The following is a 72,089-nucleotide window of genomic DNA, read 5'->3' as shown; positions in this document are numbered from 1 at the left end:
GTTACGAAGTATTGGAGGTCTCGATGCTAGCTCTTCACTCTAAATTGGCCACCATATAGATAATGGTGCCATTTCTTAATAGCATGCACCATGCCATGCTCTTGTAGCAAGACAACACTAATACCTCTACCATTAGCATCACACTGAATGGTAAACTCTTTCAAGGAGTTAGGGCATATAAGGATGGGGAGCTAAAGTAAGTAGTTCCTTACCACTAGCATCACACTTAATGGTACTCCTTCAACAAGTCAAGGCATATGAGGATGGGGACTAAAATAAACAATTATTTCAACTAATGAAAGTTGGGATCAGCAATAGCTTCCAGAAAAATGATTCTTTCTTTAACCAATTTGTAAAAGGTGTAACAATCGTAACATAATGCTTGATGAAACATCTAAAAATGAAGACTGAGAAAACCACATAATGAGGTGGTGCTAGATGGTGTGGGCCAATCATTAACACATTGCACCTTTTTTGGGGTTAGTTTGTATGCCATTTTCACTAACAATGTGCCCCAAATACTCCATTGAGGTCTACATGAAGATGCACTTACTTGCCTTAGTAGATAGCCTATGGCTCTCTAGATATTAAACACCCATTTGACATGTGTTAAGTGTTCCTCTTGTGACTTGTTGTAAATAAGAATGTCATTATATAATACAAGCATAAACTTGAAAAGGAAGGGGTGTAAGATTTTATTCATGAGGCTCTGACATGTGATGGGGACATTTATCAATCCAAAAGGTATCACTAAGAAATGATAAAGCTCACGATCGACCTTGAAAGCCGTTTTGACCTCATCACCCTTCCACATGTGTATCTGATGATAGCCAAAGTGCAAATCAATCTTACTAAAATATCGTGCCTCTTTCAACTCATCCAACAAGTCATCAATCCTTGGGATAGGATATTGATTCTTGACTATGATCTTATTCAAGTCTCTATAGTCAATGCATATGCAAAAAGGGCAATCTTACTTCTTGACTAGTAGGATTAGAGATGCATAAGGTAAGTAACTCAATTCAATGAGCCCCATCTCAAGTAATTCTTTGACTTGCTTTGCAACTTATTCATGCTTACACTCAAAGAGTTTTATAAGGTGGCTTGCTTACTAGCTTAAATTGGGGTTCAATCATTGGCTTTAATTGGGGTTCAATGGGATTCTAGATCAATTAGGTGGTCTACTTACCTCTTAGAGGAGGAGGGCTATAGGCATTTGAAATAAACCATCATACTCCTCTAGTAATGCTATCAATGTTGAATTCTTGAATAATTTTGAGAACTAATCTGAATTTTCCTTATTCAAGTATAAGACACAAATTCGTGAGCAGTTCTTAAACTCCCATTTGAGTTACTTTGTTGTAATTAGCTAAAAGTCAAAGCTCCCTCAAGGCGGGTAAGTTGTCCATGCATAGAAAACTTCATGTAGAGCTAAGAGAAGTCCAAAGTAATTTTGCCCAATTGTTTTGATAACATCAATGGGGCTCATGTCTAATGCAGATAGATCAACTGATGCCATATAGTTTTCAGCCAAGCATAGGGAAACTTTAAAGCATACATGATGTGTGTTGATTTTTTATTCATCATTTTCTACTTGAACTTTCAGGGGGTGTTGTAATTTTGTAGGGATGCATTGCAACCAAACAAGAGCTAATTTATTGACAAAATCATGTGTACTACCACTATCCACTAAGATTAATACATGCTTTCCATTAATGCTTCCTTAAATGTGCAGGGTGCGAGAGCTTCTGAAGCTAGTCCGTGCATCCATGGAGATGAAGCAATGGGAAGTGGTAGCTAGAGGCAGTGTAGTAGAAGTAATCAAATCAATATCATGAGATAGGTAGCCACATGAGTCAAACAAAGCCCATCCTTTGAATCATAGAACTATTATTGGTCCAAATCTTCTACATAATCCTTATTTTCAACATGTGCAAGGGTATTTGCAGCATTCAATACATGTAATTTCTCCTCATCATTTTGCCAATCCTCCATAACATATACACTATGAACTTTGACATTTGTTATCTTGTAAGGGCATTTTGAGGCATGGTCTACCATGTGACTATCTCCACACTTAAAACATGAGCCCTTTTCTTTTCAATCTTTCACATTTGAAAAAATGAATTTTTGGTCACTTTGACCACTCAAGGTTGATGCATTTTGAGGCCTATTTTTACCATATTTACCCTCACCATTAGAGCTAAGTGCTGTCCCAAAAGTGTCCTATTTTCTTTCAGCATGGAAGGGAGGGGTAATTGGGGATTTGAGACTACTACTAGGCATGGGGCCACCTCTAAAAACACCATGGTATTGGCTTGGCCTTACAAGGGTACATGGCTACCCTAAATGTTGCTAAAAGCCCTCATTTTTATAATACTTTCTTACATATCTTTCAGCCAATTCAATTGCATCAAATAAGGTTGAAGGATTTTGAGCCATTACATCAACTAATAAGCTAGGCTCTAACCCATAGATGTACTTGTGCAAATTTGTATCATCACTAGCACTCTCAATATATATGGTCAAGTTCGTGAACTAATTTGTGTATTCCCTTACTCTGAGATTGCGTTGGTCAAGTTGGTATCATCATCTTGCCAAGCACTCTTTTTCCACTAGGGATACAAAGACTCAAACCATATGCATATTAAAGTCTTCCCAATCAATAAAATGATGATTCTCAAACAGCTTATGTAGCGCCACGTGTGGGAAAATCCCTCTGAATGGAGAGAGACAAAGAGAATTTCATGATCATCAGTGCATGGGTAAATATTAAAGTATGACTCCAATTTAGAGGTCCATTCTTCTAAGTTCGATATGGGTGGTGATTACCCATTGTACTTGGTAAGAATAATCTTGTCAGTCAACATGGAGATCATTGGGGCCTTGCTATCCATAGATACCATGTTGTCCATACATACCAATATAAAAGCCATGTTGTGCATTGACCCTATGTTGCCCATTAAAACCATGTTGTCCATGGGTGCCATATTGTCCATATTTTGGCGTGTTGGCCATTAATATCATGATATCCATTATTGGGTTGGGCCATATAAGTCCCATTGGGGCTCCTAGAGAGAGTGAGGGAGCTTTTGCCAATGGTGGGTAGGGATCTCACAAGGGAGTTGGCTACATGGATGATAGGAGAGCTTAAGAGAGGCTCATTGTTTAACATGAGAGGGCTTGCCAACCTCATATGTGGTAGTAGGGAGAATGCCCTCAACTCTAATGATACCATGTAAGCCATGAAGTGGCTCCAATGATGGTGGAGGTCATTGTGATTTGGGCTTGGACCTCATTTTCCCTATCTTGTGCCGAGGTAGTAGCTAACTGGGCTACAAGACTAGTGAGGTGCTCTAAGGCCTGTTGACTCCAAGAGTTGGAGAGGACCATTTTCTTGATCAAAATATGAATTTTTGATAGCATCTAATTATGATTAGCAACCATGTCATTGTGCCTTTTCATGTGATGGAGCTCATGGGGACAAAGGGTGCAATTGAGCATACTATAGGGTCCCATATCATGCATGTCACCATTATAATATTGTGCCGAGCTAGGTTTCTTATTCCTTGAGGCTTTGGAGTCTCTAATCTCCCTCTGGACCTCATCATGGGACTTGCTTTTACCTTTTTTCCTGACTATCTTAGTGCAATCCACAAGACCCACTTTCAGTACTCGAGCATGACTTCTAGTAGGGAACTTTGATTAATGATTGTTTTGATATAAATTGAAGGGGACAAAGCCCTTTTTGAGATGAGCTATTTATTTTTGTCACAAAAAATTATTAGAGAATTTTATAATTGAATATATGTGGCTATCCTAGAGCCATAGTCAGTTCAATGCACAAAAATGGCCATATCTTTTACACCATAACTCCAATCAGGGAGATTTTTAATTCAAATTGAAGAGGGAAATGCCCTCTTTGTGACAAGATATAGGATTCCTTCCTAGAATCAATACAAAATTTACTATAATAAGCGACTGTCCCTGAATTGCTACAACTAATACATTGTCTGTGTCAGTTCAACTTCACATTGTATGAGTGGCTCAAGGGTTGAGGAGCCTAAACATCATGGTAACTAGTGTACATAGCATATTGAGCATGATCCCAAGCATATTTAGGCATCAATTTACTCTGCCAACATTGCATGTGGACACCTTAGTGCCATACATCCTGCATTGACTGCATACATGTCAAGTGCCATACATGGATATTTTGATCAATGAATGTGCCTCATGTTAGGGGGTATATCATTGAGAATGGGGTGATCATGGAGTGTACTTGCACTTGCATACAAGTGACAGGCTCTAGATCACCAGGAGGTGGGCAAAGTCCCCCCTAGGCCGAGTTGTGCACCCCCTTCAAGGTCTTAAGTGGTAAGGGAGGGTCACCTCTCCTTTAGCTTACCACCTTGCCTAGCATTGACATTTTTCCTTAGTCGGAGTATACATGGCAGGCATTTCTAATGACTAAGCTAGCATGAGATGCATGAGGAAATTGAACATTGGGCCTTTGCATGAGATACAAGCAATTGACAAGAGCTTGGGTGTAGGGCTTACCTTGGCAATCCAATGACTTACTGGCTCCCACTTACCTCATTTACAATGGCTTATTACTCTCTTGGGATTAAACTAATACACACATGACAAGGGAAGTGTTAGGGTCAACATCATCCAATTGGGTAGAGTTGTCATTGTTAATTGGAATTCTAATGTAGCAGGGAAAGCAAGCAAGCTACTGATTCAATTGGACAGCATGCATTCTATGAAGAACTCTAAGTGCAAGGCAATATGCAACCTTGAAATCTCTCCAACAAAAGGACTTAGCTCGACAATTGGATTGAAATGAGAGATTAAGGTTCAATTAGCATACCTCTTCAGTGCTTAGAGTAGATGAATGAATCCAACAATGGACCTTGAATCCTCCACTAATTTAGCTCAGGGGAGTAAAACACCTTCAATGGGGTATGATGTTCAAGTAATTGATGCTTGCTTTGATGGTGGAGGTTCTCATGCTTGATCATGTGCTTGCTCTTCAAGAGTTGAAAGCTTTATGTGGAGCTTTCATAGTTGTCCATGAGAGACCTGCATATTGGCTTCCGTGTCTTCAATCCTGGTCAATGTAGCCAAGAATGGTTAAAGAAGCTCCTGGGAGATGAGATTGAAGAGGTTTGGAATGATATGAGAGCTTGGGTTGAGCTTTAATAGCTATTCAAAATTATCCACTACTGTGCACTAGGGCTCTCAAGGTATGGAGCTCAAATGTTGGATGAGATCAAGATCTTGGGCAAGGTTTCCCAATCAGCTACTTGAAGGTCAAAATCGCTAAAAAAGTGGGGGGGGGGGGATACTTGGAGGCCACACATCACCAAAAGTACTCTATCCACTGCTCAATGGGAAGCTCAAAATGCTTCTCTTGTTTTCTCCACTATCTTAGAGGAGTAGGGGTAAAGATCTTAGAGATTCTTAGGCATGGCAGCCGTGGTAGTTTTCAAACAAAGCTTGGAAAGAGAAGAAGGACACTCACTTTGCAAAAGTAACCATAGACAAAATCCTCACTAAGTCTTGGGAGTCTTTCTTGGAAATTTACCTCTTTAAATTTGACTGAGAGTTAAAAACGACCTATTGTTTTCACCCCTTTGCCTCCAGATTTATCCAAGCCTCCATCCATAGCATGTGTGGTCTTTAAGAAAGCTGCCATTAATTGTAGTACTCCTTGCTATACTTGTACATACTGGCTAAGTAACTAGGGTTTTTAGATTTGCAAAAGAAACTAGATTGTGAAAGGGAAAGAGAATGAGTAGAAGAGAGAGAAACAGAGGAAAAAGAGAGAGAAAGACTAGAAGAGAAGAAAGGAAGATAGGAAAGGAGAGAAACAAAGGGAGAAAAGCCATGGAAGCTAAAGGAGAAGATGAAGAGTTAGTTCTTGATTATAGATGGATACCCTAAATTGGGTCACTTACACCTTTTATACCTCAGTCAATGTGAATGGGTATCTAACCCCTAGTTCCTATGTGTCTCGCTTGTTACAAGATATTGTCTCTATCAAGTTCCATGGTAAGACCATACACACCACTTTTTGCAATGGTGTATTGGACCATGTCAAGCCAAAAAATAGCTTCAAGGAGTTATTTTACTTGCTTAATCAACCTCTACCTCCAAATCTCTTTGATAACCTCATCCTTGAATGGAAGTTCTTGCCATCCCTGAAAGAATATCTCTATAGGACCATGGCTACTTTTTGTAATACCCCTGCTCCTGCATGGATCTAGGGCATGGCAATGTGGAAGCTATGGAGGTTGAAAGATGAAGACCAAACTCATGAAGACATAGACACTGACAAGACCAACTGTCACATAAGTGAATTAGGTTCCAAGATTGAGACTTCAAATCATAAACATAATCTTATGTGTGGACAATGAGACCAACACACTTTACTGGAAAGAAAAGAGTACTATCATTGCATTAGAAAAGAGTGAAAGTACAATGCTTTATAGGAAATTGAATGGTAGCACTTCTCCTATTGTGCATATGGGATTTTAGTCCTGAGCCCTCACTGCTCCTTACAAAGAGACTAAAGTAGGTGTGATTGCAAACATCTCAACAACCCTCCTTAATCACAACCAGAAGTACAAAGTGTATAGAGGCTTTAGTGAAAGCAACACCTATAAAGTGTGGGCACACCATAGACATGGCAAAACACCAAAGGCTGTCGTAAAAAAGGCTAAGTGTGGGTACCACAACCATGATGGACATCCAAAGGTTGTAGCAAGGGCCTCACAAAGTGTACAGAGGCTGTACTACAAGGCTACATGAGGAGTTTACAAGTTTATGTTTGAAGCATTAGGGCTAGGCAATACAAGGCTAAAAGAGTATATCTGAATATAAGGACTGATGAGGCTTGTCCTTCTTCTTCTTCTTCTTCTTCTTCTTCTTCTTCTTTTGCTAGATTTTCTTCTTCTTCTCTAACAGCAACTAGATAGGCCTTTCAAGACCTCTTTCTGGCATAGCAAAACTTCTCAGTGTAACCGGTCCTTTTGCAAAGTCATGGAAGAGCTGATTCTTCTTGCCTTTGTACCTGTTACCAATATATAATGCTTGTTCATCTCTAGAGTTGCTTGGTTCTTCCTTAGTTTTTAGCTTCTTTTCCTCCTCTAACAGTGATGCTTGGATATCAACAAGCTCAGGGTTTGGCATATTGATTAGAGTTGTTGATATGTTATTATATTCAGGAGGCAAACTTTTAAGTAGAACACCAATGAAAACATCTTCTTCCATTTGAATGTTGATTCCTACAAGTTGGGTTAGAACTCCTTCCATGTAATTTAGATGTGTGGCAAGTGATGTGCTGGACTTCATTTCAAGCCTGAAAATTTCAATCAAGAGACCATACTTTGATGACTTCGACTGTGCACCAAACAAGGTGTCAAGTCTCTTCCATGTATCCTATGAAGTATCGCAGTTATCCACATGGTGGATATAGCTGTCATCTAGCTCCAGTTTAATAATGGCTTCTGCTTTATCATCAGCTTTCTGTAGTTGCTAGGGCAGCATCCCGGGGCTTCTTCTCTTGTCCATCGCGGCGATGGCCCAGACACGGGGGATTCACTAGTAGTAATAAGGAGATGTCACTTGCGTACAAGAAATATATGAAAATACCCCTTATCTACCCCCTATTTATGGGACCTTACCTTATAAAATGTACATTCCTTCCCTTAAATAACCCCCTCCCTTACACTGATGTGGTACCATATGGTAAACCCTAGTGGACCCCTGGGGGCCCAGAGACCCTTCTTTATTAGGATGAGCTCAATGTGAGTCTGCCAGGTGTGAAACCCGACTACTTTGAAGCAAGCAATTGGAGAGTCTTTTCCCATGTTGGATGGCTAGAGCAACAACAAATCAGCACCAAAATTCTCAAATTTCAATAGCAGAAGAGTTGAGCACAAGTGCCAAGAAGCACGAGGTGAGTGTCAATGGACATTATGTTTGTAGCTTCTTCCTTGAGTCTTCAAACCTTCAAAATCCTTCAAGATCTTTCAAATCTAAGTCTTCCCCTCCTTGATTTGATGTTGGGAACTTCAAGTTTAGTAGGCAAGAGTGAGAAATGAGAGAAGAATGAGCTTGAAGCTTGAGTGGCTATGGAGTCCAAAATAGGGTTTTAGACAAGGGTCTGATTTTTCTGATGTAGCAGCTCATAGAAGCCATCATTTCAAGAGATCTCTGAGTTGAAGAAGGCTTACATATAGAGCTTCCAAAGCCCCAAAACCAGCACGTGGATTGTGGACTGCAAACATGGCGGTAGCAGCACGATAATCTGAGGTCCAAATCTAGACAAAGATAGTGAAAATTCATAATGATGAGCCGTATGATGACCAATGTCAAGCTTTGAGGTGATATAGAGAAGCGCCTTCAACAGATGAACAAAATCCTAGAAGAGAGATCCTAATGATATGGCCTGTAAAGAGAGATATGGAAGCTCCAAGGAGGCAAGGTCCTACAAGCTATGGCTGCCATGAAGGTCAAAGTGAGATGGAAGTGGAATTGGAGCTGGAGATGAGGCCATGAACTCAAGCTGAGCTGGGAAAATATAAAAAGAAGCTGGAAGAGCACAGAGGTAACTAGGCCATGCCCGATCAGGCTCTGATACCATGTCAAAACATGGATCTAGGACATGGCAATGTGGAAGCTATGGAGGTTGAAAGATGAAGACCAAACTCATGAAGAAATATACATTGACAAGACCGATTGTCACACAAGTGAATTAGATTCCAAGATTAAGACTTGGACTCATAAACACAATCTTGTGTGTGGACAATGACACAGGCACTTTACTGGAAAGAAAAGAGTACTATCATTGCATGAGAAAAGAGTGCAAATACAATGCTTTATAGGAAACTGAATGGTAGCACTTCTCCTACTATGCATATGGGATTCTAGTCCTAAGCCCTCACTGCTCCTTACAAAGAGACTGAAGTAGGTGTGATTGCAAACATCTCAATAGCTCCTAGTTGATTTTTGTCTCCATAGTAGTAACTTTTATTTTAAGAACACACATCATGTGGGTGCATTCAATTTGAGCATTATTGAGGACAAAAACTCAAACTCCTTGTTTCTAAGGGATTAAATATCATGCCATTGAAGAGTAGTTATGATGTATAGAAAGCTCATGATACTATACTTGCTAGATTCAATGAAATTCTCCAAGTTCTCCATATTGATAATACAGATTACCAAGAAATGTTCTCATGCTATATAATCCAAAAATTGGAATCAATAATCTCCACCATGGGAATCACACATAATCATGAATTTGATCCCAAAGAATTTTCTAGATTACTCAAATATTTTTATATAGTAGGGATAAACAAATCTCTGAATGGCTCTAGTCTTTTGCAAATAACTGATTATTTCCCTCGCATTAGATAGGTTCAAGGGAATCAAATTTCATCAATGTGACTTGGAGACACATAAGATTAGTGAAATACTATTAACATTGACTATATTAACACTAAAATTATGCAACATCAAGGATTACCCTTCTTGATGGGCATATATAACGCTCACAAGGGTGATTTCAGATGGATGGATCACCAATGCATCCAACGGTATGTATTCAGAAAGCACTACAATCCTAGTGGTAGTACTCTCCTCATGCAAAATTGAAGTAATGAGGCTTTGTGTAGAATTAAATAAAAAATAGCATTATTGGCTCATATTAACATCCAATCATATTGGGTCACTAACTCCAACTAGTAGGTGTTTGTAAATCTACTAGATAAAATATTTACTACATTCTTTGCTAACATAAAGAAATGCTATCAAAACATCCCACATAATGGGGAATTTGGCCTCGTCATTATTATCAACACTATCATAAAATGGGCCCTCTATCGAAAAAAAAAAGTTTATCTCAATACACAAGGATAATGGGATATGGACAAACAAAAGATCTCATAAGGACATATCCCTCTCTCTTGAGGAGTGCCTACATCTTAACACTTGGATTATTGGCAATGCCTTTATAACATTACGGGGAATTATCAAATGACAAGGAAAAGGGATCCCCATGGAATTCAGTTGCTCACCAATGTGGTGCAACATCTTCTTAGCATTTTTTAGTATAATTTTTGCAAAAATGTAGCCTTCCTCTGACAATATGACATCCCTGAACACTTTACACATACCTTTGGGTACTACAATGACTTGCTTATGGTTAATGTGCCTAATCCCTCCATTTTTCTTAGATGTATCTTAGACTCCATCTTTACCATCTACAAAGGGGTAAATGTGGAATTTTACTTTTTATAAAAATCACTTCACTTTTTTGAAAAATGCCATTTTATCTTTGTTAGTAGTACATCCTTCAACTCAGAAATCTTGTTTGAGAATGGCTATAGTACTATCAGAACCCATGATAAAACAAAAAATCTCTCTTTTTAATGTAACAAGTATCAACATAGGGCAAGCAATTGACTTCATATTGTCACACAATGTGATCATCTCCTTGATTGGGCCAATATTTGACTCCAATAACCATGGGGATACCTTGTATGATAACCTATGCAAACTTGTGCATAAATTCACAAATAATGGCTTTATTAGGAATTGCCTTGGCAACTTGTCTATAAGGCAATCTAAAAGAATACTCTCTCGTTAAACTTGACAAACAAAAACTCCTTGCCATGGTAGGCTGACTTTGGTGTGCTCTATGAACCTAAGCTCGGATACCTAGTTGGTCCATAATTACCACCCACTTGGTCTTTGATCCCAAAGGTATAGGGAAATGATGGGGGGCATTTGCTAAGCAGATGGCATACATGCTTGGAGCTCATCTACAATACCTTATAAGGTCCTCCCTCTTGCAAGGCATGCACTTATTCCTACTATGATGGTTATTTCCATAAGAATGATATAATATGCATATACGCAATTGTGGAATGGTGGTAACAAACCCCTTAACAGGATTATCACATATAGCTCATAGTAATTTAAAACAAAATAATGGTTTGACCTTCCAACAAACTTACAACATGTACAAATGTTAGGGCTACCCAAAAGAACATATATGACCATATTCATCAAGATCTCACATGGTCCTTAGTGGTACTATTTGTCAAGGAGTGGACTGGAGAGGAAGAAAGAGAAGAGAGAGAATATGAGGTGAAGAAGAGAGAGAAAGAGAGTGACGAGGTGAGAGAAATACTAGGAAAGGAGAGAGAAAGACAAAAAGGGAGAGAAGGCAGCCATGAAAGCTGAGAAAGAGAGAAGATGAAGGAGACTTGTATTATAATAATGATCCTCCAAAAATCAAGTCCCTTACACCTTTTATACTAGCTAGTGTAGTTGGTATTTTGCCCTCATTATTTTATTTCCCCTCTCTTATATTCTATCCCCATCTAAAGGTGTTTTCCCTCAAAAACAAGCTGGGCACTCATTACAAAAAGATAGAGTAGGAGCAAACTAGAGTGCTACTCTGCTTGCTGCAGACATTACAAGGGTTATCTGATGGAATGATGGGTAATTGTTGATGTATAAAGGATCGTTGATCAAGTATGATATATAGGTATGATTGGAGAATGATAAAATTTAAATCTTGACCCATATTCTCTAAGAAAATGAAGGTTATAGACAATGGACAACATGCTGTCTACTACAGAACCCTGTTGTGGTAGATCTGAGATAACTTTTTGAAGGGAACTCCGATTAAGGTGTCTAATTTATAGAAACAGAGTTGTTTCCGAGTACTTTCAGCGCATTTATGGCACTCAATGATATCTATAGTTTAGAATAAAATCTAGTTCAAAATAGTGAGTTGTTTGCAATCTTCCATGCACTAAAATATAGCCATAGATAACCAATCTTCAGCCAAAAGAGCCTACCAAAAAGAAGAATTTGGCCACAAGATGTATGCTAGTCTAAATGAGATCCTCAAGCAATCCATCAACCTCTTAGATCAAAAGGCATCATAATGATTGTCCAAGAGAAGAGAATGGCCATCAACCACATACTCCAATCCACCCGGATCAAATGGATACAATGAAGTATTCCCATAATCAAGTCCATAATCACATCCATAATCTCTTGGATCACAGGGAAGCATAATGCCATTTTCATATTCATGTATGCCCAAATAATGTATTACATCATCATCAAACATATACCACAACCATGATCAAAGGTACTCATTATCAAATGCGTTCAATGGCTATTGTAAACCTTGATTAAGTGTAAATTGATACTCAATAAGTTCATCATGAGGTTGCCATCTTTCTCTTCATTGTTCCCTCGTCACTAGGAAAGGAGAGAGAACAGTGAAGAGAAAGAGAGTGACGAGGAGAGAGAAATACTAGGAAAGGAGAGAGAAATACAAAAAGGGAGAGAAGGCAGCCATGAAAGTTGAGAAAGAGAGAAGATGAAGGAGACTTGTATTATTATATGATCCTCCAAAAATCAAGTCCCTTACATCTTTTGTATCGGCTAGTGTAGTTGGTTTTTTACCCTCGTTATTTTATTTTCCCTCTCTTACACCATTGTAGAGTAGAGATGACCTTTTTTAAAATAATAGAGGGGAGGGCATGACCCTCACCTACAACCAAATAATAATTAGAAGGAACCAAACCATAGCACCCCACAAATAGCCTTTAACATAACTTTTGAAAGAGACTTGGTAGCTAGTTGGCCACTCATAAGTGAGTTGGTTGCCAACTTTATGACTTATACATGTGTTGAAAACTAACAAGGAGATGTTTGGTCTCCCATGAGATGCATGTTTCTCCTCCCTACTAATAGATTATACATTCCCCCACTCACGATAGGCTATTGCTTTCCTTAGTTTTGCCTTACTATTCCTCTCACTCCCTTTGCTTATAGAGGCTCCTCCATAGTGGACCACCTCTCAATTCACTCTCAACCATAGCTAGTAGCAACTCACTACTTTGTAGCGTATCACCCTACACATGGCCACTTAGAAGTGCCTTAGTATATCTCACGGCTCACCTCCATCATGTAGCCCCACCCTTGTCAATGTCCAAAGCTACCCATAACAACAATCTATACAAAAGATCAACCTCTAGCTTGCAATAAGACAAGGATTGATGCTTGATCTCCAAGACCAGTTGTGGAGGCGCCACAGTTTTCTCTAGCTAGCAAATACAAGGAAATAGTAATGATGTTAAAGTACTTGTGTAGCTCTCATGTAAAATATTAAGGTTACGGATATATTAATGCTTGCAAATATTTGTCCAACCAATGAACTAAACTGTGCAGAGGAAGGCATCATCGAATGATGGGTAGTTGTACCCTTCCTACGCCATCAACTCCTATGATATTCACTACATTTATGCAAATAGGTATTAGATAATATATGTGTCCTTTATATGTACCACCATATATAGGTTTATGGGGGAACATTCTCACTTGCAAGATTTGAGGCTAAAGCTAGATTTTCGATTGTTTTTAAAGGTTTGCAGGACGACTCAAGGAGTGATGTTAATACATCAATAACATTATGATTATTAGCTATTTGATTAACACATTAAAAACATAATAAATGGTTATTAAAAATAGATATTACTAGCTTTCATATTCTCACATTTAACCTCATTATGCAGTGTCCAATCCACACATCTCTTGTGTCCTGCTTTATTCTCTTTTCCCATAACTCCATCCTCGACATCATCTTGCATAGATTAACATGTCTTGTATAAGAAGCCTTATAAGGCAACCCGTACTCCAAAAAAGCACAACGTGCCACTCTCAATTTGCTTGGTGATTGCAACACTCTAGCTGCTCAAAGAATAGTTTACACACCATGAATGCCAACAAGGTAAAATCGTTGTAAAAGTGGACATGAAATATCCGGGCGAGTTTTTGATACTTGCAATACGCATTGGAAGTGTTGGTCCTTACCTACTTTGTTTGTATGGATACAGGTACTAGACTCTACTCTTACTCATACTTCGAGTAATTTTGTTGGTGTTGCAAATTTCAGAAAGTTGTAAACTCATCATATAAACACAAATATTTCCTTTATTTTATGCAACAAGTCTCCTTGTTGAAATAATTGAACTAAATGTGTTAGCAAAAGTATTCCTTTGTACGTTTTGAATCAGTTTGGGATTTAAAGATAATGCTCATTCTTAATGTTATGTTTAGCATCTTCACTTTAATTCTTTATTATAACACACATACAAAGCATAGGAAAAATAAAAATAGACAAAAAATAAAAAAAACAAGTGTGTATGTATGTGTATCACACACACCCCCCTCCTTACACACATACTGATTTCATATCAATTATTAACCATTAACTGTTATTATGTAAGTTATACTTATCATATAATCAATACATATATGTATAGTTATTATGTACACTTATCATTAATATTTTATCTAAATTAATTACCATCACTACACACACACACACAGGCGCGCGCGTATGTATGTATATATATTTATATAACTATATTTAATATACAATAATAACAATAAATAATAATAATACATATAATATAATTTTACATTAATTCAATAATATATAAATATTAATTAGGTTATTAATAGTTTATTATTACGTAGTAATTATTAATTAATTAATTATTAATCAAAGTTATATTATATATACATATATAATAATTAATAAATAGGCACATATATATTATGTTATGCAAATATATTAATATATGATTATATCTATAATATTAATTATCATACTATGATTTTAACTAATAATTATTATATATACTTATCTTTCATGTATTATTTGTATTAATAATAATTACAATATATGCACTATAATAATTTCATGTAATTGATTAAATATTAATAATTAACTATTAATACATCAATTAATTGTTAATTAAATATGTATAATTGTATTTCAATTAATGTATTATACACATATAATTATGTATACATGCTTATATGTATAGATGCACAAAAAGAAGAATAAGAAATGAATTCTCAATATAATTTATGGGTTGTCAAATTAATGTGATATTATTGGCTTAGTATGTGGGGACAATATGCATACCATGATAGACTCAATGTGAATAGAAATCATCATTAAATGTGTTTGTATTTGAGAAACTTTGAGAAATGGTCATAATGTTTTAGTTGGAGATATATTTTAGGCTTGATCCCATTAATATTGGCCTTTCGCTACATTCATGTGAGTGCCACATCCCCATATATTGCATTTTAATGCATTTAACATTGTAGTACTCTAAATTATCAACGCTTTCAAAGTTCACATTATGTTTCTTATAGTAACCTTCCACAAATATTAAATATGCAATGGCCAAATATGCATGTGTACATGTGTATGTATACATATATGAGCACATGAAGAACAAGAGTAAGCAAAAATAAATAGTTAATGATTAATATATAATAATGTATACATATATGATACAGATACACATTTTTTTTCTTTTTGCTTCTTGTTTTTCTAATGTTTTTTGTGTATGCATGTGTATACATGCCCATATATATGTGTATATGTGTGTGTATGTATGTATATGTGTGTATCCATATTGTGTGGTCTTGTGAATATGTGTGTGTCTATGTTACGTGGTTTTGTAAATATGCATCTTCTCTCTCCCTACATAATAAAGTATTACTATGCAATATAAATATGAATTATACATATACATATTGATTATAAGTTAAGTATAATTTACATATTAACAATTAATAGTTAATGATTAATATATACTAATATGTGTATGTGTATACGTGCTTTTTAAATTGCTTTTTATGTGTGTGCATATGTGTGTGTATGTATGTATATATTTGTATGCATGTGTGTTTAATATATGTGTGCCTATTTGTATGGTCTTGTAAATGTGTGTCCTTTCTCTCCCTCTCATCATTTTTATTTTTTTCTCTTTCTTTTTCTCCTTTTTGTCTCTTAACTTTCTTCACCTCACATGTGTACACCTTTACACATGTATATGCACATGTGTACATGTATTACATGTATATATTTGTGTGTGAATGTATGTGTTTTTTTATGAGTATGGACTTATATGTTTGTAAGTGTATGTTTTATAATTGTATATCCATTCTATCTCCTCTGCTTTTGCTCATGTGTTTTTATAATCTATGTGCATTTGTGTGTGGTTTTATTATCTTATCCCACATTTTCAATTAAAAAAGCTATTTTTAATAGTATATGTGCATTGTGAATGTTGTTAAAGTCTAGAATATCATATCATTTTATGATATATATATCTATATATATATATAGAGGTGCAATTCATGTTTCAAGATAAAACGCTCTTTATTTCTTGAATATCAAACTTCTCTTTCTTGTGCCTTGTAAGGATGGAGCCTTGCAATTAGTTTGTTAGGGATCCCTCAAGTAAGTATTTAAGTGACATATCTTTACTATTAGTTAAGGGGAGGTTAGGGGCGGGTGCCACATGGCAGCCTCCAACCTCCCCACAAAGAAATGCGGGGGCGGGTGCCACACATCCAGCACCCGCCCTTGCCGCGAAAATCGCGCCTCCCCCCCCCCGCCGCCGGGGCTGAGTCTAGACGCGGAGTGCCTAGTTTATAAATATAAACGAGAATATAGAATAGAAGATATGGCTGAATTAGACTTGGAATAGAAGATGGGGTTGAATCAGACTTTTGTTCAGGAACTGGGACTTGTCAGGTCAAAACGATGGTCCACCAAGAAACTATGGTCCTGCTTTTAGAGAGCACGCCGAAAAGATTTGTTCCTTTCAATGGACGATTCTCATGAGTGATGGTGGCCCACCTTTTTCACAAAATGATATACACAAGAAGCTGTCACCCATTCCCCTGTCAAACGGGATTAAAGGAGTGGGATACTCCGATTCTGCGCTGTCGATCGTACTCTAAGACCGGGAACAACGCAGGAGCCTCAGTGCCATCGAAGGAAGCCTCTGAGAGACCAGCAACAAGCCAATGCAGTCAAGCCCTCGGCAACATTGAAGCCAGAGAGAGAGAGAGAGAGAGAGAGAGAGAGAGAGAGAAGTTTTACGAAAAAAAAAGAGAGAAAGAGAGAAGCAACACCCAACCAGCCGCGTCTCAGGAACATCATGTGCATCGCTTTCATCCTGTGGCACTGCCACCCTCGCTATCGGCTCTTCATCGCCCTTAACCGGGACGAGTACTATGCCAGGTATCTCTAACAGCTCAATCAAATCATTCCCATTTATGCATCAGCAGCTCAATCAAATTCACCAGTTTGGATGCAGCCACACGCTTTGCAAAGTGATCTTTCTGGGGGCATGCCTGAGCCGATTATTGCCATTGATTATAGATATGTTTGTGCATGCTGGCGTGTTGGGGTATCTGATTGTTTCCATCCATTATTGATATGCATAAGCCTGATGTTATTCTGCACATCTTTCTTTGCACACTTTTTTTTTTTTGGGGGTTTTGGAAAAGGGTGTGGCTAATCATATCACTCAGAAGAATTTGATAAAGAAGTACATGAGCTCAACAGTCTAGCGGGAGCTGTACAGATGCTTGCATGTAACTAAGTACAGATATGAATATAGTTGATATTATGCCACACTCTTTGGGCATTCACCCTTTCTTATGATCACAAAGAAAGACACGATGAATCTTTTAAAGATGTACACACTTTCTTGCCGCTGATCGTCAGACTTGATGTTACACCCCATGCATTTCTTACATATTTAAAAGGCTGCAAATTAGAGATGGAAGGGCTTAGCATTTTCATTCTTGCTGGTACTCTGTCTGAGATAAAGGTGTGCTTATGCTACATGTTTTCAAAGGACACTTTGCCTTCATATATGTTCGAGGCTAGTTTCGCTGCAAAAGTGAAGTGACATGGAGAACTCATTGTGATATCATTGTTTCTCACCTCTACACGATAAGGGAAATGCACAATTAAGATGGAAACATAGTAACAAATAGAATAAACCTCAATTAGGGTGATGCAATGTAGTACAAGGGGTGATGCCAAGTGCCATAGAAGTTGCAAAGGGGTGAAGGCGTGAAGAGAAGGTGGTAATAGTGTTACGTGGGGGTTAGGGATGCTCAAAGAGGTGGTATGTGTTTTGTAGTATTGAAGGTAGAGGTGGATGACATGACATGATGAATAGTAGGGTTGGAGTGTATCACCACTCATGGATTTTGAATGTGAGCAACTTGTCAAAGTGCAATGAACGCAGAAGCGTATAGACAAGATTGAAAGAAAAGTGAACATGAGAGAGAGGGAGAGAGAAAAGAGACAAAAGAACCCAAAAATCTGCAGCCAATGAGTGCTGAAATGAAAAGGGCAGATATACAAGGCTGTAGATGTATCTCCTCGAGCCATATCTCTCTCATCAACACCTATAAAGCAAGTGAGGAGGGCAGGCTACCAATTGGGCCTAAATAGGAGGAAATAATGCAATAGGATAATGCACTCGGCCAGCGGAAAACGAGTTGACTTGATCAAAAACCTACCAACTACTCCTCAAATGAATAAAATATTCAGCGATTAGTCCTCTAGCTCCCATGTGGCATCATCGGTTGCCCAATAAACTGCTTGTATATTGTGATTGTTGGATATGCCCACAAACTGACATGAATAATGAATAATGCCCTTCGAGTGTACCTTCGAGAGAATTGACTGTACCAATGGTAACTTGAGAAATACTAGTCCAAGGGGTGACTAATCTCTCCTCTTAGATCTTGGATGCGGCATAAGGCTTAAGGATTTGGATTGCTGTCGGAGAAGAAGTTGAGGAAGCGCCTTCGTAAACAAATCTACGAGATTATGCTCTATCTCGTAGTAAACCACATCAGTGGTCTCATCCAAGATCTTCTCCCGAATGAAATGGTATTGAATCTCAATGTGCTTTGACCTAGCATGAAACACTGGGTTTATACCAACAACGGCTGAAGTGGGGGATCCATCAAGGATGTGGATTGCAATAGCCATAGCCTCGATCCAAAGACCTAAGGTGTTTGTCTATGCTCTATTACGGTGTGAGCCATCTCAATAACACTTCGGTTCTTCCGCTTCAATATGCGGTTTTCTTGAGGTGTATTGGTGTTTGCAAACTCCTGGTGGACACGTGATTTGCACAAAATCTAGCAAGCTCATTAGAAACAAGTTCTTCTCCCTTATTCGATTGTAATGTCTTCAGTTTCCGGCCTGATCTGTTCTCCTAAAAGAGTAACCAATCCTTGAAGTAGAAGAAAGCTTTGAACTTTACCTGCAAAAATAAGCCCGTGTCATCTTGCTAAAATTGTCAAGGCTTGGATTGTGTCTAAGAGGTAAAAAGAAGAGAGGTCAAGGCAGAAGGAGACTATAGCTTGTAGACTCCATTCTCCTTATCACCGGAAGTAAGGATTTGTCTCTATCCAGGATCAAGTATCTGAAAGGGATCCTCGTCAAACTCAACCAACAGGTCGAGGGCACAAATCTTGTGTACTGAAAGCAAATGGTAATCCAAGCTTGGCACATAAAGCACCTCTGAAGAAGTATGAGCACCACGTTGCCCATCTGGAATAAGCTACATACTACCCCTTCCTTGAATAGGGACAGAAGAGCTATCGCCGATGAGAATTTGTCCTTGCGAAGGCCATAAATGTGCAACACCTGTTGTAGGAGTAGTCATGTGCCAAGAGGCACCGCTGTCAACAATCCACTCATGAGGGCATGGGATGGTCAACGCAGCATTAGAAGCCCTAAGGTCGAGGCCTCAATCACCTCCAAGTGGAAGAAGGCAATTGATGAGGGAGTAGCCACTGCTTATGAATCCTTTGAAGACTTCTCCCTCTTCTCCTTATCCTTCTTCTCCTTGTTGTTGGGGCAATCTTGCTTTCAGTGACCTCTTACCATAGATGTGACAAGTGGAATCCTTCTCTTTGTCCTTTGATTTTTCCTTCTTCTTTTGGTCCTTCCCCTTATTCTAGGAGGATTGACCTGTCAATGTTTCTAATTTGAAAGCATTCTGCCCTTTTAATTGCTCCTCCCAATCCAAAACCATAGGAACCAACTCTTCCCATCAAAGAGTCTTTGACCCCCCTGAAACAATTAGGGTGGAATAAAATGCATTGAATGGAGGCGGTAACTGAGAAAGAAGAGTTATCACCATGCCCTTCGAGGTAATCACCTTCCTTGTGTTCTGAATGTGCATTTGCAATTGTTGAAGTTTATTGATGTGCTCCTACATAGAAGAAGACTTACATAGAAGAAGACTTATTAGGACTCAAAGTCCTCATTTGAACCTCCAGAGACACCCGCTTCATCACGGTCATCCAATTGTATATTTGATCAAAGCTCGAGCCATATATCTCGAGCCATGGTCAAGTGCTTGATGTGAGCAATGACTGCTAGAGTGCAGGAGAGAAAGAGGAAAGAACGGATGCATGCATTTAGTTTATCCCAATGTGCTTGTACCTTCATCAACTTGGTTTTCTTATCTAAAGAAATCTTGGAGGCATCACGAGCTATAGGACGGTCTATAGCCTCGATCATGAGCTCCACCAAATCATAAGACTCCAAGATGGCAACCATCATTTCACGCCATATGCAGTAATTCTCCACATGAAGCTTTTGATCTAAAGGAAGAGTTGGCAACATGGGGACCTTATGAACTATAACAGCTTGAAACTCCACCAAATCATGAGACTCCAAGATGGCAAGTATCATTACATGCCATATGTGGTAATTCCCCCATCAAGCTTTTGATCTGAAGCAAGAGCTGGCAACACAAGGACCTTATGGTCTATAATAGCTTGAGACTCCACGTCGGTTTCTATTAACATTGTAAATAGAATGATCTGCATAAAAACAAGGGCAGCCCCCTCTAACTCCATGCACGGTGCTAGTGCTTGCTAGGGCTTTCTCCGCTCATCCTCAAAGAGTTTCACTTGTCGGAGGCGATGAAAACTAAAAATCTATAGCAAAAGACTGAAAACATACCCTTTCCTCCTTCATGAACAGCAAGGACTTGCAAACAATAGCAACTTTTCTCCTTCTCCATGCACAATGTGTTCACCACAGCCTCTAAAGGTTGAAAACTCAAACTTTTGTTGCGACGAAGAATCCTTCGAGTCAGGTCTGCCCATGATTAATCAGCCCTTCTACGTTGCTGTGATACCATGCCAGAGTGCAGTGAATGTGAAAGTGTATGGACAAGACTGAAATAAAAATGAACACGAGAGAAAAGGAGAGAGAGGAAAGAGACAAAAGAACACATAAATCTAATGTCAATGAATGCTGAAATGAAGAGGGCAGATATACAAGGCTGTAGACGTATCTCCTTGAGCTATATCTCTCCCACTAGCACCTGAAAAGCAAGTGAGGAGGGCAGGCTGCCAATTGGGTCTAAGTAGGAGGAAATAATGCAGTTGGCTAGCAAAACATTGGCAGACTTGATCAAAAACTTGCCAATTTCTGCACAAATGAATAAAATAATCACCAATCAGTCCTCCAGCTTCCACGTGGCATCATTGATGATTGCTTGCCTAATAAACTACCCGTACATTGCGACTGCTGGGCATGCGCACAAACTAACAGGAATAATGAATAATGCTCTCCGAGAGTACCTTTGAGAGAGCTGACTGCACCAATGATAACCTGAGAAATGCTAGTCCAAGGGATGATTGATCTCTAACACAACTAACTAGCACCCAAGATAGGGCTATTGGACTGTGAGGAAAGATATGCTTTTGGGCATTAGTATTGAGGGAAAATCTGCATTTGATGGCTGGGCAGCGCTGTTTATTGTAGTCAAACCTACATTTCATTCCAACTTGATTGCCCAAAACTGCCATTCCATCTGGTATCAGCCAAAATGCAAAATCAATTTGCATTTTGTAGGTGACTACATCTTGGTGCAAGTGACAGGATCTAGGTGGATGCAATAGCATCTTGGTGTAGGCGATAGCTTCTTGGTTGTAGGCGACAACTTTTCCTTGACAGATGATGCATCTATAGTCATTGTAGTTGAATGCCTTCTATCTTTCCTGCTGTCTCCATCAAAATGGAGATTTTTGGGTGATTGTAGAATTGAAGATGTCTTACCAGTTTACGAGTTTTGATGCCGGCTTCACACTGTCCCCCTTCTATTCATCTATCATAGAACTTAGAAGGCTTCATCCAAAGTGAAGATGTCGTCCTTGATGCCCTTGGTACAAGTGCTTGTTTTACATTCATTACCCAAAGAAGACAAACTTGACGGTTCGAACTATTCGTTGTGGTCGTGTAAGGTGGACTGCATACTCGACACCATTGATCTTTGGGCTCTTGTTTCAGATTCCATCCCCTGTCTTAAGGAGGATTCAACAAATGGGACTTCTATGGATTGAGCAGCCTTGTGGGATTGGCTCAATTCTTGAGCTCGATCCTCTCTTTATGAGTTTGTAGGATCTGTCGTCGTTTACATTCGCAGGTTGAAGACCGTGGTGGAAGTGTGGAAGAAGCTTGCGTCTTTGTATCAACACAAGGCATTGGTGAGAAACCGTATCATTCCGTACAAATTTCCTTTTTCATTCCCATTTTTTGGTTTTAGTTTCCAGTCCCCAAAAAGCTTTCCGAGGTCTTTCGAGAGTGACGGGGGCCCATATGAGAGACTTTAGTAGGCAAGACTTGAGATTGTTTGTGCTTATATATATGGTACCTCCCATTCATTCTTCACTTGTATTTAACTCACTTTCTCACTTCTTTCAAGACTTTTGTCTCTTCTCTCTCCTTCCATCATCTTCTTTAGGCACCTTGTCACCTTCAGTATCACATTTGCATTTGGAGCTCATCCTACTAGTGTCAACTTCTCTACCTTGGCAACATCTCATCTATGCTTGGGGTCAACATTCCGAGCTTAGCGATAGCTTCCTTCACTTGTGGACACTTATTCTCACTTGGCATCGACATCATTAGCTTGGCATCAACTTTCCAGATTCCACACATTTGTGTTTTGGTTCTTGGCCACTCTTGTTCATCAGGCATCACACTTCTAGCTAGTGCTTCCATCTTCAGGGATTGCCTACATTTGTGTTTTCAGTTTTTGGCTCTTTTGTTTTCTCTGGTGTCACTCCCGAATATAGTTGGCATCAGTCATTAGGCCTGCGTTTGCAGACTCAGAGGATCCTCATCCTCCGACGGCAGTCTCCCTACTCTAGGCATCACAAGTCATCATCCTTGAATTGCAGATTTAGAGGCTCCTCTTCGACGGTAGTCTCCCTGCTCTAGGTGACACCTCATCATCCTTGCGTTTGTAGACTCAAAGGCTTGTTGGACAATCTCCTTGCTCCAGGGCATCTTTCGTGATACAATATCCTTGTATAAGATTCACTTCATTATTTCATTTATTCATCTGAGACTCATTTCTCCTCTTCTCTTTTTAGTGTTTGCTGTGCACGCTTTGTGTTCCTCCTTGTAAACCCTACCATCTCTCTAGTTGCTCAGTCATTTCTTGACATGGTATTAGAGCTGGAGGCGCTCAGTGAGCTGCGAAGATCCTTTGCATTAGTGAAGGCAAGCACATCTGATTTCCTTACTTCTTCCGCTACGTCATTGGGAGATATCCTTCTTTTCCCTCCCACTCTCCCTTTTCTAGGTTGCCACTTCGGTATCATGGCATCTCCACCGATAGATTGCCTGTCTACTAGGTGCTCCTACTGCGGAAAGAACTGTGTTGGGAATAAAGACCTCATGCCTTTTAAATGTGCTCGGATGTGAACACACCCTTAGCACTTGTACTTACACATATATATCTATCTAAAAACCTAAAGGTACTCTCTCGTTATTGTACCTAAAAACGTTCTCACTCTCTACTCTGCTCTCTCTCACTCTCTTTGTCTCTCACTGCGCGTAACGATAGTCTATCTCGATCTTCGTGCCTAACCGGTCCCTACAAACTGGTATCAGAGCTGTGGTTGAGGCATTCGTACCTCTCGAAGTTTGAGCAGGACAGGAGAGCAAGTCATGAGGCGACTGACGGGAGTTGTAGCCTAAATCAGGCGGCATTCTGTAGGCAATAGGTCATAACTTGTAGAAGACTCCAGCGTGGAGTGGTGGGAACTGTAGCCGTGTGGCGCTAGTGTGGAGTGATGGGCGACAACCGGTTGAGCAAGCCTGCAGTATCGCAGTGTGGCGGACTGACGACCAGCAGTCGCGACCAGTCCAGCGCAACCATCGACACATGATGGGGCAGTTGGTGACGACGCGACGATTGCAGCGCTAATGACCAGCGGGGCGGGACCGGCGGGCGTTGACAAGCGCGACCAGCACGGACAGAACCGTCAGCAGGGCTCACGGCGCTCGATTGACGGGTCAAAGGACCCGTCATGTTTTTCTTTTTTCAATTTTTTTTTTTGGAAAAGTCCTCTCCCTTCTAACCAAGGTTCACGCGCATAAGCACAAAATTCAGATTTGTGCATATTTTGGCCCAAAAATTTGGGGCTTTTCCCAGATTTGAGGATTGTGATGTAGAACAAGACAATTTGTCTCAGAAATTGCAGGAATTTGTGACATTCTGCCTCCGACATTTGGGGCTTTTCATGTACAAGCACAAATTGAGCTGAAATTTACCCAAATTCTCGATATTGATGCACATTGGACCCTGTGCAATTTGGGGCTCTTGCAGTTTGGCCAAAATTTGTGCAGCATTTGGTCATTTTATGTACATGCAAGTTGAATTCCACGCAATTTGGACATCAACACTTGGTAAAATTTGGGGGTTTTGCTGGAATTGCTCTATTTTGGCAAAATTGGACTGTTCTATGCATGACAAGGAAAATGCAGATGTGTGGTTGATGCTTTGAGCACAAAATTTTGGGGATTTTGACCGTTTGTGTCAATTTTTATGCCCATGGGTACATGTTCAACAGAAATTGCAGCTGAAATTTTGGGATTCCTCATGTAGTGTGATGCATATGCCCTTGGAACAGCTGTAATTAGTTGGATAATGCTGTAGCACATGGTTTGGTGCTTCTAAAAATTTAATTACAGATCTGAAATCTGTGCTTTTGCTGGTCATTTATTGCTGATTGGTACTTGTTTGTACCTTGATCACTTGGGTGACAGTTTTTTGGTTACATTTGGGCTGAAAATCATGGCTGGCAGCAATGACAACAGTAATCTGATGCACCTAAAGAAGCTTGAAGGCGCACATACCTTTGTAGCTTGGCAAAAGTAGTGCTACAATATCCTGTTGCAAAAGAAGCAAGCAAAGTCGATCAAAACCAAAGGGGCAAAGCCCGCGGACATGGAGCAGGATGATTGGGATGAGTTAAATGAGCTTGCACACTCAACCATAGAGCTATCGGTTTTTGATGCCTTACAGTTCAACATTGAAGGTTTGGATTTTGCATATGCTATATGGACTAGACTGGAAGAACTGTATGCACAAAAGAGTGCTGCAAGCAAAGTGTATTTACTGAAAAAGCTTATGGATTTGCGTATGAAAGAGGGTACAACAATGTCTACTCACTTGAGTGAGTTTAACTCCATTTTCAGCCAGCTGGTTGCCTTCAATTTGGCTATGTGAAGGCCGCAAATGAGCAACACTTGCGGAAGGAGTCATGTGCCGGTAGGCACCACTGTCAACAATCCACTCTCGAGTGTGGCTGTCAACGCAGCATCACAAGCCGTTAAGGTTGAATCCTCAACCACCTTCAAGTGGAGGAAAGCAGTTGATGAGGAGGCATCCACTGCTTCGAAATCCTTTGAAGATTTCTCCTTCTTCTCCTTGTCGGGGCTATCCTTCTTCCAGTGACCTGTCTTGCCATAGATGTGACAAGTGGATTCCTTTTCCTTGTCCTTCTTTGATTTGTCCTTCTTTTTCTTCTTTTGGTTCTTTCTCTTTTTTGAGAGGAATGACCTATGAATGCCCCCGATTTAGAAGCATTGGTCTCTTTCAATTGCTCCTCTTGGTCCAAGACCATAGGAACTAACTCCTTCCAATGAAGAGTCTCCTATCGCCTCGAGGCAATCAAGGCAGAATAAAAACCATTGGAACAAGGCGGTAATTGTGAAAGAAGAGTTATCGCCATGTCTTCAGAAGTTATCACCTTCCTTGCGTTTTGAACCTGTATCTAAAGCTGCCTCAGCTTTTGATATGCTCCCGCATAGAAGATGACTTGTTGACACTCATGGTTTGCATCTACACTTTCAAAAGAAACTCGCTTCATGACGGTCATCTGATTGTACATCTGATCAAGCTCTAGCCATATCTTTCGAGCCACGGTCAAATGCTCAATATGAGAAATAACAACTCTAGTACATGAGAGAAATAAAGACAAGTGAATGCAAGCATTGAGTTTATCCCAATGTGCTTGAGCCTTTGCCAACTCCACCTTATCACTGGAAGAGAGTCTGGACTCATCTCATGAAGGACGATGAATAGCCTCCGTAACAAGCTTTGCCAAATCATAGGACTCTAGAATGGCAAGCATCATGACCCACTAGATGCAATAATTTTTGCCATCGAGCTTTTGATGTGATGGAAGAGTTGGTAAGACGGGCACCTTTCGGTCCATGATCACTTGAAACTCTGTCTCAGCCTTAGAAGACATCTTCACCTACAATGCCTGCACAAAACACAAAGAGTAGCCCCCTCTGATTGGTAAAAAATAGCCTACTAGGGCTCTTGTTCACTCATTCCGCCCCTTCTTCACCTTTCGGAGACGATGAAAAGGTAAATCCTGCTCTTGAAGGCCCAAAACGCAACCTTCTTCCTTCTCTAATAGCAAAAAGCAGCAATAGCTTCAGCAAATCTTCTCCTTTCTCACATGGCCATGCTCGCCTCAGCCTTGTTTTGATGCGCAGCCCTCATGCTTGCACTTGAACGCTGAAAATGCAGCCTTGTGTCACACTGAAATCTCCTCTTCAGATGGGTCCACCCTAGGTTAATCCTTCAATGATCTGATACCATGTCAGAGTGAAGCAATGCAGAAGCAAATGACCAAGAGAGAGAGAGAGAGAGAGAGAGAGAGTGTGTGTGTTTGTGTGTGTGTGAAACATAGAAAATCTGTAGTGAGGAATGCTATATAAGGATGTAAAACTATACACGGGTGCAAAGAGAATATCTGCATATGTCTCCACCTTGAAGATCTTAGTCTGCGTCAGCCTTGAGAGTAGTCTCCATGGTCTGCAGCATGAAATCTATGAAAACCAACTGAGAAAGATTGCTGAAATCAGGGCCTATGAATAGGCTGGGAAAAACACCAAAAATAATGCAGGTCGATTGCATTAAATGCAGCCGACTGCTGTCCAACTGCTGCAACTGACTGACTATGCCACATCAACTACCACGTGGGACTCCTGCACCTATTGCTTGTTAATCAGCTGCTCCTATTGCTCCTGCCGGTCCAAGGAATGTCCAGCTCTAACAGGCTGGGCAGAATAAATAGCCCAAAAGAAATACCAAAAATAATGCAGCCCGGCTGGATTAAATGCCGGTGACTGCCCAGAATCTGACCGACTACACCTGCTGTGTCATGTGGCACTTGCATTGACTGCCGCTTGTTGGCGTCACTTGTATTGTCAGAATGCCAGGTGCCCTGCTTGCTATGATTGTAGAAAACTACTCATGAATGTAACTACCTTTCTAGGGAATGCCAATCTCTAACATCATCATCCTTGAGTTGCGGATTTAGAGGCTCCTCTTTGACGGGAGTCTCCTTGCTCGAGGCGACGCCTCATCATCTTTGCATTTGTAGACTCAAAGGCTTCTTTGGTAGTCTCCCTGCTCTAGGGCATCCTTCTGCTACGGTATCCTTGTATGAAATTCACTTCATTATTTCATTCATTCATGTGAGTTTCATTTCCCTTCTCTTCTCTTTTCTTCACTGTGTTTGCCCTATACACTTTGTGTTCCTTCTTGTAAACCCTACAGTCTCTCTCTGGTTGCTCAGTCATTTCTTGACAAGCTTTTGCCTAGAAGAGTTCCCTTTAGAAGAAGTCGTGGATTAGTCTTGATGATTCCTCCTCTATGAAGGAGTAGATCACGAAGGACATGAGAGATAAGCTTGTCTCTCTTGGTTGGATAACATCTTTTGAAGACATGGCTATGATCCTTCTGACTGAGATGCCATCTCCTTAGTTCAATGTCTTCTACACTTGAATTATCACATCCAAGGCCCATGAGACACTCTTATGGAAGGTGCATGCACTCCTTGTCTTGGAGCATGACAAGCGACTTAGAGAGGTTGGGGCTAGTGGTTCTAGCTCCTCCAAGGCATTTACTGTAGATACGGGTGGAGGGAAGAAGAAGTAGGCCAAGGACAAGAAGTAGGAGAATAAGAAGGATGAGAAGAAGAAGCAACCCAAATGCCCACACTGTGGGAAGGGTACTCATCGTGAAGAGAAGTGTTGGCAAAAGTACCTCCATTTCAAGCCAAAGGAGAAGGATTTGAAGGATAGGAAAGCAGCCTGGGCGATGACAGAGTCTGTGTATGTATTTGTCGAGAAGGATACAACTCTTACTTCTTCCACTCAAGAGAAGCCTTGGCTCATTGATAGTAGGGTCTCTTCTCATATGACCTATAGACAAGATTGGCTTTAGGATTTGAGTGCTAGAGGTAGCACAATTGCCATTGGTGACAACTCTATGTTCCTATTTGAGGAGTAGGGACTATTCCTTTATTGCCAGACAGATAGTCTTCTTTAGTCAAAGTTCTCTATGTACTAGATTTAGGTTCCAACTTATTGTCTGTTCATGGTCTTACATGGCTTGGTATGTGTGTGGTATTTACATAGGATGTAGTGATAGTGGAGGATGCTTCTACAGGTGCTGTTCTTTGGATAGGATCTGAGGAAGGTGGGCTTTACATGCTCACAACCTTAGCCGGGAGGTCTTCCCACGAGATTGGGTTGCTTTGGCATGCTCGTTATGGTCATCCCAATTTTGATGCTATATGACATGCTTCTTGGAAGAAGATGATGGAAGGACTTTCTAACTTCCCTCTTATTCACACTTTGTGTCCTAGTTGTTTGAGGGGCAAGCGGCATGGGCAGCCTCATTCCTAGGTTGCCTCTAGGAGGGCTTCTTTCCTGCTTGAGTTGATTCACACTGACCTTTGCGAACCTATGGGCACGGCCTCCCTTAGGAAGGCCAAGTATTTGATGTTGATTATTGATGACTTCAATTGTTATGTGTGGCCCTATTGTTTGGAGTACAAGAGCAAGGCGTACTGTTTTTGCGAGTGGAAGGTGGTTGTGGAAAAACAGACACTTCTAAAGTTTGTGGCATATGAGCAGATCATGGTGGTGAGTTTATTTCTAACCACTTTTCTTAGTTTTGTAGGGATCACGGCATTCGGACGAAGTATACCCATCTGAATACACCTTTGGAGAATGGTGTGGAAGAGTGCGTGGATCGGACCATGCTACTGATAGCCAAAGCATTGGGGTCTTTCTCATTCTCTTTGGGGTGAGGTGGTGGCTACTGCGATTCACATCCACAACTATTTCCAAACTTCTGTGCTATTGGATGTGACTCCCTATGAGGCTTTCTTTCGTTGAAAGCCCTTTGTGTCTCACCTTTGCATTTGTCCATGTGGACAATAAGAAGAGGAAGACGAAGCTTGACTCGAAGTCTAGGAAGCTCATCTTCGTGGGCTATAACACTACCATGAGGAGCTATCAACTGTATGATTCGAAGACACGAAAGCTTGAGGTGAGCAAGGATGTCATCTTTGATGAGTCTTTGGCCTCCAAGGATCCTATTGATGGTTCTATTCTAGGCGATTCTTCGTCAAACTGACCCTCGCACACCCTTACTTCCTCTCCTTCCTTCCAGGTTGCCTCTTAGCATCCCTGCTTCATCTTGAGCTCCTCCCCCTTCTCCTCCTCCACCCTTTACTTTGGCTTCCCTACCACTTTTGACAGATGCGACTACTACTTCTTCATTGCATACTTCCACCCATTCTGCCTCTTCTCTGGAGTCTTCTAGGGCTGATCAACTGTTAGAGGGGGAGCCTTCTTCAGACGAGGACAATTGCCTTCTTCAGATGAGGACAATTTATATTCCCTTGGTGAGGGGGAGTCCCTTTCACAAACAAGTTCATTGCAAGTCGTGGAGACTCCTATCTGCCTCACAACAGGATGAGTCTATTCGGATTCCGCGTTGGCATTGGCAACTTATACAAGATTTAGGGGTTTCTCACTTTCTTGCTTCTCCTACACGCCCACGCAAATTGGCTCACTTATAGGCCCAATAGAATTGCTCACTTTGTGTGAACTATGCTCTTATTATGAAGATATGCTAGGGTTTGCACTAGGGAAACACAACTTGTACGACCAAGACTACAACACAAAGACTCAAACAGAGAGAAGCAAAACTTAGATCCTGAACATAAAACACAAAACGTAAAAACTCAAAACTTAAACATAGAGACAAGAAACTTTGAAGTGTATGAATGCTGTGAATGAATGTAAGAGTGTACAAAATGCCCAAGGGTAGAGCAATGGAGTGTCAGAGAGTGACATCCATTGGAGATGGATCCTAGTTGTGACCACCAATCGGAGATGAGAGAGTATTGAATAATGAAAGGCAGCAGGCTGGTCACCAAAACACAACAGTTGGAGGCTGAAATATAGTAAATACAGTAGTTTACTACTAGAGTAAGGCTGAAAATTGATCACCCGAGGCAGAGAACTGTCAGGCAGGAGAGGTGTTTGTTGATGTAGACAGCCTACTAGACAGCAAAAACGCAGGTACTGTAGTAGTCGCTTGGTGGGAGAGATGGCAGTAGCCTATCACCTATTGGGTGTTGGGTGTAAAGTCCCTTTGGGGTGTTAAGTCCCATTAATCTTCATGTGTATAAACTTATGGGTGTTAACAAACCCTTATTTGTACCCTAACATATAGATACATTTTATTCTTTGTGTATTGTAACACTCATTGGTACACTCATCTTGGGATTCTCTCACTCTCACTCTCAGCTTTGCTCCTGCTCTATTTCTGTCTTGCACTCCATTGCACCCTCTTCACAACAAATTGGTATCAGAGCTATGGCAACTGTGTGCATGCTTCCCAAGAAGTGCGAGTCAGTTCTATGCATGAGAAGAAGCTCTTTTTGCTCACACAGTCACTCGACAGCAAGGCACATATTTTTTTTGCTCAGACAGGTCAGGTTGTCATTTTTGGGACACGTGTATTAGGCAGGTAGGTGACAGGTCAGTTTTGATGAGACAATAGTAGGTGACAATATTTGTGCGCAGTCGATCAGCGTGGCAGCAATCGTGATCATTGTTCGTGACCAGACGGACACCAAGCTGATAGGAGATAGTGACAGGCCTCGTGGACAACATGCGCTAGGTCGACGTCGACAGGCCTGGCGGACACCATGTATCAATAGGCATGGGCAAATGGGTGATCAGGCAACAACACGTGAGTTTTTTCTTGTGTGGCGTGGCATATCTTCTTAAGCCTTGGTTCACGTGTGCAAGCACCATCCTCAGATTAGTGCATTTTTATGCCTGAAATATTGGGGGTTTTCCTAAATTTGATGCCGATCATACATAAAAGTGAGTGGACTTCGAAATTGCAGAAATTGTGTGCACATTGGCCTTAAAATTTTTGGGGCTTTTCATGTATCAGTGAAATTTTGCTCAGTTGAGCCAAATTTATTGACACTGGTACACATTTGGACTTGAGAAATTTGGGACTTTTGCAAAATTTTGTCAAATTTTGCTAATTTTTCCTGTTTTATGTTCTTAGGAACATGTATTAATGCACTCGGGGCAGATTGGTTAGTGAAATTTTGGGGCTTTTGCTGAAATTTGTGAATTTTGGAAAAATTGATGTGAGAAATGCACTTTGGGAACATTGCTAAAGCAATCTTGGTGCTGTAAGCAATGAAATTGATCTCCCACTTGTGAGATTTTGGAGAAATTGCAGAGAATTTTGGTGTTTTTGTGTATCAGAAGTTGACTTGATCACATATGTATGTAGTACACATGTTGGGCACCTCTCATTGAGTGGATGTATTGCTGAATATTCATGTTGCAGCAGTCTTAGTTATCATTTGCAGATTTGGGATTGTTGCATATGTATTTTTGGTGATATTGCTGAAGTGGGAGTCACTTGGCAGTGATGTATGCGTGTAATGTATGCTAAAATTTCAGTTATATTGCTGAAAGTCATCCGTTCTACTGCTGTACATGTACTTGGACTGAATTTTGCTCTTATTGTCTGAAAATTTGGGCTGAAATTAGCTGAATATTCAACTCATTGTTTGCTGTCATAAATTGTAGCATTGATTTTTGGGTGCATTGCTGAAAAATGGCTGCAAATGCTTCTAGCAACAGTGACACTGAATCCCTTCTTGAAATCAAGAGGTTTGATGGCACTCGCTTTGACTTGTGGAAGGACAGGATGCAAGGCATTTTGTTTCGCAAGGATTGTGATGATCCTCTCTTGGAAATCAAGCTTGCAGCTATGACAGATGAAGATTGGACTAGACTCAACAAGAAGGCCGTTGCATACATTAAAATGGCTGTATCTGATGATGTACAATAGACATTAAGTGTCTTGATACGGCTTATGCCATATGGAAAATGTTGATGGGCAATTATGAAATACAACTCCAGTAAATCAAGTGCATCTCATGCGCAAGCTTGTAAACATGGAGTTGGATGAGTCTAAGCTAGCAATGGAGCATTTGAGTGCTTTCATAGGGATTTTGAGTTAGTTTGAGGACTCTGGTTTGTAGCCCTTCAATGATAAATTGAAGGCTATTTTCTTGTTGATGACTTTGCTTGATAGCTGGGAGTCTCTGGTTGTTTCACTAAGCAACAACCTTGCTTTAACCTTTGATGGTGTTAGGAGCTCTATTCTCAATGAAGAGATTAAAAGAAAGTCCAGTGGAGAAAGGAGCGGTTTAGCCTATCATCTTAGAGGCAGTTCACAAAAGAGGGGTAATGCAAGAAATAAATGCAAAAGCAAGGGCAAACAATAGGATGCTACTTGATATCAATGGGGCATAAAAAGTTTGATGGTTGGTACTACAAGAAATAGCAAGAAAGAAAGAAACAACAAGGAAAGAAAAAGAAGGATGATAAGAAAGATGATAACAGCTCTTCCTCAAAAGAAGTTGCAAAGGCAAATGTTGCATCTAGTGTGGTCATTGAAAAGCTCTCTAACACTGGAGAGATACTTGTTGGAGCCTCATGTAATGTAGATGTTATGGAAGTAGCAGGTGATATGCACATCACTAGAAAGAAGGTAATTGATGCCTTACTTTCAGCTCATGATGGGCTGTCTCAATCATGGATAGTGGACAACGGTGTCATGAGGATATGTATTTTTGAAACCTCACTTAACATATGGATTAATTTTTAATCACATGGTTAAGTAAGTGTTGCACATATGAGATGTAACTGGGATTAGAGTAAATTTATGAGCTTGCGACCCGAGGAAATCACAGGATGTCAAAGGCAAAAGTTGCTATAAGTTATGTTGCACAGATACTTGGTGGTATTTGGTGCCAGTTGTTGGCTTAGGCTATTCATTTGGCCATAAGTGTTAGTTGTGGTGACGCTAGAGAAGTGGCATTTAATGGTACATAATGTTAATCTAATGGTCAAAGATAGTGCAGAGATACTCGAGAATGAAAGTTGCCTAGCCAATTTAATTATTGGCTAGTCAAAATTTTTTTGAAGGACATTAAAATAATTATTAGATTGATTTTCAGTATTTAAAGACTAAAAATTAATATTTAATTATGGATAATGCTAGAAAAACCATTTGGGAAGGTTGTCACTTGTTAAAAATGCCCATGTAAGATTGAAAAACGTCTTTAGAGGTTGGAGAGAGGCATTTTAGTGTATTTAGCTTGCAAGAGAGAGGGAGGAGATGCTGCTGGTTTGATTTGCAGCCATTGGAGGACCTTTTGAGGCAACCAAGTGTAGGAGAAGACCAATTAACAGTAGTTGACAACATCTACAGGCTGTTGAGACAGGGCAGTCGTAGTAAATGACTGCTTTTCTTCAGTTCTTTGCATCTACTAGCTGTTGAGATAGGGCAGCAGCAGTAAATGATTGATTTTCTTCAGTTCTTCATGAAGAAAGTCTGAAATTTCTCTCTCCTCAGTACCTGTCATAAATAAAGTTATTGTCAATCGGGAAGCTTGATGCAAGAGGATATTTTACTGCCTTTGGTGGTGGATCTTGGAAAGTCCACAAGGACTCTATGCTGATTGTTAAAGGCAGTAAAAAGGGGACTTTGTATTATTTGCATTGTAAAGCATTACCTGGCAAGTTTTAGTTGTGGCTGAAGTTCATTCACAAATGGAACTTTGGCACAAAAGACTTGGCCATATGAGCCAGAAAGGCCTTTAGGGTCTCTCCTCTTTAGGGAGATTTGATGTAAAAGGATCTGGTCTTGACTTTTGTAATGATTATATATATGGAAAACATGGGAAGTTTACTTTTTACTTCGGTGTCGTTAAGAAGCCCAATGCTCTTGACTTAGTACACTCTAATGTGTGTACTATTCCTATTAATTCACATGGGGGTGCATGGTCCTTTGTCACTTTTATTGATGATTTTAGTACAAAGTCATGTGTGTATGTATTAAAGAGCTAAAAGGAATCGTTGGATGTTTTTAAAAGGTTTCATGCTTTTGTTACCACACAGAAAGGGCTTAAGTTAAAAGCTGTAAGAACGGATAATGGGGGTGAGTATGTTTCTAATGAGTTCAAAAAGTTTTGTGAGATGCATGGCATTAAGAGGGAGTTGGCAGCCCCTTACAATCCTGCATAAAATGGTTGTTGAGATTCAGCAATCACACTCACTAAACAGCCTCTTTGTATGGAGCTTCAGGGACAAGGACATGCAGGCTAACCTATCCCATATGCACAGTGGTGCCTACTGCAGTTTCCTACTTTCTTATAAAGCATTGTACTTGCTTCCTTTTCTTAATGTAATGATAGTACTCTTTTCTTTTCAGTGAAGTGTCAATGTCATTGTCCACATACACAAGATTGTGTTTATGAGTCCAAGTCTCAATCTTGGAACCTAATTCACTTGTGTAACAAACAGTGTCTTTGTCTTCTCCATCATGAGTCTATACTTCTCCTTCCATCCACCATAACTCACTGCCATGCTCTAGATCCCGCATGTTTCTCAACATGGTATCAGAGCCCAGTCGGGCATGGCTCAGCTCGGCTTAGCTCTCCTCTGCTCTCTCTCAGCTCATGTTAATCTCTGGTCAGCTTAGTTCCATCCCATGACTTCATCTCCCAACTCTACCCTCACTGAAGCTTCCATGGCAGCTATAGCCAGTAGCACCCTGTCAGATTGAGCTGCTTATATCTCACTCCACAGGTCAAATCTCTTGGAGCTTCCTTCTGGAAAAGTATTCCCCAACTCACAAAGCTTCCCTGTATCACATCAATCCATGACATTTGGCTATCTGAAGCTCAGCATTGTGAAAATTCCCAATCACTGCCATAGTCTTCAACTGTGACCTACAGGACATACCCTCCATGGAGCCTTCATATCTCTCTTTGTAGAGCATATCTTCATGAACTTTCTTCTAGACATATCTTCCTCTACTTAGGGCACTCCCTCCTGGCACAACAATCGACCACATTGGTGATCTATAGCCCTGGCATTGCAGACATTCGACATCGCTGCCCAAAACTGCGCCGTGCCTGTTCGTCCACTCTGCGCGCGCCATACAGGCCACGATCTTGATGAGGAGGATAGGGCTTTTGAAGAGCTTGAAGTAAGCTTCATTTCCATAAAAAAAGTTTTGGAAATGATCAACCATAGCTCCTGCAATTTGCAAAAAACCAGGCCCCTATCTGAAACCCTAAACTGTCAGCCATAGCCAAAATCTCTCAAGCTTCTTTTTTTCTCATTTTTCTCACTCTTGACACTAAACCAAGCTAAAGCCCACTCTAATCCATTGACCCAGCATCAAATCAAGGAGGGAAAGGACCTGAGAAGATTAAAGAATGACCGAACGATCCCGAACAAGAAGAATCAAGCTCAATATCAACACTGACATAATGTGTTTTCACATTGTTATTAATTGTGTCTCTTGACACATTGCAATCTGCTCTTCTACTGATAAAATCTCAGAATTCTGGTGTTGATTTGCTGCTGATCTTGCAACCTCAACATGGGAAAAGACTCTCCAAATGCTCGATTCAAAGGTGTCGGGTTCCACACTTGGCAAACCCGCATCAAGCTCATCCTGATGAAGAAGGGTCTTTGGGCCATCACAAATGGTAAAGAGAAGAAACCCTGAGATGCGGACCTTGCAGTTACTTGGCAGAAGAATGATGACAAGGCACAAGCCATCATCAAACTGGAATTGGACGACAGCTACATCCATCATGTGGATGCCTGTGACACGTCCCATGACACTTGGGATAAATTGGATACCCTATTTGGTGCACAGTCAAAGTCGTCTAAGTATGGTCTATTAATTGAATTTTTCCGACTTGATATGAAGCCTCATACATCCCTGGCATCCCATTTGAACTACATGGAAAGCTTGCTTACTCAACTTGTAGGAATAAAGCTAAAAATGGATGAAGATGTCTGCATTGGTGTCTTGTTAAAAAGTTTGCCTCCTGCCTATGATAATGTATCAACCACTCTAACCAATATGCCTGATCCTCAACTTGTTGATATTAAAGTCTCTCTGTTAGAAGAAGAAAAGAAACTTAAAAGCAAAGAAGAGCCCAGCACTTCAAAGGATGAACAAATGTTATATGTAAACAACAGATACAAAGGTAAAAAGGAACCGCTCTTCTGTGACTTCTGCAAAAGGACCGGACATACTGAGAAGTTCTGTCATGCTAGGAAGAGGTCCCAAAAGGCCTATCTTGCAGCTGTGAAAGAAGAAGAAGACCATGGACCAAAAGATGAAGAAGAAGATGAAGATGAAGACCACCAGGATCACAAGGACAAGACTCATCAGTCCTTCTACTCTCATTACTCTGATAGACTGTTTTAAAAGCCTTGTACTTCCTTGCCCTAATGCTTCCTGCCATAAGCTTTGTAAACTCCTCATGTAACTTGGCATTACAGTCCCTGTACACTTTGTGAGGCCCCTGTTACAGCCTCTGGATGTCCATCATGTTTTGGTGCCCACACTTAGCCTTTTCTGCGATAGCCTCTGGTGTCTACCATATTTGTGGTGTGCCCACACTTTGCAGGTGGTTCTCATTACAGCCTCTACACACTTTGTGCCTTTCTAGTTGTGATTGAGGAGGGGTGTTGAGATTCAGCAATCACACTCACTAAACAGCCTCTTTGTATGGAGCTTCAGGGACAAGGACATGCAGGCTAACCTATCCCATATGCACAGTGGTGCCTACTGCAGTTTCCTACTTTCCTATAAAGCATTGTACTTGCTTCCTTTTCTTAATGTAATGATAGTACTCTTTTCTTTTCAGTGAAGTGTCAATGTCATTGTCCACATACACAAGATTGTGTTTATGAGTCCAAGTCTCAATCTTGGAACCTAATTCACTTGTGTAACAAACAGTGTCTTTGTCTTCTCCATCATGAGTCCACACTTCTCCTTCCATCCACCATAACTCACTGCCATGCTCTAGATCCCGCATGTTTCTCAACAATGGTGTGGTTGAAAGATATAATTGCACACTTTGTGTGAGAGTTAGATGCATGCTGTCCATAGTTAATCTCTCGTCCATAGTTAATCTTAAAACTATAGTTCATGTATGCAATCGCTCTCCCAATTGTGCGTTGGAAAATGGCATTCATGAAGAGGTTTGGTCTAGCAAACTTGCTTCGTATGACCATTTGTGTTCTCTAGTTGTGATGCCTTTGTGTATATTCATGCAAATCAAAGGACTAAACTAGACATGAAATCCATCAAGGGCATCATGGAGATGAGGGAGAGATGGGTTATAGAGTTTGGCTTCCTCAGGATAGGAAAATAGTATGCAGTCGAGACGTAGTATTTAAGGAGGCAAAGTTGCTGAAAAATGCTACACACGGTGACCTTGACAAAAAGAATGTCAAATTTCAGCATGAACAACCAGCCATTGAACAACCATTAGCTGAAGATTTTTTCCCTTTTGATGCTGAAAATGAACAACAACCTATTGTGCTCCAGCTAGAAGATAATGGACAGAAAATAGATGCACATGATGGAATAGGATAGCAAGATGATTATGCTGAAAACAGGTTACAACAACAAGAAAATGCTGAAAATTAGCCACCAGGTGATGGTGTGTATATACGTGATCATGTAGGTCCATTGCCTATTAATACAGATCATTGGGTAAGAAGGTCTACATGTGTCAGAAGGCAGCCATATAGGTTTCAGCCGTCTTTGGATTGCATTTTATTGATTGATGAAGGTGAGCCTCTGACATTTAGAGAGGCACAACCATGTGAAAACAAGAGAAAGTAGAAGCTTGCTATGCAGGAAGTGATAAAGTCTCTGTATGCGAAAAACACATGGGAGCTTGTACCTTTGCCCAAGGATAGGAAAGCTATTCCTAATAAATGGGTTTACAATGTGAAATGTATTGATGGGAAGCCCAAATATAAGGCACGTTTGGTTGCTTTGGGCTATACACAAAAGGAAGGCATAGACTTCTAAGAGGTTTTTTCTTTTTTTTTTTTTGCAAGTAAAATGTAACTGATTATATTACTAAAAAAAACTGATTACAACGGAGTGCTCATGCTCAACAGACTAGTTGGAGCTGATGAAAGTCACAAATACATCATGTATACAAGCCTCTCAAGGCGGTCTGGGGGGGATGGGGGCAAGAAGCCATGGAGGGGGGGGGGGGGGGTATATCACTATTTAGGGCTGTCTACCCGCATCACGAAAAACAAGTCCTAGCCGCCCCAAGTGCGCATGAAATGACATCAGAGCTCCTGATGAGCCATGGACTCGTCGCCTTGCACCTGATCCCATCGGCCGCGGAGGGAGTGGATGATGGAGGTCCAGAGCTCTGCTAAGGTCGCCTGTACTGAAAGTCTCTCTCCGTCGAAAGCCTCCTGATATTGCGCCTTCCAGATATGCCAACCAGTAAGACTCCCTATGATCTCCCATACCTCAAAGTGGTTTGCTGTGGGCTCTAGTACTTGGTGGAGGCATAGGTCATAGATCTGTGCAAATTTGGCTTGAAAATTTGGGACTTCTCCTAGATTTGACATTATTTATTTCCATAAGTGATTTTCAAGTCAGAAATTGCAGACATTGCATGTGGTGACCTCAATTAATTTGGGGATTTTGCCAAATTAGTTAAAATTTTACTCCTTTGAGCAAAATCTCTTGACATTGGATCCCAAAAATTTGGCGCTTTTCATGCATTGGCAAAATTCTGCTCAGCTGGGTCAGATTGGTTGACATTTATGCAATTTTAGACTTGAAATTTTGGGGATTTGCACAGAATTTGGTTAATTTTTGCATTTTTGCCCGTGTGGTGGCTGATTCATGTACAAACAATAGAGATTTATTCTTGGTTGAGAAAGAACAGTAGTGTATTTTGCTGGTTCAGTTTGTGCTTTTGTAGTTTAGTGCATTTACTCTTGTGTTCGTGATAAAATGGTTGCAACTTCTTCCAGTTCAGACATCAAGAGTTTGATGGAAATCAAACAGTTTGATGGTCATGGCTTTGACCTTTGGAAAGACCGTATGTAGGACATTTTGTTCCTCATTGCAGGAGGATAAACCCGCACTAATGTCTGATGCAGATTGGGCCAGAGTAAACAAAAAGACTGTGGCTTGTATTAAGATGGGTGTCACAGATGACATCTTGATTGACATTAAGGGTTTAGATACGGGTTATGCTATATGGGAGAAGCTAAAAACTACCTATGAGATTACCACACCTGTTAATCAGGTGCATTTAATGCGCAAGTTGGTGAATATGCGATTGGATGAGTCAAAGCCTGTAGCTGAGCACTTGAGTACATTACAGGGGTTTTAAATCAGCTCAAAGATGCAAATTTGGACTTTGATGATAAGTTGAGGGTGATCTTTTTGATCATGACACTACCTGACTCTTGGGAGACCTTGGTGGTTTCACTCAGTAATAACCCCAATATCTCCTATGATGGGGTGAGGGGTTCTATTTTGAATGAAGAAATTAGATGTATGTCTAGTGGAGAAGGCAACAACTCAGCTTATAATGTAAGAGGCAGGACTGAAAAGAAAAATGCAAATGCAAGACAGAGAAACAGGAGCAAGAGCAAAGAAAAGGAAAAGAGTGACATTACTTGCTATCACTGTGGTCGGAAGGGCCACAAGAAACCTGATTGCAGGTATTATAAGAAGGAACAAGAGAGAAAGAAGAATGCAGGAGATAAAAAGAAGGAGCTTTTAGATACAGAGGCTGATGTATTATGTGTAGTTGATTATGATGCCCTTGTATGTCACATGCAGGATATGCGGATTACCAAGGCTGATGTGATTGATGCACTTTTGTAAGTTGATGATGGGGTCGCTTAGGCTTGGATTGTAGACTCTAGTGCCTCTTTCCATGTAACTCCTTGCTTGGAGTGTTTTGCTATATTCAATGCAGGCAATTATGGAAAGGTGTATCTTGGAAATAACCATGCTTGCAGCATGGATGGAATTGGCACTGTACACTTGTCTTTAGACAATAGTCAAGAGCTTGTGTTGAAAGATGTTAGATATGTGCATGGCATTAAGAAGAGTTCACTATCCGTTGGTTAGCTTGACTTGCATGGTTACACTACACTGTTTGTTGTTGTTTTGTGGAAAGTGAAAAAGGTTTCCATGTTGATTGCAAAAGGAACCAAGAAGGGCACTTCGTATTGTTTGCACTGTAAAGCCTTGAACGGCAAGTTTCTTGCAATTGCTGAAATTTGCAGCCACTTGGAGTTATGTCATAAGAGATTAGGTCATATGAGCCAAAAAGGACTTGATGTCCTTATCTCTCTGAAGAGAGTTGATGGAAAAGGCTCTAAACTTAACTTTTATAATGAGTGTCAGTTTGGAAAGCAAATAAGAAATTCCTTTACTCTGGTGTCTCTCGTAAGTCCAATGTCTTGGACTTAGTGCATTCTGATGTATGTAGTATGCCCGTGAAATGGTTGGGTGGTGTTGCATATTTTATCTCCTTTATTGATGATTGTTTCAAGAAGATTTGGGTATACCTGTTGAAAAAGAAAAGTGAAGTGTTTGCTGTTGTTAAAACTTTTCATGCATTTGTGACCACTCAGACAGGTAGAAAGCTGAAATGCTTGAGAACTGATAATGGGGTGAGTTCACATCAACTAAATTCAAGTCTTTTTGTGACTTGCATGGTATTAAGAGGGAGCTTACAGCCCCTTACAACCCTTCTTTAAGTGGGTTGGTTGAAAGATATAATAGGATTTTATGTGAAAGAGTGCGGTGCATGCTGTCCACGTTGCTAATCTCCCTTACTTTTTTGCAACTGCTCTCCAAACAGGTCCTTAAATAATGGCATCCTTGAGGAGGTTTGGTCTGGCAAATTGGCCTTATATGACCATTTACGCATATTTGGTTGTGATGGTTTTGTGCATGTTAGGGATGAGCTGAGGAACAAACTTGACCCAGAATCCATCAAAGGCATCTTCATGGGCTATGGTGATGAGGGTGAATTTGGCTACAGAGTGTGGTTACCTTAGTCCAAAATTATTTGTAGCCATAATGTTGTGTTTAATGATACAAAATTGCTGAAAGGTACTTTAGCCTCAAATGAAGATATGAAAAAGGTAAAATTTCAGAGTTTGCAGCCACCTATTACTTCTGAAAACGAGCCTCTTGATGCTGTACCACAGGCTGAAATTGATGATTAGCGGGTTATTTTTGAGCCAGATGATGATGGACAGCAAATAGGAGCACAAGGAGATCATGGACAACAAGATAGGCTTGCTGAATATGAAAATGTAGGTGCTGGTAATGGAAATGAAGGTACTGTATAGCATGAACAGCATGCTGAAAATGGCTTATAGCAGCTGATAAATGCTGAAAATAATATAACTCGAGATGTAGACCCAATTCCTGAAAATATTGATCATTGGGTACGTAGGTCTACATGAGTAAGAAGGCAACCACATAGGTTTGACCTCTCCTTGCATTATGTGATGCTTACAGATGAGGGTGAGCCTCTTGTATACAAAGAGGCCAAGTCATGTGAATTCAACAATAAGTGGGAGCTAGCTATGCAGGAAGAGATTAAATCTCTATATGCAAATGATACTTGGGATCTTGTGTCATTGCCAAAGGAAAGGAAGCCACTTCCAAACAAATGGGTGTACAAAGTAAAGACAGTTGATGGGAAACCCAAGTACAAGGGAAGACTAGTTGCCAAAGGGTATGCACAAAAGGAAGGGATTGACTTCCAAGAGGTCTTCTCACTTCTTGTGAAGATGACCACTCTACGTGTGCTTTTTGCTCTCATTATTGTATTGGACTTAGAGCTGCATCAAATGGATGTAAAAACAACTTTCTTGCATGGTGACATTGATAAGGAAATCTACATGAAACAGCCCAAGGGCTTTGTAGTTCTTGGAAAAGAGCAAATGGTGTGTAAACTAAAACGCAGCCTGTATGGGCTGAAGCAAGCACCATAGCAGTGGTACAAAAAGTTTGACATCTTTATGCTATCTCATGAGTTTACACGCAGCCATGTAGATCATTGCTTGTACATGAACAAGGATATAGATGGCACCTCCATCATACTTGTTTTGTATGTGGATGATATGTTGCTAGTTGGGGAAAAAAAGACTAGCTTGGATGCTCTCAAAAATCAGCTGAAATCAGCCTTCTCCATGAAAGATTTGGGAAATGTAGAGCATATTTTGGCCATGAGGATTCGTAGAGATAGAATGCAAAAATTTCTGTTTTTATCTCAAGAAAAATACATTGAAAAGGTACTGGACAGATTTAACATGGCTGAAGCTAAGCCTTTTGGGGTACTCTTACCTCCTTATCTTAAGCTTAGCAAAGCCAACATCCCAAAAGATGACGTGGAGGCAAATGCTATGAAGGGAGTCCCTTTTGCATCAGCTTGTGGCTCTCTTATGTATGCTATGGTTGCTACTGGTCCAATATTACTCATGCAGTGGGAGTTGTTAGCTGGTTTATGTCAAGTCGTGGCAAAACACATTGGGAGGGTGTGAAGTGTATTCTTTGATACCTCAAGGGTATACAAAGAATGTGTATTTGCTATGGGCAGGGTGCACTTAGTTTGCAGGGTTATTGTGATGCAAACATGGCGAGTGACTTGGACACTTGTAGGTCCACTAGCAGGTATGTCTTTACATGTTGGTGGGGCTGTTTCTTGGTGCTCTAGGTTGCAGAACATTGTTGCACTAAGTACCACTAAAGCTGAATACATATCATCTATCGAAGCTTTTGAGGAAGCTATATGGTTGAGTAGACTTGTAGAGGATCTTGGCATGTCTATGGGTACTGCAGTTTTGGGATGTGATAGCCAGAGTGTTGTGTATCTGGCTAAGAATGCCATGTATCATTCACGTACAAAGCATATAGATGTGCAATATCACTTCATCGAAGATGGTCAAATCACATTGATTAAGATCAAAACACAAGACAATCCTGTAGATGTTCTCACTAAAAGTCTAAGCAAAGCTCAGCATGAGCATTGCATTCGACTAGTGGGAGTTGGTTATAGGTTTACTTCGAACCTTTAAGTAGGAGGTTGTTGGGATAAAGGCCCGGTTTAACCTCCGTGTATAGTACACACATATTATTTAGTTGTACATGTGAATGCACCCTTACGTTCCCCAAGTATAAATAGATTTTATTCTTTGCATATCAACATATTGTTGGTACACTCATATCGAATTGTACTTCACTTTGTTCTCTCTCTCTCTCTCTCTCTCTCCAGCCGTCACACTCTCATACTCCTCGTCGAACTTTTGTCACTTTCAGCTGAGCTCCATAACACTTTGATACTCCGACTCTCTATGCTTGGTGCTGCCATTGTCATCAGGCCGATTTGGTGCCCGCACCGATGCTTTGGGCTGCGTGCAAGGATTGTTCAATCCATCATCATTGTATCAATGTTCTTTTTCAATTAGTGTAGTATTCTTTCTTCATCCGTCCCCCCTCCCTTCCCCCTTTTCCTCGGTATCCTCCTCGACAAATATATGCACAAAGATAGACTTTGTCGTAGTAGGGGTGCAAATGGGAGTACTTTTGCCAACACTTCTCTTCGGGTGACTGTCTTTTCCACAATGTGGGCACTTGGACTTCTTCTCCTTCTTCTCATCCTTCTTATCCTCCTACTTTTTGTCCTTGGCTTGCGCCTTCTTCTTCTTTCCTTCACCTATAGGTGTAGTGACTATTCGGCCCCACCTCTCTAAGTCGCTCATCATGCTTCAAGACAAGTGGTGAAAGCTCCTCCCATAAGAGTGTCTTGTGGGTCCTCGATGTGATAAGAATGGTGTAGAAGACATCAAACTGAGGAGATGGCAGCTGAGTTAAAAGGATCATAGCCATGTCTTTTGAGGATATTATTTGAGCAAGAGAGACAAGCTCACCCCTTATATCCTCCATCTTTGTGATGTGCTCCTTCATAGAGGAGGAGTCATCAAGATTGAGCATTAACAACTTCTTCTCAAGGGAAATCTTGTGGGTAAACATCTTGTGTTGATACAAAGACGCAAGCTTCTTTCACACTTCCGCCATAGTCTTCAACTTGCAAACATGCACAAGGACAGAATCTTGCAAACTCATAATGAGAGGATCGGGCTTGAGAGTTGAGCCAATTCCATAATATCTTCCAACACTTGGTTGACCCTTTCAGTTTGCCTATTAGTATAAGAATGATAGATGGTACTGAAACAAAGTTGTGTGCCAATGGCTTGAAAGAGACATGTCCAAAATTTTGAAGTGAACAATGAGTCTCTGTCAACTGACAATCCTTTTTGGCAACCCATGCAGCCGAAAAATTTCCTTGATATTCTAGCAATGTTGGATGCTTTGAAGGTAGTCTTTACAAGAGTGACGTGGGCAACCTTCGTTAGCATATCGACCTAGAATTGAGTCATATCCTCCTTGCACTGTTGGAACACCTACCACAAAATCCATATTGATGCATTCCCACTTTATCTATGGTATAACACGTGGTTGTGGTTTTCCTAGTAGTTTGATCCTTTCAGCCTTGATTCACTGATAACTCAAGCATTGAGTTACATATCTTAACACACAAGCTTTCATTTCTGGCCAATTATAGCTTTTCCTCATAGTCTCAACAGTCTTTGTGTAGCCAGGATGTCTAGCTATCGAGCTGTCGTGGGACTTCCATAGAATCTTCTTCTTGAGGTCTCAACTATTTGGCATACACAACCTGTGCTGATAGTGCAAAAGCTCACCTTCCATGTGATAGTACTTAAATTTGGTCTCAGCATTCTGGTTATCTCCTCCAATTTGGATAGAGCTCTTTATCTCAAGGTGTTGGAAATGCAATCCACACTTGTTAGAGAAAACTAGCTTACTATCAATGCAGATGCAATATGTTGAAACTAGATTTCAATCCTAAGCCAAATGGAGGAAGATTTCCATAATTGGATTGACCGGAGGTCATCCATCACCTTAAGGTTTTGGGGGCTAGATGAGTAGTTCAATTTTGGGAAACTTTGAGTTAAGTGCGTAGTGGGGTGAACAATGCTAGGATGGGTGACCTCTCAAGAAGGGGAGGTATAAGGCCCCCCACCCAGTTTCTAACTTGGTATCAAAGCTCAGGTTGCTGAGCGTGGGTGGTACTAGGACCTCAACCAAGTTGTGGCTTGAGGCAGGGTGTTGGAAATGCAGTCCACACTGGCTAGAGAAAACTAGCTCATGCAGGTAGACCTAGGGCTACTCAATTAGATCAAAGTCCGGTCATTCCAATGGAATACAAATGGCGGCGATTGAGAATTGGCCCTTGGCAACTACCAAAAACATTAGCCCCTGAATCAATTTGCAGGTATGTTACAAACAACCATCATCTCTTGATGTTGTGCATGGATGAGGAGATGATACCCAACAGCCATTGTCTCTCTCGATGGAGCAGATTGCAGAACCAATGGCCAGGAAAGCCACTGCACTTGAAAATGGGTGGGGAAAATCTGTGCGTCACATTGCGGCGGTCTCGAGGAGGGCTGATTGCCTCATGGGGTCTTAGAGCCTTCTTTTGCTCGTAAGGACTTAGTGCCCATTGAATATGTCTTATTGCTTGGAGCATAAAAAACTGAGCCGATGTAGAATGATCTCTACAGCCTAGAAAGGTGAGGTGGCACAATGAGTGCTGGGGGGAAGACGCATGTGCTTTGGTTGGGTAGGGAGAAAAGGTTGATGAGGACAATCTTTAGTGGCATGACTGTTTTGGTGGCAGGAGATGCACCCAGTGGTCAGTCCTTCTGCTTGTAGAGAGGCCATAGCACCAGTCATAATGTGTTAGGTCTGAACCATAGTATAGCTTGTCCCAAGTCTAAACTTTGACATAAGTCAATAATGGATCATGGATGTGTAGCGTATTATTCTCAATAGACTCCCATGTATTATCACTTAAGCTCAATTGGCCCTTTCTTGTTTAAGAGAAAGTTCCTTAGAGGTTTTAAAGCCTCTTGCCCTAGCTTAAAACTATAAAAAATCCACTTATAAAAGAACCCACATTTCTAATTTTACCTCCTCTTGAAAGAACTTACAAAACACATTGTTGATGTTTCATTTCTAAACATTTCTGATGTTTCTGGCTGCTATGTCTTCAGGTAAATTAATATTAATGAGGGACTTTACTTGTTTCAGTGTTCAGATGAATATTTTGTTGTAGAGTTCATGGCAAGACGTAGCCAAATTCTCAGTTGTGCCTTTGCCATTCTGTTTTTTATTTCCAGTGTGCTAGCAGTACTACTGGTCTTTTCATCTCACATGCAGGTGTGTAGGCATTAAGATAGGTTCTTATGCCAATCAGTTGTTATGTGCTAGTGTAGACTTGCTTTTTCAAAGATATCAGATTATTCTACATTTGCCAGAAATGATAGAGAAAAAAGGTTTGAAATCTGTGTGCCAAATGTCTTGATCCCTTGTATACAGACCAACAGTTCCTGCTCATTGGTGGGAACAGGAGGATATCTTGGCAGGGAAAGATCTTTTGGGAGGTGGAACTTGGTTTGGTTGCACAAGAAGTGGTAGAATTGCTTTAGTGACAAGCTTCAGGGAGCCACATAGCCGAACTGGTGTGGCTAGCAGGGGAGAGCTTACAACATCATTTTTACGTGTGAGTACACAGCACAAATCCATGCATGCATCATGCCCATTATTTTGGTTAGATTCTTGACTTGACAATTCCACCTTACAGAGCTCGAAAGATCCCTTGGAGTATGCACAAGAGATGTTTGCGGCAGGTGACAAATACAATGGATTCAACTTGTTAGTAGCTGATCTGTGCACGGGTAAAATGGCATATGTTTCAAATCGACCTAGAGGAGACATTGTTCCAGTACAATATGTTTTACCTGGCTTTCATGTCCTATGCAATGCTTCTCTAAATACTCCATGGCCCAAGGTTAGTTCTTTTTCGTGTGCAACAGGCTGATTCAATTTGTGAGTATTTGCAAGATAAACCTGTGTAATGATGCTTTTTAACTTTTTGTTCGAAGGTTCTTAGAGGCCGGAAAACTCTGGAAAACTTGGTGCAAGAGGTGGGGCCATTTACAATACCAAAGGAGCGTGTAATAGAAGATCTGCTTAAAGATAGCACCAAGGCGGATGAAGCATCTTTGCCTCGAACAGGCTATCCCCTGGAGCACGAATATGAGCTAAGCTCGGTCTATGTGAATTGCACAACAGTCAAGGTTCGGTTGCATTGTTAACTATGGAAATGCTTATGTCACTTCCATTCGCTAAGGGGGGACTCACTAAGAGAACAACATCCTTGTTGATTAGGCCTCTAATAACAATCTTAATTTGCAAAACGAATGCAGGGGAAACAGTAGGAAAACTTGCGACTGCAGCCGACTGCCGGGTCATATGAAGTTCTCTAAGGGAGTCAGAAAATTGGTTGATCAATTGTCACAGTTGGTACTTGCATAATATGAAAGCCTTCACAAGTGACCCTCAATAAGTGCGTTTCAGCAGCCTGTATAGGATATTAGTTTCTCATATCAAAGGAATTAGCTTCATAGCATGGTTGTACATAGTGGAAGTAGTAATTCATGTGGGAAGTATGTTTCTGTGAGTTTTGGTGCGGAAATCAAGCATGCTCTTTTCATCTACTGATTTGAGCTCTAGCTTATTAGATGGAGGATTATAATCAGTTTTTGCCTCAAGAACTCTCTCTCACTTTTGCCACAAAAACCATGGAAAAAGTGAGAGATAGTAGTTGAATTGTGAAAGGTTCTTTGGGTGCGATGGTAGCTTCTTCGAAATGGAATATGATGCTTTAGTTCCATCACTTCCATGACTATTTTATTTTTCCACAACAATATTCTCAATGTTTGCCAAAGGGTGGTTCACTATCTTGACTCTCTCCCTTTTCTACTGCATCTAGGATGCACATCTCTCCACTTCGCAGACCTTCCATATACCAAGGGATGAAGCACCTCATTTGCATGCACCTAATATTGGTTGCGACCTAAATGTTGGGCCATGTGGCTTATAGGGACATGGGACGATGTGCTCATAAAATATGTGAAGGCATACAGTGGCATCTTCTATTTGAGATGGAACAATGTAGGTACACTAGAAGTATCATTTCACCATGTACAGCAGATGCTCATGAGTCATGACATTTTCTTTCTTTTTAGCATTTTAGTAGAAGGGACACAGCCTTTGAGTAGTCTGCCAACATTTGTGAAACTCCTTCAGAATTTCTAATAGAATATCACAAACTCAAGAATTCCCTTAGCCTTGAACGTTGTAAGACATTGGCATTGATTTGTTGTCATAATGAGATGCCTAAGAGAAGTTAAAAGTTTAGTCAAGCGGGAAAGCTCAAACGACTAAGACTTTTTACTCGGGTAGTTACATTGACTAGTAGTCCACATAATAAGTGGTTTTAGAAAGCAAGACCAGATACTCGTGATTAAGGAAATAAACCATGAATCGGTGAACCTATATAATTAAGCTCTCTAGAATCCCTGTAAACTTTCCCATCCGAGGATCCAAAGCCAAGAGGCTGCTCAACATAGATCTCCTCTTGCAAGTCACCATTCAGAAAGGCCGACTTCACATCCAATTGATAGACAGTCCATCTCCTATAGCCAGCCAAGGCAAGAACAACTCAAATAGTCGCCATACGAGCAGTGGGGGCAAAAGTATCATGGAAATCAATACCAGGGCGCTGAGCAAAACCTTTAGCAACAAGGCGAGCCTTGTGCTTGTCCAAAGAACCATCGCTAAGGTACTTGGTCTTGAAGACCCACTTGGCACAAATCACCTTCTTGTGAGAGGGATGAGGCACAAGAGACCAAGTGCCATTCCTCTCAATAGCCTCCAACTCGGCTTCCATAGCTTTCCGCTGATGATTAGACTGCAAAGCCTCCTTCACTCAAGTGGGCTCACGATATTGCATAACATGGGTTAGCAAACATTAGTTGGAGTAAACAAGCTCCGTAGAATGCGCCTGGTTCCTTCGTGACCTCTGCGGTCCATCCTGCAGTTTTTACTTCTCAGGGATCCCCTCGATCCTTGAATCTTGGAGTGTATCACGGGCCCAATGAGGAGGAGGCCGGGGATCTCTCCCCGTTGTTCTCCATCTGCTGAAGACTCAGGAACATCCACCAATGGAAGCTCCGCGGGGGTGGTTGGTAGAAGTGAAGACTCTGAATCAGAAGAAGAATCTCCATCAAAAGACTCTGGCTTCAAAGAAACTGTCTCGGGAGCCCAACTCTCCCCTGGATCTCCAAGAACAGGGTGCTTCTCACCCCTCTTTGTGGCCGGAATTTCCACGAACCGCACATCGCAGCTCGTATAGACATCCCGCTTGACGGGATCAAACAGACGATAATCTTGAGATTGGGAGTTGTAGCCAACAAAAACTTGTCATTGGGAAGCCGCCTCGAACTTATCACGTTGCGTCTTCGGGATGTGCACATAAGCGTCACACCCAAAGATCTTGAAATAAGAGACATTAGGCTTAGTCCCAAAGTAAGCCTCAAAAGGTGTCATCCTGTCAACGGCAAAAGTGGGAGATCGATTGAGGATGTGAACTGTGGTAGCCACTACCTCGGCCCACAGAAATTGAGGTGTCTGTCGATGCTCCATCATGGTGCGTGCCATCTTGATCACACTTTGGTTCTTCTGCTCCAAAATGCCATTTCCTTGGGGAGTGTTGGTATTAGCAAACTCCTGGTGAATGCCTCTATTTGCTAAAAAACGAGCAAACTCATTAGACATAAATTCACCTCCCTTGTCTGAACACAAGGTCTTTATTTGCCGACCATAACGGTTCTCCTCAAAGAGAAGCCAATCCTTGAAGTGAGAGAAAGCCTCCGACTTCAAAGTCAAGAAATAGGCCCAAGTCATCCTACTGTAATCATCTACGATCAACATGAAGTACAAGCTCTCCTTCAAGGACTCTATCCTCGTTGGGCCACAAAGATCCATAGATACAAGCTCCATGGGTGAAGTAGAGACCGCCTCGAAGCTTTGTTGGGAATCGCATCTAGATGCAATTTTCCACGAATGCAAGAGGCACATGGCTGATGGCTTACCACTATATTCGGCAAACCTCAGACAAACGATTCTCACGATGCCTTCTGAAGATACTCATAGTTCAAGTGGCCAAACCGAGCATGCCATAGCTCGGACTGTATCTGAGAGGTAAGAAGAAGAGAGGTAAGAGCTGTAGAAGACTTCAATTTGTAGATGCCATCCTCCTCATACCCTGCAGAGAGAATCTTCCTCGATCCACGATCAAGGACTCGAACAGTATCACTGTGAAACTCCACCAAGAGACCAAGAGCACAAATCTTATGGACCGAAAGCAAATGATACCCCAAGCCTGGCACATGTAACACCTCGGAAGTGTGGGTACCACCACATCCATCTGGAATAAGCTGCATCTCACCCCGTGCAACAATAGATACAGAAGAGCTATCTCCAATGAGAATCTGCCCACGTGAAGGTCGCAAATGGGCAACACCATCGGAAGAAGGAGTCATGTGCCGTGAGGCACCATTGTCCACAATCCACTCTCGAGCCTGGGGAGCTGTCATCGCAGCATTAGAAGTCTTCGATGTAGAGTCCTCAATGACTACTAAGTGTAGAAAAGCAGTTGATGAGGATGCAACCACTGCTCTAGAATCCCTCGTGTTCTTCTTCTTGGTGTCCTTGTCTTTGTCGGGGCAATCCTTCTTCCAATGACCGGTCTTACCACAAATATGGCAAGTCGATTCCTTTTCCTTGTCCTTCTTGGATTTGTGGTTCTCCTTCTTCTTCTTTTGGTCCTTTCCCTTCTTCTGAGAGGCTTGACCACCAACCAATGCCTCTCCGATTTGGAAGCATTCTGTCCCTTCAATTGTTCCTCTTGGTCCAAGACCATAGGAATCGACTCTTCCCACCGAAGAGTTGACTCCTGCCATGAAGCAATAAGGGCGGAATAAAAAGTACCGAATCGTGGCGGCAACTCGGACAGTAAAGTGATCGCCATGTCTTCGGAGGAAATAGGCTTCTCCGCATTTTGAACCTGCGTTTGAAGCTGCCGAAGCTTGTTGATGTGTTCCCGAAGCGAAGAAGACTTATTCACGGACAAGGTTCGCATCTGCACCTCCAAAGAAACCCTCTTCATCAAGGTCATCCAATTGTACATTTGGTCGAGCTCCAACTATATCTCTCGAGCCACCGACAAGTGCTGGATGTGAGCTATTACGGCTCTAGTGCAAGACAGAAAAAGAAAAGAACGAATCCTGGCATTTAGTTTGTCCCAATGAGACTGGGCCTTGGTCAACTCCGCACGAGCACTGGAAGAGAGTTTGGACTCATCTAGGACTGAGGACTGGTTGATCTTCTCCAACACAAGCTCCTCCAAATCATAAGACTCCAAAATGGCCAACATCATCACCCGCCAGATGCGGTAATTGTCACCATCAAGCTTCTGATCCGATGGAAGAGCCGGTAGGACAGGCATCTTCCTATCCATGATTTCCTGGAACTCCAAATCAGCCTCTGTAGACATATTCACCTGCAATGCTTGCACAAATGCAAAAGCAGCCCCCTTTGGCTATGTAACCACAGCCTGGTAGGGCTGTTTCCGTCTCTGCTCGTACCTTCTTCACCCACCGGGGGCGATGAAAAGGTAAAATCTGCAATGGAAGACCTAAAATGCAGCCTTCCTCCCCTTCAAACAACAATAACTTGCAACAAATTCACCGATTAGACTCCTTTTCCGCACGCCCATGCTTGCTTTGACCTTGATCCGATGCACAGCACTCCCGCTCGCCCTCAAATCTTGGAAACGCAGCCTTGTGTCGCACTAAAATCTCCTCTTCAGATAGGCTCAGTCCATCTTCACCGCTCTGATACTATGTCAGTGGAAGCGTAGGACAAAGACTGAGAGAGAGTGAACACAGAGAGAAGAGAGAAAAAGAAAAGAAGACAGTGTATACGAAGAAAATCTGCAGTGTAGTATGTTATATAAGAGTGCAGAAATATACACGGGGTAGAGGAAATATTTGCGTGTCTCCAACTTGATGACCTCGATCTCTGTCAGCCCGAGCACAGTCTGTCTCACCCAATGGATCTCAAGAGTGCAGAAATATACACGGGGATAGAGGAAATATTTGCGTGTCTCTCTGACTTGATGACCTCGATCTCTGTCAGCCCGTCTCAGCCAATAGATCTCAAGAGTAGAATCTGAATAATGAATACTGGAGTGTGCCACAAACTGGCTATAAATAGCCAAAAAATAGGAAATCCCCAGCACCAAGTCGATTGTACTAAATGTAGCCGATTGTAGTAAAACTGTTCAATTGCAGACTGTTCGACTGCAGCTGATAATGTGGCATCCATACTGTGTTGATGTGGCACTTTCTGACGTTTCCTTTGCCGTACTATGCTGATGTGGCACTGCCATACCATGCTGACGTGTCCGACTGCTTGTCCGGGGGATGACTCTACCTCTAACATGAAGAGGGTGGTCCGCAAAGCCACATCAAGTGTCACATTCTTCATGGTAGAGGTAAGGGTGCTTGCAATGTATCGCGAGCATAGGACACTCGAGTTGAAGAAGTCTTCTTCAACTCGCTTTCCTTATATGTGGTTATTACTTGAGCACCTCTATAAGGTGCGGTCCGTTGCCTTGCGCTAGATAGTGGTGTCCACTCTAAGGAATGAGTGGGATGAGCATGAGATAGTGGTGTCCACTCTATGGAATCGATGTGCTCGTGGGTCAAGAGTTTGAGTAGGTGGTAGTAGAGGTATGGTCATTCAGCACCTTCTAACCTTGAGGAGGGGTGGTTTGAGTGGCTTGTAGACATATGTAAGGTAGGGCTCTAGTAGCTGAAATCTCATGTCTTATGATGACATCCCCCCCTTGCTTATATGGCCAACGCTTAGGGAGCGATCATTTGATGATGATGGTAACCTCATCAATGAGGATGGGTATGAGAGTGTCTCATCATCTAATGCTGAGGAGTTATCTCCAGACTCTCTTGATGAGTACTCAAATGGTTTTGATGATGATGATGATGATGATAGCGATGTCTCGTTATAGACTCATAGGTCTCTCTCTTTTTTATATCTACTATCATTGTATCCACATGCCACTATGATGCATCATTCATGGACCATGTATGTACTAGACTCTAGTTGTATTGCATGTTGCATGCAACCCATGCAATCGTGATATCTACCCTCATATATTCATCTTATTTTGTAATGAAATGACTATTTCCACTTTAAACATGTGTTGAATGTTCTATCATTTAATGATTTATGGTTTTTGAAAAAGTCAAAATAATTTTTTGCATACTAATATTGTACCGTACCTTATAAAATCATAAGGTATTATTTAGTAACGTATTTTATCGTACCATACTGTATCATACCTTTTGTACTTGACAACTATGATGTCATCCACATAAAGAATGATAATCAACAAGTCTCCCTCTTCATTCTTGAACTATAGAGTGGGTGCAATTGGACTATTTTTGAATCCTTTGTTGGCCAAATAAGCATCAATCTTAGAGTACCATGCAACATGTACTCTTTTCCCTTAACTACAGACCCAGGAGGTGGTGATACATAAATATCCTCATATGAATATCCATTAAAAATGTGTTCCTAATGTTCAATTGATGTACTTTTTAGCCATAATTTGCAGCCATAGCAATCACACATCTCACCGTACTTATACGGGATGTTAGAGTAGAGGTTTCCTCATAATTTGTGTCTTTTTTTCTCGCATAGCCTTTTGCTACCAACCGTGTTTTGTATTTGTCAATACTGCCATCAATCTTGCGTTTGAGTTAAAAAACCCATTTTGTGCCAATGGCCTTCTTACCAAATGGTAAATCCACAAGATCCCATGTAGAATTAGTAGCAATAGAGTCTAACTTATCTTGCATGGCTTGCGTCCAATGTACATCTTGCCGAGCTTCGCCCAAGGAAGTAGGCTCATCTTCATCTAGTAGTGAGCTTATATACATGTTCATCACAATCATCTACTTCCGTAAAATCAGCCAAATGGTCCCTCCCTTGCATCATATGCTACATGCCTAGCAACCCTTCTAGTGCGTTGAGGTAAGGGAACATCCATTCTACTCTCCTAGAGAGTGCGTAATAGCCATCTAGGGACTATTTTGGCTGGATTTGCAGTAACCCTTTTATGCTATATTGCATTTTCAATTTCTTGAGGCAAACCATCATCAAAACCCTGCTGTTTGAGGGCATGTGGTGTAGCAAAATCTTGCTGTATTATGTTTGTCCGGCCATGTACAACAAGCATGGACTCCAAAGAAAGTGGCAAAAGACCCTCAAAGACATCACCAATATCATGGGTGGTTGGCATTTGAAACAAATCATGTGAAAACACAGCACTTTCGACAAATATGATATCCCTATTGACAAAAACTTTCTTCGTGCATGTATCAGACAAGTGATAGCCCTTGCTCTCTAAGTTGTAGCCAATAAATATGCATTTTATAGCCTCATCATTGAGCTTTTCACAAAGCTCTTTGGGAACATGTGCATGGGCTATGTATCCAAACACCCAAAAGCAATCAACTTTGGGTTTCTTGCCATGCCAAGCTTCAAACGTTGTGATCGTCTTTAGTGCCTTAGTGGATGCATGATTAATACATGATTCACATACTGAAGAGCCCATAGACCCATGTATACTGAGAGTAGTTATTAATAAAGGTGGCAAAATAAAGATGACCCCCCAGTGTAGGTGTTCTCATGGGACAACAAATATCGGAGTGAATGAGTTGTATTTTCTAGACAGCACGCATTGCACCATCCTTATTAAAAGCAAACATATGCATTTTCCCCAAAATACATCCCTTGCATACATGAAGAGGTCGGTGGCGTTGCGGACAGTGATGAGATCGCGCAGCCCTTGCTGAAGGCTGTGACAATGCGAACGTTGCCTATTGCGGGGTCTTCACTGGAGACAATGAATCTACCATCTGATACCTCTAAAGGGTCATGAGAGTACCAAAACTCATATGCTCATAGTAGGTATGCCGTAGCTCCATATTTTGTATGGTGGGTGAAAGAGTACTGATTGCCAGAGTATCATGAGACTTACTATTATACATATCCAATAAAAAGAGACCCTTATATAGGGTGCCAGATAGCGTGAGTGCATAATCCATCTTCTCTTTGACCAATCTCTTCTTGCATTCATCCATATAATGACCAAGTTTCTTGCAATAATGACATTTTCCCTTTTTCTTGGACTTTTGTGTGTCTTGGGCAGCCCTTTTTGATGGCTGTCCAACATTAGCCTTTTGTTGATTTTTCACATTTTGCCCGACTTTTCCTTTGCCTTTGTACTTTGAGAGCATAGCCACATCACTTAAACGCAATGCAACATTCTTTCGAGCTTGTTCCTCTTGCAGTAAGAGGCTTTTCAACTCCACAAATATAAGGGACTGTTGTTCCTCCTCAAAGACAACATCCAAGACGTGTGGAAATCAAGATATGACTTAGGAAGAGAGTTTAGTGTGATGTTTATCAATTCTGCATCCTGAATAATCTCATCAACATTAAGTAGATGCTCATGCAAATCGTGTATGTGTATAAGGTGATTTGTCATACTATCACCCGCATCCATGTTCACATTAGCTAGCTCTTTGCAGAGATAAGATACCCTAGCCTTATTATGTGCAGCAAACATGGGCTCAAGTATAGACTAAGTAACTTTTGAGGTCGTGCAAGACTAAATGTGTCGAATAATAGCTCTTTCCATTGTTATGGCAATTAAAGATGGTGCTTGTGCATCCTTTAAGTCCCACCTCCGTTGATTCTTAGTAGGAGGAGTAACAGTAGTAGCACTAGCAACCTATCCACCATAAAACTCCACAATGGGTAGTTGGTGTCATCAAGCTTGTCCTCCTAAGTTGGGACACCAAGGATGTTGCTTTGATCATTATGCCCTTGATGTGCCATTCTGTCAATGATGCACAAAAATCAGCAGCCAAATACTTCAATACTGAATTATAGAATGTACTCTTCCAAGTACCAAAAATCCCCATGGGATTAGAATGCAAGTACCAAATTGTCGCAAATCTTACTGAACGTACCCAATGACACATGAATCAGCACTCAGCCTGCAAATGGCAGCAATGCATTGTTGTACCTCACCTCGAAGTATGTGCCCAAAAAAATACAGTTTAGAACAATTTAATGCCGAGTCTCCAAATTTTATTGAATTTTTTCAAATTTTACTGAATTTTCCCAAAATTTGCCGAATGTCCCCAAAATTTGCTGCCAAATTTGATTGTCACAACAATTTGATACTATTGTACCACTTGTTATTTGCCTTGGAATGCATGTCGGGTAAAAGCCCCAAATTTCTTCACCGAATTTCAAAGAAATTGGAAGAAAATTTTAACTTATATGTTGAATTTTTGCAAAAATGTCACATCAAGATGCGTGCCAACAATGAACAGCAGTTGGAATCCATCGCGTGATATGTGCCGGAGCCAAAAAGTTGAAAAGCCTCAAATTTCTCGTACCAATGTTGAAGAAATTGCGCAATGTTGGCAATTTTGGTGGAGATTCACATATGGGAACTTGAATCAGGTGAAAGCCCCAAGTTCCTCGAAGATATTTCGAGATATTTTAGAAACTGGGAAAGTCAGTTGAAAATCCCCAAATTTTTGGGTCCGGAGTGTGAGAAATTGAAAATTTCTTTGAAATTGGATATGAGATGAGGAAGATGGATGAGATTCTACAATTTTTGAAAACCCCTAAATTTAGAAAATTAGGGCTTTTGTGGTTTTTTTCTCAGATTTGCAGAAAATGACAAGCAGGGCTAAGAAAATGGCGGGCAAGTCTCAGAATATCATGAGCAATGCTGATATAGTCAAACACAAGTCACTATATGATTCTTGAGCTCTATCATCATAAGACAAAATTGCCAAGTAGTCTGTGCAGAAGATGTTGATAGTGCATAGTTGTGACAATGATGATGTAAAATTTGCCTGAATACTATCACATGTTGCCAACTGGGACATTGGTGATGTAATCTTTGGGTATACAATATAGAATGTCTCCTAGCTTGTTGCAGTGGTGCTCAAATTACTATGGTTAGTAGGGTGCATGGTATGCTGCAGATAATGTTTATAAATCACTGGAATGAATTTTATAGAGCTTAATATTTGCTAGTCCTGGCAAAACTTTTTACTTGGTCTTTTCTTGCTTCTCTTTTAAAATTTTGTCCCGAACTTTCTGTTTTCTTTTCACTACCTTCTTTTGCAACCTTAGTCACTTTCTCTCTCTCTGGGCAGAGCAAACTCTTTCTTTCTGTACATTGATGTCACCCTGATGCGGATGATGTGAGATCAGCTGGGTTTTACTAAGTGCCAGCCGTAACATCTTCTGCTGAGGTTGATTTTTTTATGCGCAGGAGGGATTAAATTTGTTTTGAAAAGAAATTGCAGGAATAATCACTCACAACCTGCACACTTATGATATTGCACCTTTGCATATCCAAGCATTTGCAGCACACGTTTCACACCTGAAAATCAACAACTTTAAGCATCTACTAATGAAAACTATTTTGTAAATTGCAAATTACAGTTTATGTTAAACATGTCAAAATTTCCATGTTTCACACAGATCTCATATTTACTTGAGCTTCTCTAGAAAAGATTTCCATTTCTCTTCCTCGGAAGGTGTTTAGCCCTCAAAATTTTTTTTTTCTAGGAATACATTACACCTTGAATTTTACTTTTAATCTAAGGAAAAGCAAAATCCCAGCACATGGACTTTCAAGAGCATGGTGGTCTGATGTTGATCAGGTAGTGTTCACAGGGTTTTGCGGGAAATGGGCATTTTTCTTTTTTGTTTTTTTTTCTCTAGGGGGGGATAGGGGGTTTGGTGAGGCAAGTCTACATCTAGCAGCAAACATGAGAGAGTGTGTAATGCCTTGTACAGAAGCTAATTCTTATGTTTCTTTTGGTTTACAGGGGGGCTATGGATCGAGGAGCATGGTAATATTCTCAGTTGGTCATGATGGTCAAGCTGAGTTTTTTGAGAGGTTTTTGGAAGATGGTTCTTGGGAGGAGAACACATTTTTCTTCGACATTGGAGGTTTACAGAAGGATGATACAATCAACAATCGTTGATAAAACCTGGATTTGTTTCTTTTGTTCTTGTTAGTAGTAGTGTTGTTACTATTATGTGTACAATGTTTTTGTTTTCAGGGGAAGTATAAGGGTCATAAACCATGGAGTGCTTATCATTTTGCTGTCATGTCCAGTGCAAAGTGCCAAAACAAGCATTTAGCCAGCTTGTAGCATAAAATAAAGCTGGCATGCTCACTATTATATTCTTTGCAAACTTATATCATAGGGAGAGTACAGGGAGAGCACTTTCCTTATTTAGTTTCTAAGAAGGAAAGTGACCTACAGCTCAGATATACAAATTTGCAATTGGAATTTCAACTTATGCTTGCTCACGTCCTAACTCTACTCCACGTATATTACTTGTCAAAACTAGCATTGCCAAAGTTGGTCTTCATATTGACAACAGACACTAATGTAGATGATATCTAAAGTAAAGCTGTCTTAACATCGGTGCGCATAAATCGCTGTTTGATGAGAAACAATCTATGCATGTTTGACCATCATATAGTGATAGCGATATATGTAATAACAATTATACATAAGTGTACAAAAATGAATATATATGGAAATAATCAATATGGTGACAAGCATAGAATCTTCACTACCCTACTAGAACACATTGTGGGTGTTGAGAGAGAATCTATGTTAGCAATTATTGCATTGTGAGTGAGGTGGTGCCCTTCCAAGGAAAAACTATTGGACTTTGCAAGAAGTCTTCAACATGTCTTCTACAACTTGCTTTTGCCTTTAGAGTTATCAAAGCAGAGCAAAATGGTTAATCTTAGTAGGTTTGTCCTACTCTAAAAAGAACAAGAAGATGAGGATGTGATGGAGGGCATGCTTATTTGACTATAGTCTTCTCAATAGAGTACAGTAAAACACAAAAGATCTTTATTTGTGCCTACTTGTGTTGACAATTTGTTGTTCATTGGGCCAAATGAGGTTAAACTTCAGCTTGTACAACTCAATTGAGTTGTACTCTTTTTGAGATGTCAAAGTTGGGATTGTTGTGCCATTGCTTGAACATTTCTTATACATAGCAAAAATATGAGATTGTTATAGCAACAAATAACAAATAAATTTGTGTTTAGGAAAGTTTTGAAATTTTTGCATTTGGACACATAAGATTATGGCTACTTTCGTAGCACTTGGTTTATGTTTGTGCCTTTTAAGATTTAGGTGATTGGATTTCTTCTTTATGTCTATCATATTCGTTGGATATGCAATTTGCAATGTTGCTTGAAAGAAATTATGTAAAGCATAATTTCAAAGGTTTGGCAAGATGTGGAGTAGATTGTTCAACATCTACAAGGCACAATAATTTTTGCCTATTTTATCAATGCAGTCTTGATCCATAGTTGTATGCTTTTTGTGATTCTAACTAGGCAAGTTTTTTATTATGCTAGAATGCCCACTAGTAAGTAGGTTTTACTTTTGCCTTTATCTTTAATGCATACCTTCATTAGCAAAAAGTAGCCTACTTATGGCCTTCATGCTTCATACATATATTGTTTGAAAAATCAATGATGTTGATTTGTTCACGACTTCTTGATGACTTAGGTGTGGCTCAAGAAGCCTTCACATTTACAATTGTGTGAGGCTCAAGTCTCTCTCTCTAAGCCATGCATCATCATTGTTGTATTAGATAGATCATCCAACATGATGTCATCATTGTCATATCCATGTAGCATATGCTATAATAGTGATGTTCAAACACATTTAGGATCGCATATAGTTTTTTCCCTCAAGAGCCTTTTTTCATCATGCTTGCACACATTATCCTAGTCCATTCTAAGGTTGTGTGCTTATTTTTGTAGCTTCTTTCTTTTCATTAACTTGAATACTAGACCTATGAGTTTCCTCTTGCTCCTTGATTGTTTCTATCATACTTTGCATTCTTACTTTGCCCTCTTCCTAGTGTGTCAAGCAATTGGAAACTAAAGCATTTCTTTCACCCTTTTACAAACCTCTTTTGTATAGGTGCAAAAGTCATTGGATTGTTGCACAAAGGGCGGACTTAAGTCTTAAGGAGGTGTTCAATCTACTATATAAGAGGTGTTGATTAGTATTTTGTGGTTTGTTTTATAGAGAACAATCATTTTGAGCTTTACAAGCAATTTTAGGTTCTTTTTGCAACCCCTACCTACAATGACTAATATTCACAATTTGTGGGCCATGGTTTTGCATCATTGTGACCAATACTTACATCAAGCTCTATTCATAGCTTCCACCTTTGATATATTAGCTCTTAATACTATTTGTATAGCCTTTTGTATGCTTTGCACCATTCTTTTCCTTTTGCAATAGTAGAATAGCATTACAATGGCCATTCCCATTTGGCACACAACTTATCAACCTCAAACCGATGGGTAGATTGAAAGAGTCAACGGAGTTTTGGAATACATTGTTAGGGCCTATTGCAATAGGGAATCAAAGACATGGATTGAGTATCTACCTCTAATGGATTTTCCCTACAACACTTGATACCAACAAAGCATTGGCATGATCCCCTCTTGGGTGTTATATAGATAAGAGTGCCTATCTTTACTAAATTTCTTTGACTCCACCATGAGGGTCAAAGCATCCAAGAATATGCTAGAAGAGATAGAAGAGCAACCCAAGGCAGTTCGCTAATATATTAAGGTAGCTTAGGATAGATAGAAGGTCTATGTGATCCTAAAAAAGACCCCTTTGGTTTTCAAATTGTGAGATATGGTTTTCATAAGGACCCATCCAAAGAAAAGATCACTCTCTTGGAAAATTCAAGAAAAAGTAAAACCTTGCAAAATTATCTAGTATATGGGAAAAAATGCTTATAGGCTAGAGCTTCCACCTCATCTCAAAGTTCCTAATGTATTTTTTAAGCCTCCTAAAATCCTATATCCTAAACCCTAAGCATGTCCTTGATCATGATAGACAAATTGTAATGCCAACTCAAGGAGCCATTGAGGTATAGCCTAAAAGAGTATTAGAAGTGAGGGACAAGGCCCTAAGAAATCATACTCTCTAGGAATACTTTGTACAATGGAAAGGTTTTCTTGAAGAAGATGCAACATGGATTGAGAAGCCCATTCTCCAGAGTGACCACCCCGGGTTTCTATTGAGATGATGAAATCTCGAAATCTCTAATGGGAACAAATATCACATATCCAAACATAAATGCAAAATTAAAAAAATACTTATGTTAAATTGATGGGACCAATCTATCTTGGACATTTGAAAATTCTCTTTGCTACATGCAACCATCGCTAGGAAATGGACGTGAAGATAACAATTTGTTAGTATACATCAAGATAATAGCTAGTGGCTAGTATTTGTTTTTACACACATAGAGTCTCATTTACTCAAAAGTTAAAAAAAAAGATAGAAAAAGGAAAATTAAACCTTAATATCAAGGTTTAAAGAAATTGGTAATAGGGGGAAAAGGGGGTAGCCCATAAAGGGGAAAGGCTTGCATGAGGGTATGCTACACTTGCATCAATGGACTACCAATGTCTTCAAGCCCGTTTTTAGGGACTTTGCACAAAAGGATTACTTTTTGATCCATTTGTCACCTCACCTATGATGTGTATAGCACATGTAAGCCCTAGCCTCTCGCCACCAATGTTTGGAAGCTATGGAGAGGTCAAATGATATGGTCTCCAAGATGATTCATAGAAAGCAATGAGTGCCGCATGGGATAATCAAAGTAGTCTTGCAACATTGAACATGGTAATGGCAGCTCTATACATTAGATGTTTAAGATCCATGAGCCTAAATAGGTTAACATACCAAGGCATAGAGGTATCACATATGCTATAGCCATCTATCATGGTATGTAATAATACTTAATTGGTCTTTCAAGGCATGGATTGAACACAAATAGAGAACCACCCTTTCAAAATACAGTGAGAACTCCTCGTACTTTAGGGCTCTTCAAAGGAGAGAAACAAAGCCTTGGAATAGGATTTGATATAGATGCATTCTCAAAACACTTGCTTGGGCCCTCGAACTAAGATGCATCACTATAGAAATGATTTCTTGGACTTATAGATGTTGGTTTTCTTAGATGACCAAGAAACATGGATGCATATCATCAGATGAATGGGCTACATGAATGAGTATGCATCTCATGTTATGAGGGTTGTTATTGGACAAAGTATCATCACACACTCCCTTGAGTTGGAGGTAGGCAAAGCAACATAGGTGGCTAGGGAGGTCAAGTTACATAGGCTCTACCATGGCAAGGTAGAGCTAGAAGAGTAGTACATCTATAAATGCTCGATATATGGTGGGATCAGGGGGGAGATGTTTAGAGAGGGTGTTCACCCACTTAATCATATTGTGACAAGATTTCCTTCTAGAGCTATAGAGACATTAAGAAGAGCTTCTCCACACACAACACATAGATTCCAATCACACACAACTTCTTTAGACCCACCATCATCCCACACTCCCCCTCGTACCATATCATCCAAGTGACATAAGGGGCTCACAATATAGAGAGCGTAGGATATTAGGACAACAAGAGACCTATGCTACCTAGACACAAACCACCATAGCCCTTTTAGACCTATATTGTTTAGATTTGTGGATGACATTGGAGAAGAGTAGAGGAGATATGGGAGAAATCATGATAGGGTGGAGTAGATATGAAAACCTTCCTTGCACCCTACCTAATTGTTGATAGAGCTAATGACATATTGTAGGTGCTACATAGGCCTCTTAATTTTTTACATGATACTTGGGACATGGATTGTTGTGTTGAGATATCGAGCTCCACTCGTGATACGCCAGGGTGACCGTTGTGTATTTATGTCACCGACTTGTCAGTTGCAGACGCGGTTGGTACACCGCCCATGAATAATAGCTACATGATAGCTATCCTTATCTACTCTAGTTCGTGGCTCAGTTAGTATGCCACCTTAGTTAGTTGAGTTTGGTTTGAGACCCATATATAGGGTTCTTCTATTTCTTTGTAAATGAGTTCTTTTGGCTTACACAACTAAGAAGAGGAAAACTGTTTTCAGCCTCCACCCTTGTGTGTATTCCCCCATTGTGCAAGCAAGAAAGCTTCAAGTGAGACTCATTCCTTCTCTCCCACAATCTTGACATGGTATTAGAGCCTTGTTCGTGGTAAGGAGCTCAAGAAAGCAAGCCAAGCTCGCGGTGTTCTCGTAAGAGGAGCAGTGTTGCTTTCATTTTCTGTTTTGGGAGCAGATCTCTGCAGGTAGCACAGTCGGAAAGTGCAGGAGTGCATTGTCTCACGTTGAGACGCCCTTCGCGGTGAAGCAAGAGGGCAGTATATGCTGCGGGAGAAGGCTTTAGCCCTTGGCGACCTTGTTTTTTTTATTTGAGGCCATTTCGGGGCCTGTTTTGGAGGCGGAAGTTTTCTGCACGCACTCAGGAAAAGGCCCAGTTTTATGCTGTGCGACCACTGTTCTGCAGGTCGGTAAAAAGTTACTGTAGAAATTGCATTGTATGCCTGTGCGCAGAGACATTGGGAGTTACAGAATCATCCCTGTTGCCTGTTGATGCAAAATCGTCACTAGGAAGTGACTGTGTGGTCAAATACCACTTTCGTCAGTTTTGCAGATTTGCCCTTGTGAGGCTGAAGCTGTGTTCTTTGCAGTGACAGAATTTTTTGCAGTGTTCTGTAATGGCGTCTGATTCTCTTTCACAGATTGACACTGAAAAGCTTGACAAGAACAAGTTCCAAGCATGGAAGTTTAGAATGACAAATTTTCTTATGGGAAAAGGATATTGGGAATTTGTTGCAGGAAATGAAAAAGAACCAGTTCTTCCTGATGTTCCCAATCAACAGCAAATGCAGGCATTTAAAACATGGCATGAGAGAGCCATGAAAGTTATGTATTGGCTGTCTATCAGTATTTCAGACTCTATGATTGTGCATATTCAGGATGCAAGTACGCCAAAGGAGGCATGGGATACTTTGTTAAAAATGTATAGCACAAATACGCAAGCCAGGAAAATGCAGCTCAAGCAAGAGTTGCATAATGTGCAAAGAGAAAGTATGAGCATCAACGACTACCACATGAAGGTGAAGAAGATTGCAGATGCACTTGCTTCCATTGGGTCGCCAGTGGAAGATGATGATTTAGTTTCCGTAACCTTGAATGGTCTAGGCAAGGATTATGCACAGTTTCGAACATCCATTTCCGTCCGTGAAAGATTTCCTGATTTTGAGGAGTTGATTGCTCTTCTAATTTCTGAGGAGCAGAGAAATGGTGGTGCATCTTCTTCAGGAGGAACTTCAAAAGAAGCTGTCTTCTACTCAAATGCTGGAAGAGGTAGAGGCAGAGGTAGAGGAGGCCGATTTGGAGGCCGTGGCAAAAATCAGAATATGCAGCAAACTCAAGAAAACCAGTCCTATGGAGGAGGACGTGGTAACTCTAGAGGCAGGGGGAGCCAAAGAGGTCGTGGTGGATGGCAAAGAGGCCAAAATACAAATAGTAATGTTGAATGCTACTACTGTGGTAAAATGGGTCATATGGCTAAAGATTGCTATAAAAAGCAGAATGACATCATGAATGGAAAACTGCAACAAGGGAATTATGCATCTTCTAGTAGACAGGGTGATGACAGAAATGAGCACTTGTTTATGGTGCAGTACATGAACAATTCTGTGACAAGTGCAGAAGAAAGCAATGATGTATGGTATGTTGACTCAGGTGCATCAAACCACATGACAGGTCATGCAGAATGGATGGAGGATGTAAGAAAAATGAAAAAACCAGGATTTGTGGAGACTCGTGATGATACTGCACATCCTATTGTGCAGATTGGAAAAATTCCCTTGTCTATGCAAGATGGGAAAAAGAAATACATGTCCGATATATTTCATATCCCGAATTATCACCAAGAATCTGGTTTCTGTTGGTCAAATGGTTGAGCAGGGCTTGCAGGTCAGATTTAATCCTCATGGATGCTTTGTTGAGGATATGAAAAATAAAGGTCACTTGATAGCAAAAGGAAAGAAGAAGGGCAGAATGTTTACATTGGATGCAGACATGTCTGAATTGAGTGCAGCAATGTTTGCACATGGGACCGGTGTAGTTGCAGATATTGATATCTGGCATAAACGCATTGGTCATGTTAATGTACAACGACTTAAATCAATGCAGGCCCAAAATATTATTGCAGGTTTGCCAAAATTCAAGGTTGCAGAAATGCATAAGGTATGTGAAGCCTGCCAGTTTGGAAAACAGGCAAGGAAACCATTTCCTAGACATGTTCAAGAGAGTAAGAAGCCATTGGAATTAATCCACTCTGATGTGTGGACAACTAAAGCTGCATCTCTTGGAGGCTGTCATTATTTTGTCAGTTTTATTGATGACTATAGCAGAAAAGTTTGGGTGTATTTTGTGAAAAAGAAAAGTGAAGTTTTTGGGCATTTCAAAACTCTTAAAGCGATGGTTGAAAAAGAAACAGGCCTGCAGATAAAATGCCTAAGGTCAGATGGAGGGGGAGAGTACCTCTCAAATGAGTTTGCAAGGTTCCTACAGGAGCATGGCATAAAGCATCAATATTTATGCAGTCATACCCCACAACAAAATGGAATTGCAGAAAGGAAAAATAGGCATATTGGAGAGGTATCTCGTGCCATGCTCAATGAAAAAGACTTGCCAGATTTTTATTGGGCTGAAGCAGTTGCTACAGCAGTCTACATAATGAACAGGACTCCCACTGCAGCAATACATGGAATGACTCCAGAGGAGAGGTATACTGGTAGGAAACCAGATATTTCTCATTTGAAAAATTTTGGTTGCATTGCCTATGTACATGTGCCAGATGAGTTGAGATCCAAGTTGGATCCAAAAGCTGAGAAGTGCATCTTTATTGGTTACTCTCTGCAGCAAAAAGGGTATAGATGCTATAACCCTTCTACTCGTAAGTTTACAGTGAGCAGAGATGTTGTTTTTTATGAGATGAGTAGCTGGTATAAACCAGTAAATGTGATTGATGATGTAGATGCACAAAATGGTAATGCTGCACAGAATTCACAGCAGCAATCACAAAATATTAGTGGACCTGGAGCGTCCTTTAGCAGTGGTTCACATTCTTCGCCATGGACAGGCAGATTGAGATCAGGAGAATCTTCTCAAAGCAATGCAGATAGTGGTATGCAGGTATCACGAAAAGGAAAAGAGAAGGTTGATCAGCCCATGTTTGATGTGAATGTAGGTCACTCTTATGTGGATGGTGAATCCAGTGGCTCAGAACAGAGCATTGATGATGAGTTGGGTATTCCTTCTATTGTTACACCTGGAGTAAGGAAGACCAGGGATGTTTTGAGAGCACCTGGGAGTGAACCTGCTTTGCGCAGGTCTACGAGAGCTAGGTATCTTGTGGATAGGCTGAAATATGATGGATTTACAGCCATTCACTATGCATATATGGTCAAAGTGATACAGGAACCAGAACCCGCTTCTTTTGAGCAAGCCATGGGAAAAGAAAAATGGGAGAAAGCCATGGATGAAGAAATGGATGCCTTGGAAGCAAATGCTACATGGGAATTGGTACCTTTGCCTAAAGGTAAAAATGTAATTGGCTGTAAGTGGGTTTATAAGGTGAAGCACAATGCAGATGGTTCTGTGAACAGATATAAGGCAAGATTAGTAGTCAAGGGGTATGCACAAACATATGGCATTGACTATGAAGAAACATTCAGTCCGATTGCAAGGATGGCAACCGTAAGAGCAGTCATTGCTATGGCTGCATCAAAGGGATGGTCTTTACATCAGATGGATGTAAAGAATGCCTTCTTGCATGGTGATTTGCAAGAAGAGGTCTATATGGAGCAGCCACCAGGTTATGTGCATGCTGTTCATCCTGAGTTTGTTTGCAGGTTGAAGAAAGCCTTGTATGGCTTGAAGCAAGCACCTAGAGCATGGTCTGACAAGATAGGACAGTATCTTGTCACTATTGGCTTTCAAATTTTCAAGGCAGATTTCTCACTTTATGTGAGAAAAACAGAGAAATGTATTATGCTACTTGTCATTTATGTTGATGATTTGATTATGACAGGTGATAGTGATGAAGATATCCTTCATGTGAAAATGCTATTGAAGCAGAAGTTTGAGATGAAGGATTTGGGAGAGCTGTGTTATTTCTTGGGCATTGAGGTGATTAGATCACCAAGTGGGATACAGCTCTTGCAGAGGCAGTATGGATTGGACATGCTGTCCAAATATGGGATGACAGGCTGTAAGCCTATTTCAGTTCCTTTGGAGCAGAATGTGAAGCTGAGCACAGATGCAGGTGAGCTTCTAGAAGACCCTACTATGTACAGACGCATAGTAGGAAGTTTGATTTATATGACTATTACGAGGCCAGATTTTAGCTATGTTGTTGGATTGGTAAGTCAGTTTATGCAGGCTCCAAGGAAACCACATTTGGATGCGGCTAGACGCATACTCAGGTATGTGAAGTCCACATTGCAGTATGGACTATTTTATGAGACTGGGGTTCAGATACAATTGCATGGATACACTGATGCTGATTGGGCTGGTAGTATCTATGATAGACGATCTACCAGTGGATATGTGTTCTCTTTTGGGAGTGCTGCAGTCACTTGGAGCAGCAAGAAACAGCCTACAGTTGCCTTGTCGATCACAGAGGCTGAGTACAAGGGTACAGCAATGGCTGCATGTGAGGTAGCTTGGTTGCATAAGCTACTTTATGATATGCATCAGTCTACAGATGGGCCAGTTGTCATTTATTGTGACAACATGAGTAGTATACACTTAGCAAATAACCCAGTCTATCATGCTAGAACAAAGCACATTGAGGTGCATTATCACTATGTGCGAGAGAGGGTTTTACTAGGTCTTATTGATCTAGTTTATGTCAGCACAGAGAATCAGATAGCTGACATATTCACGAAGGCATTGGGCGCAGAGAAGCTGCGCAAGTTCAGAGACCTGCTTGGTGTGTAGGAATTGGGATTGAGCTCGAGGGGGAGTGTTGAGATATCGAGCTCCACTCGTGATACGCCAGGGTGACCGTTGTGTATTTATGTCACCGACTTGTCAGTTGCAGACGCGGTTGGTACACCGCCCATGAATAATAGCTACATGATAGCTATCCTTATCTACTCTAGTTCGTGGCTCAATTAGTATGCCACCTTAGTTAGTTGAGTTTGGTTTGAGACCCATATATAGGGTTCTTCTATTTCTTTGTAAATGAGTTATTTTGGCTTACACAACTAAGAAGAGGAAAACTGTTTTCAGCCTCCACCCTTGTGTGTATTCCCCCATTGTGCAAGCAAGAAAGCTTCAAGTGAGACTCCTTCCTTCTCTGCCACAATCTTTACATGTTGTCTCTCAAGCATTTTTGCAATGTCTTGATTATCATTCTCAACCAACACTACACACCTAAAAAGAGTTAATATAGCCTCTTTTTGTCTCTTGTATGATGTTATCATGCCAAAAGAAAGTGTACATTTGAAAGAGCCATGGAGAAACCTTAAGGTTAAATTGTGACTAGTGTCTCTAAATATTGGCAACAAGCATTGTTAAGTTGGTTGATGCAATACTCACATCGTACTTCTACATTTTCTTATACAATAGCCTGTACTTGATGCCTTGTTGTTATGCCATATAGAGTAATTTTTCTTCAAGCTATGTAATAGAAACATCATTTTAAATATTGATAATATAGATAGATAGTGTTCCTTGGTACATATTCACATGAATCAACAATGTCTGAAAATAATCAAAGCTAGAAAATGAGGGAGCCACCCTTGGACCATGAGGCCACCATTAAGCGTTCAAACACATTTGGACTATAATGCATGAGGGCGAGAAGGTGAATCTACTACAAACTCTTTGCTATCTATTTTCTTGCTTGTTGGGGATAGGTAGGAAGGCTAGATGGCTATGAGATTAGATTGTGAGCAAACTGTGTGAGAGGTAGTTGAGTCGAAGAGCATTGAAGCCCCTAAAACAATAGGAGTTCCATCCAAATCTCACTTGGGTGTGAGTAGCTTGACATTTTGGTTCCATTAGTGGGATCAGGATAGAATCAATTGCTTTAAGATGCTCACATTCTAACCATGTGTAGAATAGGAGGCATAAGTGTTAGAAATTGGGATGGAGAGGCAAGGTGCCACTCTCTCGATTTTGTACTACACTTAATCCAAAACCTATGTGACTAGAGTAGGATATCGGAATAGAGAGAATTGATTTGATATTACAATTTTATTGCTAGAGTAGATAGAAATCAACCCCAAAAAAAACCTTTAAAAAAACTCTAATTATCTATGAGCAGAGATTTGAAATGCTTTAATTAATAATTGCTATGGAGGATTAGTTGTGCCTCAATGTTAAATCAATTGCTAAGACAATATCAATTATGCTGGGGAAGAGATTAGAGAAAGATCTTGGGCTTGGGACATTAGATTAGCTCTCTTGATAAAACACCCTATGGGTTGCATTCAAATGCAACTCACTACTTATTGGAATGCAACTCACTTGAGTGTAGGGGGAATTTGAATGCATAAGGATACTGCATAAGGATACCTTTTGAGTGAAAGATCGCATGCACGCACACACACACACACACACACACTCTCTCTCTCTCTCTCTCTCTCTCTCTCTCTCTCTCTAAATAAAACATTTATGGAAGTGAATCTATTGAGAGGGAAATAAATGTTGGAATGACTCACTTATTAGAGGAAGTTAACAACCCATTGCCAAAACATTGTTAGAAGGAATACTAGTGATAGCCCATTAAAAGTAAAACCTGTTGGGGGTAAAGGCACCTCCACCTAGCCGCCTGTGTATTACTACACTAACAGTCACTTTATTCTTTATTCTTTTAGTGACAGTTTGAATAAAGGAAGGCCCGGTCACACATTGTGACTGTTGGAGTTCCCATTTCTTGTCTCTCTCTTTCTTGCTCTTGCTCTCCCGCCATAGCTCTCGAGTGCAAGCTTCGATCCTTCTCACCTTTCAACTGGTATCAGAGCACGGCTTCTGACTCTTGAGCTTGGCTCGTGGCATTCTCAGTTTCCCATTGACTCCCCACTCGCATTGGGTCTCCTTCCTGGTAGCCATAGCTCATTCTCTTGAGCTCCTGTCACTCCCCGGCTTCCCGAGCTTCTTCCCAGCCTATTGAGGCACCATCAAGGCATTGACATTGAGGTATTGCTTCATTATTTCAAAGTTTTACTTCAGTCCACACATCTAGGTAAATAGGGTTTTCACAGGTTGTGGGCAGCCATAGCTCATACCTCTTGGAGCTTTCTTCACTTGGATCTTGCTTCCAGCCTATCAAGGCTTGCTCAAGCTTGGTGTAGGCCTTCTTTGGCCCCCATTTATTCCCCCTTTGGGCCCCATTGTTGACACGTGGGACAGCAGAACCCCCCCCCCCCCCCCCCAGCCAGCTCACGTTTTTTTTGTGCCTATTTCAAAATCTAGCCCAAAAATCACTCTTTTTGTCATATCTCGGACATTCGGAACCCGATTCATGCAAGGTAAGAGTCTAAGTTGGGGTTTTGGTATGCTCCAGACGCGAGAGTGATGTCAAATTTGCCAAATTTTGATGACAGAATATTTTGCAACAGATTTCAGGTCTGAGATAACATGTATTTGTATGCCTATGGCTTATGTGATGCTTCTACTGATGTCTATTGATACAAGATCACTTATGGATGTTATGCCTCTTATGTGAGACGCATTTGGAGATGATTTAGCTCAACCATTGACTGTTTTGAACAATCCCAGATCTGTCCAAAATAGGGCAGCCACCTGTTACTTCAATTTTATGCTTACAGGTCTTGGCATTTGATGCTTGATTATGCCTTGGTACCTATACATACGGGAATGTATGTCTATGGTTTGCCTATGGATTTGAGCTTGGATTGAGTACTGATTTGCTCAGTTTACAGAGGTTATATGCTGCTGGAAACTTCAGGGTTGAAGCTATTTATGCTACAATTGGGTTATGCCTATTGGTCACGGGGTGCTCCCGGCTACTCGGTATGATGTCATGATGTATTTGGACTATGCCACATGTCTTGTTTATGCTTCGGAATGCTTTTGAGCTGAGATTAGAGCTCGATTTGGGTTTGACAGTCACTTCTTTGCAGCTAGCATTTCATCTATGACATGGTTTATGCAAGCAGTTTTGAACTGTCTACAGTCTTCTAGCCTGCATTATGGCGAGTTTGTCCACTGATCATGCTATTTTCAACATCACTAAGCTTGATGGTATGAATTACTATTATTGGAAGAGCCATATTTGGCAGGTGTTGGTGTAGAAATCACATATCAAACCATTGAGGTTGAGCGAGCATCCGCTTGCAACTATGCCAGATGAGGAATGGCTTGAGCTTGATGAGTTATACAAGTCTACTATTGTATTATCTCTCACAGAACAGGTTCATTACAATGTATTT

At 40.7% G+C, this 72,089-nt stretch overlaps 1 protein-coding gene across 1 annotated transcript; it reads left to right on the top strand.

The window, feature by feature from the left end:
• The first annotated feature begins 16,670 nt into the window (after window positions 1-16,670).
• On the top strand, window positions 16,671-59,081 carry LOC148032775 (uncharacterized). The gene is made up of 5 exons (XM_087683445.1): window positions 16,671-17,155; window positions 46,986-47,169; window positions 47,251-47,457; window positions 47,552-47,746; window positions 58,529-59,081. Exons 1-5 carry the CDS (start codon window positions 17,073-17,075, stop codon window positions 58,685-58,687), a joined length of 828 nt encoding a protein of 275 aa, XP_087539571.1. The 5' UTR covers window positions 16,671-17,072; the 3' UTR covers window positions 58,688-59,081.
• Window positions 59,082-72,089: the final 13,008 nt, after the last annotated feature.

The sequence above is a fragment of the Lygodium microphyllum genome, chromosome 8, assembly GCF_053477565.2.
Source record: "Lygodium microphyllum isolate KBCC chromosome 8, Lygodium_microphyllum_v1.1.10, whole genome shotgun sequence".
Taxonomy (NCBI): Eukaryota; Viridiplantae; Streptophyta; class Polypodiopsida; order Schizaeales; family Lygodiaceae; genus Lygodium; species Lygodium microphyllum.
This window is presented reverse-complemented; position numbering and strand designations above follow the sequence as displayed.

Excerpts from the sequence above, each read along its gene's own strand:
- LOC148032775 (XM_087683445.1), top strand. The coding sequence starts at position 17,073 with ATGTGCATCGCTTTCATCCTGTGGCACTGCCACCCTCGCTATCGGCTC. Across the intron at positions 17,156-46,985 it reads CGGGACGAGTACTATGCCAG|ACCAACAGTTCCTGCTCATT; the intron begins GTATCTCTAACA and ends CCTTGTATACAG. Across the intron at positions 47,747-58,528 it reads TGAATTGCACAACAGTCAAG|GGGGGCTATGGATCGAGGAG; the intron begins GTTCGGTTGCAT and ends TTTGGTTTACAG.